General features: G+C 36.6%; 4 protein-coding genes and 1 long non-coding RNA gene across 7 annotated transcripts; 3 read left to right on the plus strand and 2 right to left on the minus strand.

Annotated features, from left to right (window-relative positions):
• The first annotated feature begins 6,851 nt into the window (after window positions 1-6,851).
• Window positions 6,852-16,262, plus strand: LOC586172 (centromere protein M). Its single transcript, XM_030984852.1, has 5 exons — window positions 6,852-6,972; window positions 8,427-8,506; window positions 9,436-9,534; window positions 10,188-10,359; window positions 16,114-16,262. Exons 1-5 carry the CDS (start codon window positions 6,892-6,894, stop codon window positions 16,246-16,248), a joined length of 567 nt encoding a protein of 188 aa, XP_030840712.1. The 5' UTR covers window positions 6,852-6,891; the 3' UTR covers window positions 16,249-16,262.
• Window positions 13,457-15,304, plus strand: LOC105440318. The gene is made up of 2 exons (XR_004064050.1): window positions 13,457-13,690; window positions 13,960-15,304. It is a non-coding gene; the product is annotated as an uncharacterized LOC105440318 (long non-coding RNA).
• A 4,965-nt stretch (window positions 16,263-21,227) lies between the features above and the next one.
• LOC755737 (cell death-inducing p53-target protein 1 homolog) lies at window positions 21,228-32,765 on the minus strand. Of its 3 annotated transcripts, none has more exons than XM_030984854.1 (6): window positions 32,511-32,765; window positions 27,678-27,711; window positions 26,543-26,582; window positions 24,580-24,944; window positions 23,395-23,543; window positions 21,228-22,616 (listed from the first exon to the last, which is right to left on the minus strand). In XM_030984854.1, exons 3-6 carry the CDS (start codon window positions 26,577-26,579, stop codon window positions 22,508-22,510), a joined length of 660 nt encoding a protein of 219 aa, XP_030840714.1. In that variant the 5' UTR covers window positions 26,580-26,582; window positions 27,678-27,711; window positions 32,511-32,765; the 3' UTR covers window positions 21,228-22,507. The 3 variants fall into 3 exon arrangements, with proteins under 3 accessions (XP_030840714.1, XP_030840715.1, XP_030840713.1); XM_030984855.1 differs by lacking the exon at window positions 27,678-27,711 and adding an exon at window positions 31,894-31,896; XM_030984853.1 differs by lacking the exon at window positions 27,678-27,711 and having other exon boundaries at window positions 32,511-32,764.
• A 1,772-nt stretch (window positions 32,766-34,537) lies between these two features.
• Window positions 34,538-44,582, minus strand: LOC588721 (phosphomannomutase). Its single transcript, XM_788391.5, has 7 exons — window positions 44,393-44,582; window positions 42,767-42,958; window positions 41,537-41,628; window positions 40,639-40,738; window positions 40,016-40,091; window positions 37,991-38,103; window positions 34,538-37,070 (listed from the first exon to the last, which is right to left on the minus strand). The coding sequence occupies exons 1-7, from the start codon at window positions 44,456-44,458 to the stop codon at window positions 36,963-36,965; spliced, it is 747 nt and encodes a 248-aa protein (XP_793484.1). The 5' UTR covers window positions 44,459-44,582; the 3' UTR covers window positions 34,538-36,962.
• Window positions 44,583-49,926: 5,344 nt separating this feature from the next.
• LOC586118 (phosphomannomutase) lies at window positions 49,927-60,009 on the plus strand. The gene is made up of 7 exons (XM_030984857.1): window positions 49,927-50,357; window positions 52,373-52,561; window positions 53,512-53,603; window positions 54,288-54,390; window positions 56,324-56,399; window positions 57,386-57,498; window positions 58,422-60,009. The coding sequence occupies exons 1-7, from the start codon at window positions 50,277-50,279 to the stop codon at window positions 58,545-58,547; spliced, it is 780 nt and encodes a 259-aa protein (XP_030840717.1). The 5' UTR covers window positions 49,927-50,276; the 3' UTR covers window positions 58,548-60,009.
• The last annotated feature ends 10,202 nt before the right edge of the window (window positions 60,010-70,211 follow it).

Below are 70,211 nucleotides of genomic sequence, written 5' to 3' on the forward strand. Positions count from 1 at the left end.
CTGCCGGCAGGATAAACACAAATTATGTGTGCGCTACGTGCATTTTAGAATGCAACTTTAAAGGGGGCTATACCGATTTTTACATATGCCTCGTTTACCTCCAACTGGTAAACATAGCCCCTTAAAACATAGTTTACAATCTCTCAAATCTGTTTAGGCTCCAGAGACACAACTATATGCTTAACACTGGGGATGCTGCTGCTAGTAAAACAAAAGAAACTAATAATTGGACATACCAATAAACTCACATTTTATATAATATCTCAAAAAATACACTGAATATAGAGTTGATATTTTAGGATGATATTATCGAGAAAAATATGGCCTTTCATTCATCAAAATCAGTACTACTTCCGGGTTGAGCCCAGTGGGAGCTCTGGTAAGGAGGCTGAAATCGGCATTGCCCCCTTTAAAATTTCGAATAGCAAATTTACAACATTTCTGTGGATTTTTTGCCAAACATTGTACAGTCCGAACTTGTTGCACCAAATGTAACTTTCCATAACTCGAACAAATTAGCGTTGAAAAAAATTCTCATTGATGGTATAGACACATTTTTTCTTGCGCTACGCGCATTTTGTAATGCAACTTTAACATTATGATTAGAAAAATTTGATAATAATACTTTAAGAGGATTTGATGGTATTAATCTATTGAGAGTTATCTAATTTTAGCCTAAAAGTTTTAACCAAATTGCACGGATCCAGTCTCAAAACTCAAAAAAAGTAAATCCGCTTCTGAGGGGGGGGGGGGGCACAATTTCTAGGCAAAGTAAACCACCTTCCCCCGCTCTTTGGTTACATTAAGAAAATGGCCCGTTCTGTTGCAATGGTATGGACCATAATCGAAAATTAAGTCTCAATAGTCATCGCGAGGGGGGGGGGGGTCACTTTGAGAATAATAATGTTTTATATATGTTTTTGTTAGGTTTTTTTTGTTTGAGCTCATGTTTAGAGGGAGGTGTTTAAAGATACTATGTTCCATTTTGCAGGTCAAAAAACGAAAAGATTTAATTCCAACGGCATTTGAAAGACAATACTTATTTAGAACCTCCCTCATATTACGAAAGGGTTTCAAAAGAGCTTTTTGTGGGAAAATAACGACCATTATTTTGTCGAATCGACATTGACACTGCCATTTTCTCATCTGGTTATGGAGTACAAGCTGTTCAAACCCAGTTACAAAATGACATACTAGTTTTATGTGAATGGATGAATGAATATAGTTGTTAACACAAACAAAACTAAAGTTATGTTATTTTCAAGTCGAAGGAAGAAGAATCCAGTCAATTTACAAATAAAAATGGACGGTAAACTTATAGAAAATGTAACAAAATTTAAATATCTGGGTGTTATTGTAAATCAGAACTTAGATTGGTTTCCCCATGTCAATGATGTTGTCAATAGGATTATGAACTCGCTTATATGTATGCTTGACAAAACGTTTATTTACTCATTTATACTATTTTTTAATTCTTCCTCACATTGATTATTGTTCAACTGTTTGGGGATCACTGAAAATGAAAGATTTAAAGCGACTACAGAAATGTCAAAACAAATATTGTCGTTTAGTATTAGATGCAGATTATTATACGCCTGTACAATCTATGTTAAATTCGTTAAGGTTGCAATCCGTCAAACACAGATTGGAATATAACTATCAAGTACTTATGTATAAAATCCTGAATAATCTTGCTCCTGTTTATCTAAAACAAGCTCTACCTCAAAGTGCTAACCCGTATCCCACGAGATCAGTTTCAATGCATTATTGTACCTTGCCAAACCCGGAACCGATTTCAAAAAACAGACCTTCATGTATACAGCAGCAAAGTTATTCAACTCACTACCCATACTTACCAAATGTTCCGCCTCACTACCCATTTTTAAACGTAATGTCCGTGAAATTCAATTCAAGTGAGTTGATTTTGCGATCGCTCACATGAAGTATTGCTACCACCCTCTCTCTCTCTCTCTCTCTCTCTCTCTCTCTCTCTCTCTCATCTTCCATCTTCATTTAATTTCCTATTTTGTATAAAATGTTTTATAGTTTGTTTATATTATGTTATTTTTTAATTATTGTATATTTTGTATATTTGTATGTGTATTGTAAGATATTTGAAATGTAATTGGTTTGTGTACAGCAGGGCTCCCTTGTAAAGCAGGCCTTGCGGCTTGAATGGGACTACCCTGCTTTTTATAAAGAAAACATGAATAAATAAATAAATAAATAAATAAATAAGTGATTGCAATCACTTAAGGTTAGGCTGATTTCCAGACCCTTGTACCGAATGGTCGTACGTTTTGTGCTGCACAAAGATTTAATCACTTTAATTTTAGCCATTAAGTATAGGTTGTTGATCATAGACAAATGCTCATGTGCCTGTTACAGCTCATTTTATGTATGTTATTACCAAAGAAAAAAAGGACACCGGTCAGTCACTTGACCCAATGGTGTTTGACAGGGAAGTCTAGAAAGTAAACGGACTTCCTTGCATATTTTGAATGCTATAGGACACTGCTAACTTTCACAGATCGGACATACACGAGATATTCATAATTCCTGCAAATTTCTATACAAAATTTTAAGGTTGGCTGCAAAAGGGACATAGTATCTTTAAACCATTTACACAAGGACATAATGCAAGACAACTGGCTTGACAGGAAATCCGAAATGCTTTAATCAACGCATTTCACCCTGACTGCTGTATCTGGTGAGAAATCAGGTTCGAGCAAATAGAATCATTAAAAGTTTGTTTGTTTGATTGCTTGTTTATTTTATTTTGTCACGGTTACAAACAAATACAATAATAATGTGCCCGCATTCAACAAATGCTGTTTTTCAGCGAGGCCGTGGTTACATAAAATTCGAACAATAGAATATTAAAAAATGACATTATGCAAGTTATATTATGACATTTGAAGTACAAAATCGAATAATAGTGACAAAAGAGAGATACAAAAAACATAATAACATTTATATCCACGAGATGAAATAAGTGAGCCAATATTTTCAATTTTACTGATATCATAGGGCAAGGTTTGATGCATGGTATAATGGACTATGCTAAAGAAAATTGTGTGAAGTATTGGAAGGGCATTTGTGATTTAGCATATAATTATAACGAACATGTAGCCTAAATCAGTATTTAATTCGATCAATGAAGATTTTTTTTTTAAAGGTGAACCAAGAGTGTAACAAATTAAATATAGTAACCAAAGCCTCCTTGACCCAGTGTTCTTTCAGCATGTCAATTTCAAGGGTATTATAAAGATTTCAGTGCGAAATCTACTGTTCACTCCGAGTACAGATCTCAAACATCTATTTTGTAGAGTTTGAAGTTGTTTTTAACGAGTTTCTTTACCGTTCATCCAAATTGCGCTGCAATGAGCGAAATAAGGCTGAATTAAGGTTTTGTACAGTATTAATGCTATCTTTCAGTGTGAATTGCCTCATTCACTTTAAAGCAAGATAGCCTATACGTCTTTAAAACCCTTTTCTTTACATGGTCTATTTGTGGATTCCATGAAAGATTGCAGTCAAACAAAATCCCAAGATATCTGTATTCCATGACTCTAAATAATTTGATGTTATTTATAGACAAATATCAACTTTACAGAAACGACCCAAGTTTGACTTTGAACCGGTCAACATGAACTGGCATATTTTGTCAACGTTAAGCAACAATTCATTATTTCAAATCAACATTGATTAGTTTCTAAAATATCTTTGGGTCTTTTGCAGCAAAGTACATGCAAGTGTCATCCGCATACAAAAAAGGGGAACATTTTGTTGATTGATTTTATACAAATCATTCAGAGTGTTAATCAAAATCAATGGCCCAAGGATACTTCCTCTGCGTGCAGATTATTTCAATTTTGATTGTGCGTAATAGTTCATCTGAAACAGTTTGAACTGGCAATAATGCATTACTATCCAGACAGCTTTGTTTCCTAATTGTTTCGCCTCACTGGAGAGTTTCAATCAACAAAATGTTTGCTTCGCAGAAAATGAAATCAGAGGACAAAGGCAATAATATCAGGTCAAAGGTCAAGGACGAAAGGATTTTTCTTTCCTTATTCCCGATGATAGTGCATGACCAAAGAATTGGTAACATGAGAAATGGTTATAAGCAAAGACATTTTGGTCAACAAAAATAAAATGGAACTGCTGTAATTAAAAGATTTAAAGACCGGCAATACTACTGGGTCAGAAGGGATTAGACCACACAGCGAGGTCACTGACAGGTGGCTATCTCATTAACTCAGCTCTCAACTAACATAAGAAAAAGAGGATCATGGGGGGGCCAACAGGCACCGATTGGGGAAGCAAGTAGCTACAAGTAGGACAGTGGGGCTTTAAAGGTACTATGTCCCATTTGCAGGCCAAAAAAATGAAAAAGTTAAATTCCAACTGCATTTGAAAGATAATACTAATTTAGAACTTCCCTAAAAAAGGGTGGGCTTGAAAATGTCTTCAAGTGGGAAAATAACGACTATTAGTTGTCAAATCGACTTTAGGGCTATAGAGCCCAAAAGTAATAGTCTTGATTTTCAGACAATTATTGTACCGAATGGTCATACGTTTTATGCTGCGCAAAGATTCAAACAGTTTAATCTTGGCCATCACAAGAAGTGGGTTATTGATGTAGTCAAATGCTCATGTGCCCTTTACAACTCTTTTCATGTATGTTATTACCAAAGAAGAAAAAAGCCACAGTCAGTCACTCAATAGTGTCTGACAGTGAAGTCTAGCAAGTAAACGGGTTTCCTTGCATAATTTGAATATGAGGACACTGCTAACGTTTAAATTTCACAGATAGGACATACATGACATATTCATAATTCCTGCAAAGTTCTACAGAATTTGAGGTTGGCTGCAAAAGGGACATAGTACCTTTAACTCTCAGGTTATCGTCCCATCTTGATCCAAGAGGCATCGTAGACTTTGCCTACTTGTCATGTCTATTACATTACATTACTTAATACGAATTGGGGAATTATATATATACCAATGCCTTTGAATGACCAGCCATTCCGAGTGAGAACGAAATATCATTAAATACTTACTTATTATAATTACAAGATTGGACCAATCAGACATTCCCAGATGATGAGACATCTATACATTTAAACTATCATTCTTTAATTTTAATAAACTTGACACAGTTTGATATGCATCATACGGATTGTTCTACCAGTGTCCCATCTAGAATACCCTCTTTATTTAGCTTTATATCATAGATCTATGAGAAACTTATCTTTGGAACCGGTGTATTATCGAATTTGATATGATTGCAGGGCCCTCAGGGAGAACAGTATGAATACTGATGAGTCTACCCTGGGAAAACAAACCATATTATTATTATTATTATCAATTTATACCAGTGCAATATGAAACATAGTTAATTGATGCATCTTGCATCCACTGTTCCTCCTCTAACACTGACACGATTGTGCCCTCTTTCAATTGAGGAAAACACAGGGGAGTTGAGTCACCTGCACCCCCCCCCCCCCCTCCCCACACATGTTTGAATTGCAAAGAATAATATATTCAGAGAGAGAGAGAGAGAGAGAAAAGAGAGAGAGAAAGAGAGAGAGTGAGAGAGAGAGAGAGAGAGAGATAGAGAGAGAGGGGGAGAAAGGGAGAAAAGAAGGTGACACGACGCGTTTTTAAACCCTGGATCCATTCTTCGCCCCCCCCCCCCCCCCCCCCCCCCCCCCCCTCTCCCGTAGCGACACTAGGTTATACCAAACACTGAATGAGAAATATTACTGAAACCGTTTTGGTGTTCAAAATTGTAACTAAAACTTCATTTTTAGACAGAATAATGCCAAAGGTTGTCCAACCATGGGACAGGGGGACAACCCCCTCCATCTTCTCAAATCCTAGTTACGGCCTGATCTATGTTAGGGATTTGTATTCTTTCCCATTAGTTTTGTTGAAACTACCATCAATGCATGTACATATTATTTGAATATAAAAAGAAAATGAACTAATGAAACACGCAAACCGGCCTCCCAGACAAGGACTCAAACTCTGTATGCATTCATGTAGAGCTGTTATAAGATCCCCCAAAGTGCATGATTCCATTCAGATTTTCAGTTTTAATGAAATGCTTGATCGCTTTTATAAAGGCCCAGTCACGTTGGCCCTGTCACGTTTATAGCATTCATCATCATGTCTAGACGAATGCACAAAGGTAATAGAAATTCTCTCAATGACGCGGGGAAATCCAGGGCATATATTCCCAAAAAAAGTGTATGTTGTCTGTTTTATTTTGGCGTTCTATACAAATCATGCAGACATTGGACAGCACTGAGTGGATCTACATGCAGCATTCAGGAATTACAAATCGATAACAATAATCAATATCCTAGATGGATTATTGATGATTGCATTTATTTCGTCATGGCTTCCTAATTATTAATCAGTGAAACTCTAGTCAGATCTGAAACCGACTCAACAATACTTAATTGTTTGTAGGAACTTATGACTGAGATATATATCTCAAATATCTCAAATGTGCATTGCCCTAGATATTTACTTGTTGTATAGTATAAAATCAGGAGCTTGGCGTTCACAATCAATACAGCCGACTTTCTGGCTCCAATAATTAAACCTGGGTCTTGTTTCATAAAAAATTGTTATCAGTAATAAGATACGGTAACTGTGATAAGCTACTAAATATTTTACATTTGATTTGCTATGATCAGATTTGTTAGAGATTTGTGGCAGTTTTCATTCATAGAAAGTTTTATGAAACAGGGAATCGATTGCCCAACTGCTGCATCCATAAAAAAAAATCCATAGTATCGCATATTTCGATTCCACAAACTCATGGGGGCGCTACACATCTTTGCGCGAAATACAAAACTTACATTGGAGTCGAAAATGGAGACAATTTTAGGTGCTAAACAACCCGTTTTACATCCTTTTAATAAGCTCCCGGAGTTGAATTCAGCCGTTGTGTTGGTAAGCATCAATGAGATTTCTTTTCTTAACTCAACATATGTTGGAAAGCCTTCCTTTACCTTCCAATAAAGCACCAATATCATTCTAAGTAATTTGAATTGTCCCACACATTGACTTTTGTGTTGTTGATATTGATAATACTGGCTTTGGCACTTTATTTTTATTTATTTATTTATTTATATTTCACCAGGGTAGCCCATTCAACAAAAAGTTGGTCTTCCATGAGGCCCTGCTTGGCTTTGCACATCGAAAATTCGAAATTAGTGTTTTTAGTACTATTTTTGTTTATGAACCTGACTGAGGTCCATAGACCCTAGATAGGTCTAGACTACTTTCTTGAAATCAGGTGATTTATTAATATTATTAGGCCTACAGTGAATCTTGTGTGTTTGCTAATTGGTATAACTATAGGGCCCTACTCTCTTAGCAATCTAGATCTAGATCGACCTAGAAAGAAAGTCTAGGCCAGTTATTTAGAGTGAGCATATGATATTGCATAAAATGATAAATTTACACACAGAAAAGTAGAAAAAGTGAAAAAGGAAATTGAAAACTCAACCCGGCCCTGTCCCTGGCTCTGCTGAGTCAATTCTGTTTTCAGTTAGACCTTGTGTATAGTAGGATCTAGGACTGACTTCAGACTATAGGCCTACATGTACAATAAAAAGTGATGTGCAAGTAAAAATCGTGCTTCTACAGTATAGAATTGACGCCTAGATCTATATTATTATTATTGTGTGTATAGTTATTAGCCACCTTCTTCTTCTTCTTCTTCTTCTTGGTTCCCTCCAGGATTGGAGAACTGCGGAGTGTATCCTTCGCAGAATGAGTAAATAGATAGTAGAGACAATACAAAACTGGGTACATAATATCAAAGATCGCAAGACGTGAAGATGACAGCTTATGCAGGAGCTGCTTTGTTCACAACAGAATGTTTAATGTGCATATCTAAGATGAATGTTAGGGATGCAGCATGATAATCCAGGGCCTGAGCAGTTATGGGTGCGTCGTCGTTAACTCCAAGGAGGATGAGATTTGTGATGACGACGGCCACGAGATGAGGAGGAACTAATTGTAATTGATGTTGAGTGCGAGTTGATAGGGGAGGAATAAAATTTCACTTTCAACTTAGAAGACCCAAATTTCTAGCAGATTAATAGTTGAAGAGTCCCTGAAAGAACCAGGCTAAGTCAAACAAATGTAAAGAAATTAATACATGCTTCCATTGATTGTAGTGTTCATTCTGAACTAGGTAGTGCAGAAGTGAATTATATTTGTCACACACTATACACATTCCCACATAGGTTTGGTCCAATGACTACTCCGAGATTCTTGTGAGACCAGACCAGACCTATAGGTCAATGTATGTGGGACTGTGTCACTAATTCATTAAACTGCACCACTAGTTTAAAATGAAAACCAAATCTTAATCATGTTAAAATGTTACTTTTCAGCTGATAGGATTCCAGTCTATCAAGAAGAAAGAGTTGGCTGAAGCCATGGTGGCACTCAACACTGAATTCTGCCTTCAAGTGTAAGTTTATATGCGAAGAGAAATACATTCAAAAGACAGCGGTGATCTCATTTTTCACAATATCAAAGAAGAATACTGGTATCCATCCAGATGTATTAATTCATTGTGATCTTGGCAATTTCATTTGAAAGACCTGAATATTTGATGCTTTAACATCGATTCACTGTAAATGATTGAGTCATCTGAATTCTCATCAAGTTTTTTCAATGTCTGACACTAGATTTAAACAAGTTTATACTCCAATCTCCCATCCTGAGTTAGTTGACAATGATATACAGATGTGAATTAATCGAAGGAAACTCCTGTCACGTTAATACTTGCAACAATATTCATGTTCTTTTAAGTTAAGTGCACTATGTTAGAGAGGGATTATTTCAAAGATATCACTAAATTATGACATTTTTTCTTATATTTTGTAACTACAATGCTTGACCATATATTTTAGAAGGAGAGCAATCAATGTTAATTGATAACAGTTATTGATGTGAGTTTTTGTTTCTGTCAGCTCAATAATAACATCATTTAAATAGCAACAAGAAACAACAAATGGCTAGTTTACTCATCTGATTATCTCATCTGTGCCTCTTTTTTTACCTCACATTTTTCTATGAGTCATCCTGTTAATTCTCATATTCCTTCCCTGGTGTTAAGCTGAGAGTTGTGTTTATACATTTTTTATTGATGAATGAAAGGTACTTGAAATCCATAACTTTATTTCTATCCACTATAATGTCATTGTTAACCAAAGCCACTGAGCATTGACTGGCTGAAGACCCAGAATGTTTGCTCAGACCCACATTGTTGTACACTACCTACAGTACATGTACCGTAGTTCTAGCCATCTATAATTTTGCCAGTAAACCAATTAGCTTATATTGAATAGAATAACAATAATATAAATAGAGCTTTTTTTTTATTGATTTCCTTAGCCGTACTGCTACCCAGCTGCCGCTCCCATCCATTAATGATGAGCAGAGACCTAAGATTGACCTGATTGTCTTCATCCTTGATGTAAATGTCAATATGAGGTGAGTATGTAAGACTCTTGGTGGATGCACACAAAGTTTGCTGCTAGGTTTCAAGAGTGGTTTTCCATTGCCTTTTATCTTATTATTGGGCTGAATTTCTAAATTGTTTACAGAGAAGGCAAGAATGATATTAGTAACTACTTAAAAAGAATGTTGATTTTTGTTTTGAATGGCACTATGATGGATCAATGTGTTATTAACCAATATAATAAGAAAATCAAGATTAACTCTGGTCTATTAGGGATAATCCGTTAGAGTTAGGTTGCATTTGTCTTGCACTAACTATGAATGGTTGATTAATAAGGGAAAGGGAAATTGTGTGTGTGTTTTTTTTAATGCGATTTTGGAATCATTACAATCATGATAAAATGATTAAATGATGCTGAATTTACAGAACAAAAATGATTTTAAACTATGGCCAAAGGGATAACTTTTTTTTTATAAAGTTTTTATACAAGAACATTTCAAGAACAATACATCTCATGTAATAGTGCTGTTATGGTATTCCACATCAGACATAAGAGTTGACTCATAAATAAATGCTCATCTTGACCTGTGATCACATTCTCCTTTAAAAGTTGTGTTACAATATTCATTTTTAAATTTCCTATTGATTTATAGAAGTTACTTTGTATTGTGTCTTTGTCTTTTAGCCTGAAGACTGTTGCCGATTCATTGCCACATTTAGATCCTACGTACTTCCTTGGGAGGGTTTGTTTTCTAGCTCTTAATGCCCCCAGTGAGAAGACACAATGTGCTGATTTAGGAGACATTCTAGCTCTATGTGATGCATATGATTCACCACTGATCTGTGGAGATCTAGAGGTAAGCATTCACTCATCCTTGACCTTGATACTGATAGCAAGGTGCCATGTTTTAAGTTTAATATCATTGTTCATAGGAGTTTTTAATCGACATGTCATAGTGACACAAGTAGGGGCAACTCTCCCATTTGTCCCAACACATAAACTAAATGGAATACTTGTTTATCAGAAAGTTATTTTGTTTTTTTGCTAACTTGAAGGAAAAAAATGCTGAAAATCTCAATGGTCATTTTCACAGTAAAGGGTGTAACTCTGAAATTTGAACATTTTTATCTCTAGTGATCTCATAAAGCTACAGAATTCAAAGATATTTTGGCATATGACTAACCTACTTGGGTGCTACCTTGGGTAGCATAGACATCTTCAGGGATTACTTCGTTAAATTTTGGCAGGCACATAAGTACCCTAAATGTGACCCTTTTGGTGTACACAAAATACATAGACATTTTTGTAAAGCCCTGCATTTTTTTCAGGAACAGTGAGGATTGTTTTTGTTATGCAGAATGTGAAGTTAGATGTTCAATGAAAAGTGCCAAAGAAGTTTAAACTGTAACGGCTCATCTATTTTTGAGAACAGAGTGTTGTAATTTGTCGTTTCGGAGACTTCATTTTCCGTTAACAATAGTTAACAAACTTCATGTGAAGAGCTCTGGTTTGAAAAGTGCTTTCTATCATTTCTTTTGTTCTTGATATAACACTTGATATCTATACTTCCAACTAATGACAAAATTTTTCTGAGCATGTTGCTTGTAAGAATTTTTTAAAAGTTTGACTGAGTCGACCCAATTTTCCGTTAGCTGATTTGAAGCCTCCGAAACAAACTATTCGGACAGCTTGTACAAATATGAATGTAGGAATTTATCCAATTATTACATCAAAATGTAGCATAAGGACCCCTAAGTCACTTGTCAATAAACAGCTTAGATATTCCCAACTATTAGAAAATAATAGACATTACAAACTTTCCGTTAGCACTTGAAGCCTCCGAAACACTTGAAGCCTCCGAAACAGCAAAAAGATTATTTTTCATTTTTTAAATACCTAGACCGATGTGTTTCATGTTAAATCTGCATGGCAATCATATGTTAGGATGTGCAGGCTCCCTTGAAGTTGAAAGTAAATAGATATCCAGTTAATTTTTTTCAAGACTTACTAATAACCAAAAAAACTTGTTTCGGAGGCTTCAAACTGTAGTTAACACCATATTTTTTGCTATTGTGATTTTATAGATAGGGGAATGTTTACAGTTTTCCTATTTTATGTTTGGTTTTGGTCTAATAAAGTACAGGAATGTGTTAGATGTTATTGGATTTTTATATTTTTAACGATTTACAATAGTCAGCATTTCAGAAAGAAATTTTACACCAGTGCTAGGAGTATTCACCCGTTTCAAACCTTGATAATGTAAGAATCATTTACCAAATAATAAAAAAAGTTGATACATATAAATCTTCCAAGTTTAATGAATATTTTAATATATAAAATATCAAAATGAATCACTATATTTTCCCAAATTATAAGACATCCTTAACATTTATCCAATTTGTTTCGGAGGCTTCATTTGGTGTTAACCACATGTATTATGCTCTTTGCCAACCCCTTAGGATCAAATGGCATAGGCCATGCCATCCAAAAACCATTTGTAACAGTAGGAGAGAAATTTGGTGGGTAAAGAACCCTCTAGAATTGTTAGGGAAGCAGTGTGTACAACCCCTTTTAAGACAATGGAATATAATAATATTCGGTTCTTTTATAGCACATATTGAACGTCTCTATGCGCTTCCAAATTTGAAAATTATTACCCCGGCTTTAGCATGGCTTCCATTACGGCGCTTAAGCATTTCAAGGAATTAATTCCTGCCAGGTAGCCAATTTACCTCACCTGGGTCAAGTGTGGCAAATGTAGATTAATGTCTTGCCAAAGGACATTAGTGCCGCGGCAGGACTCGAATTAATAGACCATGAAGATCTTGAAGATATTGACAAGGTTACAGCAACATGTGCTAGCAACATCTGATACTACATGTAGTTAGCATCTCTTCCAGACAGGCATGAACACTGCAGACAGTTCTCTCATTTCCTTACTGTTATGCACAAGAATATAGAGGTAAGAACTGTATATTGTGTCCTTTAATTTCTTTACTTGTACTTTTTTTAATGTGTCATTGTAATGGAACTGATGTGTGAAAGTTTTTAAAGTTTAGATTTGTCACTAAAAATATAGTGAGGCCTAGTTAAGATCTGTATTGTACATTGTACATGTACCTTTATCATACTCATTTTTTGTTGTTGTAAAGGTCAGGTGACATCCAAATATAGTTTGATTCCTGTTGATGTGCAGCCTAAAAAAAAATGCTCCAAATCTCATTCATTTTGTGACATCATCTGTAAATCATTAGTGAGCTAACAAGAGACAGTGGTATGTATAATAGCTTAACCAGAGCTGATCACTTGTTTACAATAGACCATACAATACCAACATATGAGTTGCTATGTCAGAAGTGGTGTAGCATCACCAGGAAAAGAAAGGTAATGTGGAGGTATTTGTGAGCATGTGCTGAGCTGGAGAAAGTTACATACCAATTTCTCTTGTTAGCTCACTAATGATTAACAGATAGATGAATGAGATCTGGAATATTTATTTAGGTGGAGCTTAGCAGGTCTAAGAAAATTATTGTAAAATATTTTAAAATCTATGAAATATATTTATAACAAATTATGAGCTGTATGCCGCCCTGCACATAAACATGAATCAATTTATATTTGGATGTCACCTGACTTTTAAGGTTTGCCTCAGTACCAAATGTTTAAATTAGACTTCTGATATACATGTGTGTACAATATACAGGTCTATGACTATGCACAATGGTAAACCAGTAACAATGAATGAAATCCTTGTACATATTACAATTTTGAACAGGTTATTCCTGCAAATCCATGGGCAAAACAGATTAAAACAAGTCTGTCATTAATTAGTAATTAGTAATTAAGATTTGTGCAATGTACACATTAAGCATCCTTAGTGATGGTGCCCATATAGACTACTGAACTAGTTCTTAAAAAACACATGGATAAATAATAAAATATTATGTGATTGTGATGCACTATGCAAATATACGTTCAAGATGTACTTTTAAAATCAAACAAATTTATTGTTTTTTAGTGTCCAAGCTCAGATATATGTATGAACATTGTTCTGTGCAGTACAAACTGCTAATTTCCTATTTTCTTCTCCAATTGCAGCATCAAATGTGAGCGATTATGTTGCCATATATTTTGATGCACCTTCATCTAGCAGCAGGATTACAAGTGGGGTGGTTTTCATGGCTCCTGTAAGTATTAATTACCCATGTTAGATCTCAGATTATTAAAAAAACATTTAACAGGATCGACTTTCTTTATTTGAGAAATACTTAGACAAAAAGATTTTTCTAAAATGTATATGAGCAGGTGTTGTGGTACTGAACAAAGTTAAGAGGGTGAATTAAAATAAGGGACTGTGAGATATTTCAAGGAAGTGAAATGGATTCTGAAAGCTGTTTATCTGTGTTTTAATGAAAGTTTGTATTTACTATATTCTTATTTTGCTACTACACTGTAGGTAAAGGCTTTGATTGATGACAATGTCAAAGTCAAATTCATGCGCCAGAACAGCAATGGTCTGTATGAATTTACAGAGGACTGTGAAGCCCATCAGCCTAAAAAAGATGTACCGGTAATACAGAAGATGACTCTACCAACCAGGACCCCTACCCCAGCAGGCAGAGCTTACCTTTATAATTTTTAAGAAGGAGAACTGGACATGTTGGCAGATAAATTTCTTTGAAATAAGAAGTAGATCACAATTGTGTTCCAGGACAAAAACCTGTAAATACTTACCATGCTATTGGTTTCAAATATATGAATGTCTGTGTAAATGTAAACACATAACAAACAAGTTCGTGGAAGCCACTGTGCGGAAATTTAATTCTTTGCACTAAGAATAAATGATGACAAAGACGCAAGTGAAGGGTAGTGGTACATTGCTATGAATTAACATAAATGGTTTCTATGTGAACAATTATTTTAAGTACTTTACTTACAGTTCAAGATTTCATCAAACCTTCAAAAGTAAGGTTAAATTTCGCTTTGTATATTGCCTTTGTAGTTGACAATATAGTGTGTTAACATGTTTGAAGCCTCCGAAACACTTCTTTGAACTGATCCTATACATGTATATGTTTCCTGAATGTTTCAACTTTGATATGAGAAAAGTGATTTCCTTGGAAATTACATACTTGACAATATATTCCCTGAGTATCAGCACAGATTTGAAATCCTCATGGATTCTATTAAGTGACTTTGCAATGTTTGTGTACTGAACATAAAACTCATCGTATTAAGTAAAGATAATTTGTAACATACATGTACCGTACTTTATATTAACAAGTATTTTTACTCTCTAAACAAATGTTTTAGGTGTTATATTAGTAATTTACCATATCATTAACAGTTTTAAGTTGAATTTTTCTTAATATGTTACCTAAGTAATGGACAACATTTTATGTTAACATGATTGAAGCCTCCGAAACAGGCATTTTGTTAACCTGAAGCCTCCGAAACACACACATAAGAAATTTTCAACTTCCTCATTTGAAATGCGATTTCTTTGGAATTTGCATGGTAATTAGCCCTCACTGAATGGTATTTGTAGAGTAATTTTTATTTTGCTCCCCCTCTTGGAAGATAGGTAAATTTGAAAAATTAAATGTCAAAGTCATATTTTATCTTGAATTTGACAAACGCATTGAATTTTTTTAAAGACCAAATAAGTTTGACCAAAAAAGCTTTATAAGCCTTTAAGTACATTAGAATAGCAAATGAAAAATTGCAATTGAATTATGTTTGGAGAACAAATGTTGTCATTTAAGTTGATAGAATTAAAATGTTGTTTTTGTTCAAATTTATCATATTTGTCACAGTTGTTCATTATTTTTCCAGGTTTCTCATGTAGTTTAAGCTCCAGAACCAAAAAAAATCCATAATTTAGACACTTATAGTACTAATTTTAGTAGAAATGATTATGAAAACATATTTTGAAATTTTGACCCTGTTTGAGAAAAGTTACACCCTTTACTGTGAAAATGACCATTTATGAGAGGGCTCAAACACATATACACAAAGTTCTGTTTGGATCAAGCCTATCTTTATGTTTTAACTATATCTTTCCCTTTTTCTCTATGAAGTGTCAGCTTATTATTTTGTGACCAATACAATTATTCACAGTCAGTAAGGGTTTTTTATTTTTATATTGCCTGCTTTGTTTTAAAACTTCTCCCCCCCCCCCCCTTTGGGACATGGTCAATTGGCAATATATGACACTTACAGTTCTTAGGGCCCCCAAATTGAAGCTCTGGACCTTCAAAAGTGTGCAGTTTAAACAAGAGGCCTAATTACAAACATACTCTAAACTATTAATCTAAACCCTCCGTTAAAAATAAGTTAATTCAGTGTGGAGCCCTGCATTTGGTTATAGATATGATATTGGAATGGAGATATTGGCATTAAGATGATAGAGAAACACTGCCAGTAATTCATCTACTCAGGCTGGGGCTGTCAAAAGAAGCTTGATAAACAGATTCAACAGCAGTTTGGACAAACTGTAACATGTCAGATAAGGTCGTAATCAGCTGAGCAGAGTACTATCCTTAAGCTACAGCTTGAACAATACAGAATGAAACCAATGCTTCATTTTTATTTTATTCTGCCCAATCAGACACAAGAACAGAGGGAGTCCCTTGCAAGACGTCTTGTTGAGATGACGGAGATAGCTGCAGGATTTAAGAATGGTATAAGCCCCCTCCTTATCCAGTCTACAAGACGCTCATATCAGTTTGTGAAGAGCCTCTAACAAGGTTGAACTGTGAAAGACTGTGCAAAACCAGTATACTTATTGATGTGCCTCAAGTCAGTTGCCCAATGCCCCACAGTGATTCAGGTATTGGAACTCATCCTCATCTCTTCAAGAAGCCAAGGATATTTTCAACTGTAACTCAAGTATGCTAAGGAAAGTGCAACTGTACCCTTAACCCTACGTTAACTGGGGGGGGGGGTCAATTTGACCCCCCCCCCCCTGTCGAAATTTCACGACTTCTCCGAAACCGCGGCAGATATAAAATTTTCCTTTCATGACTTTTTTCTTTTGAGTCTTACGCATCTTTTAAAACAATTTTATCGAAAATCGGACGTATAGTTACAAAGTCACATGACCTTTTGTCTTCGCATGTCAGCCCGAAAATCGCTCATTTTTGTGATTTGTGTACAAAACATATGGAAATGTCATTTTTCCTTAAAAGAGATCAAACATTGGTTATTTAGTCTTGTTTAAAGTTTGGGTGTTTGTTTTGGGGTCAAAATAGTTGAATTGTAGTTATAAATGAAATAAAACAACAAAATCAACAAAAATAATAAAATACATAAGTTAAAAAACAATGAAATACATAAGAAATTATCAAAACAAGAGATAACATAGGAATAACCTGGCTCTTCCAATTTTTTGTGTTGTATTATTATTCCAAATGGTCTAACAAATATATGTAGTGAAAAAGAATGCTTAAATATGAATAATGTATGATTAAAGACCAAAAATGTGAATTTTATGATCTTATTTGCGTAAATTACCATAAATATGCAAATGAGTGAATTTTTCGAAAAATTGAAATTACCATTGTATTCTATACACTTCACTTGACATGTATGCAAATTTTCGCGGTGATCGGCCGTTTAAACGACCGAGATCTTAGAGGGGGGGGGGGGGTCAAATTGACCCCCCCCCCCCCAGTAAAAACCTGGTCTGAAATAGCCCAGTTAAGGTGTGAAACTTCAGAAATATGTTCACCAACTCTTCAAAGTTTGATGATGGTGTCAACTCTATTTTAATTTCTTGCAGCGAGGAGCTATTGCAGTCCTTCAACTCTGTGATTGCTGGCATTGGGGAGAGGGTCATTTTTTTCCTGTGATTTTGCAGACTTGTAGAGATTCTGATTCAGTGAAATTACTTTTAAAGTGTTACTTAAAGATATAATGTGCTGTATTTCTAGTGTGTCTAGGCTCACTGTCAATTACAGCATATATTAGATGTTCAGATCTTCTGTTTATCATCTCCTCCAGATCCTTAAGGGTAATTTTGTGTAATCATTTGTATTTATATAATTTTACATTCATTTTACTGATGGTTCTCATGGTTCCAGAAGGAAATGCAAGTTCTTGGTTCATTCAAGAAGTATTTGAACGTAATTCAAGACAACTATACGTGATTGCACGACAATAAAAAAAAACAGATTAATTGAGACAAAAACAGTGGCTGAACATATCGTCGCTGTTTTCACGAAGTGACGGTAGTGAAAAAAAATTGCATTCACTTTGTGTTACGATTTTCCTCACTACCGTCACTTCATGAAAACAAGGACGATATGTTGGTAATATAAAGGCAAAAGTCAAAGCTATGATATGGTCCTCCATGGGGGCAGATATGCACGAAATTCAATCTCTGAAGTAATTGTGTGTCTCTTTATTTTGAGCTCACTGTAGGGTACTTTCTTGTGAAGAAGCTGGCAGCTCCTCACAAGTCTTACCGTCTATAAATAAATGTCTTCAGCTTCTTCACAAGAATAGTATCAATACACCTGCTCTCTCTCTCTCTCTCTCTCTCTCTCTCTCTCTCTCTCTCTCTCTCTCTCTCTCTCTCTATCTCTCTCTCTCTTGTCTTTATTTTAATGACCCTTTTAAGTTTTAATCATCTGAAGGAAGTAGCTAAATAGAATTAGCATCACATGTGGTCGCTGAAAGTATGTTTAGCACGTTTCTTCAGTCAAAGGAACTGGACTTCTACAGACACATAATATGTCCATTACCACATGAGATTCAATGAATATCCAACCTTTCCTGAGTTTCCCCTGATAAGGCAGTGTCATGTCACTGCTGCTCAGTTTTCTTTAAACTGTAGAAATGTTGCAAAGGTTGCATGCTCTCATATACATGTACGAATGCAAATCATTGCCCTTTTTCAATTCTTGTAATTTCTTAAGTACTTTGCCAAGTGATCTTCATAAATCTCTCTCTTCTTAACCTATTTGTATTGCTCATTAGCAAGCCATTGTTTTTAGACAGAGAGGAAGGCGGTGCAATAGCCATCATTCTGCTCCTGTTTTCAACTGTTCTTGCTAAATTTCCCTTCCCAAACAGCAGATGTACAAGTACTGGTTCCTCAATGCAGTCCTTAGAGACATTTGTAATAAGCACTATAAAAATTAAAGTTAAAGACCAGTTATGGTCATGCGATTGCATTGTGAAAGAAACGTTGTGGAATCGATCAGAAAAGGTTGATCATCTAGCATCTAGCATCTGCAAGGTTCTGGAATCATCAAAATGATAAGAAATTTTTTTATCATCATGTATTAGTCAAAACATATTCTTTCACATGATTGGTAATGAGAGCTTCCATTTCATTTTTTGAAATTGGGGCGTTTCCAATACTGGTCTTTACCTTTAAATATTATTTTATTATTTCCTTTCTACAAACAGTTGTTGTTTCTTTTTTCTGCCAGACATGTTCTTTACGAGGGCTAAAAATATTCCTCAACTTGCATATACATATGTCATTGCTATTGTAAATGTGTACAATTGTATGTATATAAGAATTTTATATTTCCTAAATTATGAAGTGTAAATGTAATTTGTTTTGTGTATAATAGAAAAGGCCTAATACTTATTTATGTGCTTCACATTAGGAATCCAAGTTTTTCTTTAACCGTAAAAGAAGGAAATGTTTTTAATAAAGTCTTGTTTAGAGTTAACTCTGTTTCATAGATATGGTCTTCTGACTCTTCTCTTAATCTATTGTTGTACAATTCACTCAAAAAGACTACCAGTACTATATTACTCTTTGTTCATTTCTCAACTCATATACCGGTACATTATTTACCAAAATAGTTTTGGCAGACATAAAGTAGTTGTCCAGATTTCATGGTGACATTTATATTCTGTCCTTCCCATAACTCAAGATGGCTTTAAATCAGAGAATGGTCCCCCCTCCCCCCTCTCTCTCTCTCCCTCTCCTTCTCCTGTTTTCCCCCATGGCGGGGTAAGGGTTAGGTTAGAGTATAGAGCACAGAGATAATTTAAGGCTATTTGGAGTTTTGTTATTTTGTTCAAACATCTCAGTATTATAGATTGTTAAACAATATCCATTAATAGTTCTGGTCAATTCAGATACATTAAGCATAGTCAGATATCTATTCATACACCCGCTATTACCCATACGAAGGCACAGCACCACAATGACCAAACTCTAGCACTATGAGGAAGACTTGGTGTTAAGGCATATTTTATTATGAACATAAATATGTCATAAAAAATAAATGTATGTGAGTTCAGACGGTACTGGTACAAGTTGCTTGAAATCCAAACTACATGGTGTTCATTTGCATATACCTTCAGCATAATGAAATAAGTACAGCCTCTATAAACAATATTTCTTACACACAATTTCAGCTTGCACCTCCGGTACTACAGTATTCCTAAGGCAGAATAAGATGATGAACTTAGTGCCAACTGTACAATCAATACAGACATATTTGTTCTGAATTAATTTACTCTTCTGCTTTCAAGAAATAAAACCTCTTAATTAAAAAGATAACTTTCTATTGTCTGGTTGGATTATATTGAGATGAATGAAAAAATGCACTCAACTATGCTCACATTGCCATGCTGTTTTTTGTTATGGTCTGTTTTGATAGTACATCTGTAAAGCGCTTAGAAACATCTAAGCGCTATATAAAAGCGAAATATTATTTATCATTATTATTTTTTTTTTTTTCTCAGAGACATTGCCAATCTGCAAAGATAAATATTGTCTAAATGAAAATTTATACTGGTCACAACTTTTGTTTACCAATACTTTGAGTAAATAGTGCTGTATTTAACTAATTCCTCTCATCCCCATTATAATATATAATTCCTATGGGATGTGAATCACATACCAGTAAGTAAAATTCAATATTAAAGGTAATACAAAGTTTTGGTATGGGGTCATGAATTTGGTTCAAATGAACATATGGAGGCATAAGCAATCCTACAATATGCAGTGATCGTTGTCGCGGTTCAACTAGAGTCTAAAGTTATGAAATTGTAAATTATAAACTCTTTATGTTGTATAGCTCCCTCTCAAGGTCAAGATATTAATTAAGCTATAAAACAATGTTTCTCGACCAAAATTGACCGATTAGCTTTTCCCGTTTGGAAATTATATATCATATCTACATATTCTGAGATTTTCATTGTCACAGCTACTATTGTACGGCTGTAGGCGCTATTTGAAATTTATCAAAATTTACTGGGAGCACCTGTAAATTTTAATATTCAATTTTTCTTGAAAGCAGAAATGTTTTAGGAGCTAAAATTTCTAGTGCTTAAAAATCCATAGGGGCATCCAAATATATCAAAATTGTAAAGAATCACTATCCACCCAATTTTCAAAATTTCCCAAAACTTTGCATTACCTTTAACATGCACACATTATTATTTAAATTTATTTTATTTATAAATATTATTTAAATTATATATTAATCATACAAAATACAAGGATATGTATAAATCTAAAATAACAATTAAAACTACATTGAAAGGTTAACCCTATCACTCCCTGTAACCAGTGATAAAACACATGCAGCTGTGTAAGCCTCTCCAAAGGGCAGATGTAAATATTGCATATTTGTTCATATTTGCTGTATGATTATAATAACCTCTGAGTAATAATAATATGAAAGGGTATTAAATACATGATATTGTACATTAATTTACATACTTTGAACCTTAATATGGTCCTTTTTCTAACCTTGAATATATCATTTGTATTTGGTCCTATTACGTTGATCTCTTCTATTTCAATAAAACCTACAAAGATATCCAACGCAGAGTGCACACAGAGTAGTACTAGCAGTGAAAAAAACATAAACAAAGTTTTTTTGAATTACATAAATGCAAGAATATTGCGTGAAGATTATAACAATATCTAGATGGAATGAGCTTTGTGTCTTATATGTACTTCTTCAGACTGAAGCTAGTACTATACCCAAATCCAAACTGCTACCTATGCTATGTTACATGTCTATCATGTCTAGCTAGATAGATCCTGGATCTACACGACTGTAGATGGGCAGGATACAGTCCTTCAGTATTAATGTGCCACAGGATTTGCTACATTGCCTTAAAGAAGATTATACATCAGCTAAATAATTATATTGAAAGACCTTTCACAAAGCAAATAAAGAACGATATATACACAATACACAATCTAAAAAATATAAAAACAGACATAATAAAACAGAGAAAAATACAAATAAAACCATTCTAGATATAATGCTATTTGGTGTAATACTATATTGTGATAATAATTGTGATAAATACGGTTTCATAGATCAACTTCTTATCCTAAAAACAGATATGAAGCTCCTCTTTAGTAGTAGTAGATAATATATATGTACAAAGTGTAAAAATGATTTGTTTAGGGACATGGGCAGTGGAGCTGCATTTTCAGCCACAGAACTGATGGTTACGCGCAGGGCTTATTGTTGGGACTGGTTCTTGGTCCTGGATCTAAAACTGAGTCAGGCAGCCTAACTGATGGCCTAATGCTGGACTGGTTCTTGGTCCGGGACCTAAAGCTGACTCCAGCAGTCTAACTGATGGTTACACACATGCAAGGCTCAATGCTGGATTGGTTCTTGGTCCTGAACCTAAAGCAGACTCCAGCGGCCTAACTGATGGTTACACGCAGGGCTTATTATCAGGACTGGTTCTTGGTCCTGGAGCTAAAGCTGACTCCAGCGGCCTAACTGATGTTTACACACAGGTCTTATTATTGGGACTGGTTTTTGGTCCTGGAGCTAAAGCTGACTCCAGCAGCCTAACTGATGTTTACACACAGGTCTTATTATTGGGACTGGTTTTTGGTCCTGGACCTAAAGCTGACTCCAGTGGTCTAACTGATGTTTACACACAGGTCTTATTATTGGGACTGGTTTTTGGTCCTGGACCTAAAGCTGACTCCAGTGGTCTAACTGATGTTTACACACAGGTCTTATTATTGGGACTGGTTTTTGGTCCTGGACCTAAAGCTGACTCCAGCGGCCTAATTGATGTTTACACACAGGACAGGTATGGACGGCATCCTTGCAGGCATCAATGCACAGAGGAATCAAACAGCAGAAGAACCAAAGTCTGTAATAACAACAAAATATTATACTGTGTGTTAATACATCAGCTGAATGATCAGTAATAAATGAATGGATTATGAAAGAAACTAAGTATTCTCATATTTTTGTATACTCATGTTTCAGAGATAACATAGCCACAGCACCATATAACCTCGACTTATTAAAATGAACTATTCTGAGACAATTAAATCAAAAAGGTAACCAGCAGTATTGGTTCGGGGCTTGGGGCATGGATCTAATAAAATAACAATTCCAAAAGAAAACGAAAAAAGGCAGACACAAACTGAAACTTTGTGTTTGCTGAGCATGCACCCATTTTTGACTGATATTGATTTTGTACAATTAGGATCTTTTATTTTCCTATTTTGTTTTTCATGCATTTCTCTAACAAATCTTTTGAAAAGGAAAAAAAAACTATCACCTAAATGCATCACATTTTATCACATTTACTGAGCAAGTCTATAGGTCCCCATACATGGGCAACCATTTCTCTTACTTCTTAAATATTTGCTGCCAAACACAGCAATTTATCTAGTAGCAACTGTGCAATCGGGTCACTGACTATGTCAAGACCATAAAGCTAGTTGACTTAAAGGCCATCAGTACTAGTTTGACTGTGAGGGATTGACAGGTGGCTATCTCATCAAATCAGCTCTCAATTAACATAAGAAAAAGAGGATCATGGGGGACCAATGGTTACTGATTAGGCATTGTTTTCTATATAGAGGGAGCAAGTAGCTACAAGTAGTACAGTGGGGCTTTAAAAGTAGATGTAGACTTACCCAAAGATGCATAGAGCTCCCATGATGAGGAGAGTGAGTCCTCCTATCTCCCGCCGGACGTTAGACGTGACCTGATTGTGGCAGTTAGGACAGGCACAAACAACAGGGGCATCCCGGAAGGTCAGGTTATGATGGACCACAAGACCAGGCTGGTTAGCATACAGCAGAGAGGAGAAGAAAATGTCACTTACGCGTCACAATGAAATTATGTATCAACTAAAAGTCAAACTGATCGGCTAACTTAGAATCATCAGGCCATCGCATCCAGTTGGGTTGTCGCACTATTGCTGCACGACCGTGAAACAAAAGCGGAAGATGACGCCTCCTTTTGCATAAATTTGCTGGAGGGTTTTCACAAAGTGTGGGATAAATTGGACCAGACCATTTGTAGATAAGATGAGTTAATTTCTCACGCATTATCCCAACATTTCATGAATAAAGGGCATGTTTTCATAAAAGGTTGGTACACGACCACCTGACCAAACACGATGGCACACTGATTCAAAGTAACCCACACAAACTGATATTGCATTCTTACTTATAGGACAAATTATTGAAAAAAGAAGTTTAATTAGGACTTATTAAATAATTTTTCTTACATGGTTTTTTAGTAAACCACCCTCAGGCCGAAGACCAATATTTAATCAACTGGTCATCATTTATGAGAAATCTATAAAAAAAAAATGGGACAACATGCGCATACATAAGCCCCCCCCCCCCCCCCCCCCTCCCCCCTCTCTACTTTTCATTCATTTTTCTTTCTTGATTTCCTAAGTAAGGTAGAGCATACAGGTACAAAATACCAGGCATGAGCTAGATATCTCTTGTGGAATAATCATACTTTAAAAATGCACTAAAAATGAGACCCCCTCCATTAGGTAGAAAGCTGTTCCAAACAATGATTTATATTGTTCACTTCATTGATAAAAATGCCTGAACATAATAAACCAAGAGTCCTAGAACAACAAATCATGACACAATTAACCCTTCCGTTCACCTAACTAAGGCTCATGACACCGCTAATCATTCCATGAAGCAGCATTCAATTAAGACACCATTACCATCCTTTTTAGGAAAAAATCTGACAAGGAAAATAACTTTGATTCTGTAAACAGAAAACATCTTCTAATCAACTTCCCTAATCGGACAAATGTCATCAAGAATGAACTATTTTGCATTACAGACCTGACTAACAATCACAACATTGTTGGGGTCTACTGCCTGTGGTTGAGAAGTGTAGGCTGTGTTCATTGGTGGGGGTTGCACTGTGTAGCCGGCAGGGGGTGGGGGTTGCACTGGGTAGCCGGCAGCGGGTGGGGGTTGCATTGGATAGCCGGCACCGGGTGGAGGTTGCATTGGGTAGCCGGCAGCGGGTGGGGGTTGGACTGGGTAGCCGGCCGTGGGTGGGGGCTGGACAGTGTACCCTGATGCAGGAGGGGGCTGCATTGGATAGCCAGGATTGGTTGCAGGGTAGCTGGGCTGGTCTGGTCCTTGTGCATAAGGAGGGGGAGGGGTATCTTCCATTCCTCCTGCAGATCCTTGGCTCTTCTCTGTGCAATACATCAAATGAAAACCTTGTCAATTGAGGACAATGAATGACAGAATTAATGATGAAAATGTAGCCCAAGTTTAAATTGATTAGCTATTAATCCTTCTTTCGTCAGTAAGGCATCTATATATACATATAGATCCAACAAACCTTCAAAACATCAACTTCACTTGTGTCAATCCAGATTGGCATACGTCTCTCGTACCCCCCCCCCCCCCCCCTCCAGCCTATAGTGTTTTGCTTAGAATTTGCTATTACACACATATTCTTACTATTAAATGACATGATACCTTCAGGGTGCTACAAGAATTTTTTTCACCACTTGCCCTGTCGGGCAAGTGGGTTTTCAATTTACTTGCCCAAACAATATTTCCACTTGCCCAAACTTTAAAGCGAAAAAGTAGTTCGCTTTCTTGGCTGGCGGTGCCTCCATGTTTACTAGCACAATCGAGAAAAAACAGCTGATCAACGCACGTGTGTGTCTGTGCAAGCCGCTGTCATTTGGAATTGTAGGCTAATTTTCAGCTGTTAATAATTTGGGTCAACTCTTCCATCAAGAAACGTCATGTAAATAATGGGTAATCAACTATTTTAAATAAAGTACGGACATTTTTATTTCATCATTCACTGCTATAAATATCATGCCAAAATTTGTAAATTCTTACTAAATAATAATATTGAAGATATTTTACGATAAATCTCGGATAAGTATGCGAAAACTAGACTAAACAACGTCGCTAAAACCATGAAAACAAAACAACAACGGCTTATATTCTGGGGGTCTCGATACTATTATCAAAATGACTCGCTCGGTCGGATCTTGAGACCGCAGTAATAAATTGAAAACGAGACAAAAACATTCATCTGATTTATATGAGCAGCGAGTTTTAAATAATATGTTCACAATCATTAACAGTCATTATGAATAAATATCAAACATTTGACTTTTTGTACTTACTAGAAAATCCCTGTTGTTTATTCCATTCCGATTCGCACGTGTTCATTTCCCTAGAATAATGACGTCATATTTGGCGTGATTCAACCAATCGGCAATCAGAGAATAGCAAAGGCCTGTCGGTGCAGCCTGCAGAGCTAGAGAGAGAGAGCGCGAATAAGCTCGCAGCTGGTACGATCGCGCTAGCTGTCTCTAGCTAGCTCACGGCCGGCCGTGCGTGGAGGCGGAGCGGCATTCATGGCTTGAAGTGTCACTGTTGCATGCGCGCTGAGCTAGCTGAGCTGGCTAGCTGTCTGTAAAGTTTTTTCGAAATCGGAACGATCGCTTTTTTGCTTCTGGATTTTGACGACGGGTAAGAAGTTGACGGGTGAATGGTAGAGTTCTTGGACACTAGGAAATTACTGTAAAAGTATCACTTGCCCGAATCGGGCAAGTGATAATTTGATTTACTTGCCCGACGGCTCAATTTGGTTGCCCCGGGACGTCGGGCAAGCGGGTTTGTCGCGCCCTGACCTTTAGTTACTTCTCAACATGAAAGAATAGCTTATACCGGTAGGCAGTTTGTAACAAAATTCCATTCTGTCATCAGCTAGTGACACTGACAGGTCCTCAATATACCCGTACAAAAAGACTCTTTACCATACCTTGGTATTGTGGGGGAGCTCCTTGGTAGTCAGACATGATCTGCAGATGAGGAAAAAAATATATATTATAAATGAATTTCCATGAAACTCACTTGAATAATTTTAAGTGAATACCAAATCCATTTATTAGATTGGCCTAAATGGAGATAGAATAATCACAGAAACAAATCGGTCTATTTCAAAGATAAAGACAAGTTTTGGAAACGCCCCCCCTTTCAAAAAATTAAATGGAAGCTCTTATTTCCAATCATGTGAAAGAATGTGTTTTGACTAATGCGTGATACAAATTTTGCAGAGAAACCGCCTACTAATTGATTTATTTGGTAAATTATCATATCTATTTGGACCTGATAGATATCGCGCATGTGTGCGCACGTGTCGCGTAGACCCATATACATGTACATCTTTCTGTGTACAGTGCTTGTAACTTTACCAAGACTGGGCCAAATTTCTTATCATTTTGATGATTCCAGAACCTTGCAGTACACACCAATGCTTATAGATGATCAACCTTTTCTGATTCATTCGACAACATTTCTTTCACAATACAATCGCATGACCATAACTGGCCTTTAAAATCAGCAGGAAAAAAAAATTAAAATAAAACTTCAGTAATCAGTACTGATCAGTAACGGGATATCTCCCACTGGCAGTTTATGTGATGTCACACTGAACACGGAGAACTTCCACAAAATGACTTGATACATCCCATTCTCATTTTTATTCATACTTTTCTGCTACCCAGTATATATTTATTTATTTTCACAGGAGAGTAGACCTATAGACCTCGAACTATAGTACATTGTCATGAAAATAATTTCTATAATATTCCATCAGAATAAATCAGGAAAATGATATTATCGGTACTATATTTTACAGAATTCATTTACATGAAAGTCGACAGTTCTCTTTTTCAACAATTTACATGACCATGTTAACGAGTGAGGGATATATACACTGTGTACCTTGTATGGATCTTCTTAAGTACGCTTATCACGTGTTCCAAATCAATGATGTGTTTTTCACATCATAATAATACATCCACAGGGGCATTCAAATATATAAAAATTGTAAAGAATCATTGTCCCAATTTTCAAAATTTCCCAAAACTTTTTATATTATAGCCTACATGTACCTTTAAGTAAAAAGATATCAGCCCAGAAAAAGCACTGAAAAGACAAGTCAAAGAAATGGTTAGACAGGTTATACTATATCTAATCAGCATACTAATGATATGCATATTTTTAGAGATAGAATCCACTTTGCATATATTTGTTGTTGCTATGTCTGGCAATAGGCCTACTATGTGCATTTTTGGAGTGGTCAAGTGAAAATTTTGTTCAAGAAGCGTGCATATAATTAAAACACATATGGGCCTCGGCCCATATATATGCAGGTCTCTTGCAAACAAGTTCTCACAGCTCAGCTCAGTTAGATTATATTAGTAGCTTATTATACAAAATATGTGCCATAATTGTTAGATCGAAAGCTTCAGTCTCTGATATCGACGGTTGTTCCGCTGAGATTCCATCTGGCTAGGCTCTATGGGGAATGTCAACAAATGTCAGTTTTATTAAAGATAAAAACCAGTTCTGGTCATGCGATTGCATTGTGAAAGAAATGTTGTGGAATCGATCAGAAAAGGTTGATCATCTAGCATATAAGTACTGGTGTGTTACGTGTGTACTGCAAGCCCGGTGGGGTCCCTCCCCCTCAGAGGGTGACACGTATGACCGCTTTTGCGGTCAATTTCAAGGACATTTTGTGAAATTTAACCCCCTTTTTAACGTCAAAACAAGGACAAAATTGTACTTTGGAATACCCTTATTTATAAGATTGTAAAGACACTTTCGCAAATTTACCCCTATTTTACCATATTTCAAGGACAAGACATTTATTATTTTTTGACTCGACTCGGCTCAGAGAATTTTTCTTCCCAGTTTTCTCTTTTCCCTTTTCCTGACCCCTATTAATCAATTTTGAGGACACCTGTGCACCCCTATTTTCTATATTTCGAGGAATATTTTGTCCGCGGACATTGCTTGAAATTGACCCCTTTTCCCGCGATTTTGGTAATGGTCATGCTGTCCCCAAGTCACTTTTAGTGACCCCACCGGGACTGCAAGGTTCTAGAATCATCAAAATGATAAGACATTTGGCCCAGTCTTGGTAAAGTTACAAGCACTGTACACAGAAAGATGTATGGGACTACGCACACGTGCGCAACACGTGCGTTTATCTCTCACATACCAATAGATAAACTAATTTACCAAATAGACTATATCAATTAGTAGGTGGTTTCCTGGCAAGACTGTTATCATCATGTATTAGTCAAAACATATTCTTTCACATGATTGGTAATAACAGATTCCATTTCATTTTTTGAAATTGGGGCATTTCCAATACTGGTCTTTATACCTTTAAAGAAATGACCCATGTCATGTCAGACAGTTATTTCTGTCTACATAATTGTAGCCTAATGCTATGAGATTGTGACAGTGAGACTTTACATTCCGTCACTCGTCAGACATGTCAGATAATTATAGTCTTAATATTAATGAACGGCATCCTAATTGTAGGCATCAATACACAGAGGAATCAAACAGCAGAAGAACCAAAGTCTGTAATAACAACAAAATATTTTAATATTTTAATACATCAGTTGAATGATCAGTAATAAATTAATGGATTATGAAAGAAACTAAGTATTCTCATATTTTTGTATACTCATGTTTCAGAGATAACATTTAGTGACCCCACCGGGACTGCAAGGTTCTAGAATCATCAAAATGATAAGAAATTTGGCCCAGTCTTGGTAAAGTTACAAGCACTGTACACAGAAAGGTGTATATGGGACTACGCACAAGTGCGCAACTTGTTACTTGTTACTTGTTACTTGTAGAGATAATCCCGATGGCAGCTATCATACAGCTAAACGCAACACGTGCGTTTATCTCTCACATACCAATAGATAAACTAATTTACCAAATAGACTAGAGTCTAGGCCTAGACTATATCAATTAGATCTAGTGGTTTCCTGGCAAAACTGTTAATGTTATCATCATGTATTAGTCAAAACATATTCTTTCACATGATTGGTAATAACAGATTCCATTTCATATTTTGAAATTGGGGCATTTCCAATACTGGTCTTTATACCTTTAACTCTTTATGCGCCACTTAAAACCCCCCCCTGTGCCACATTCTTTTAGGGTCACACATTTCGAGGGAATCTTTATTGACTCTGCTGAATCAAGAGGCTATAACTCTTCACTGGATGATCATGATGAAAAATATTGTGCAGCAAAGTTGTAGACCGGAAAACGTGCTTTTCGATGAACCGTCATTTGTTATATTTTGAATTATCATTTTTATAATAATCATAATTATATAATGTTTAATTTTTCTTATTTACGGCAGTTTTTTATCCCTCTAGAATTTCTTATTTAGCAATGATAAGACATCTTCAAATCGAATCTATTAGAAAGGTGGACTTCTTACCTTTCTTTACATACCTTGCTCAAGTATTCTAACAATTCAGAAGGTTAGTATTTAGGTTGTTGAAGAAAAGAAGTTCAATAGGGAGAGACTTGAAAGTACCCCGCTCAGCCACCCTTGACAATGGGCTAATCTGCCCATTGAAATCCCTATTACCCCAGGTTATTGTCAATGTCCGGTTTAGCGGGGCATGAAAAGGGACGTCGTGGGGATGTTTTTCTTTGTTGTGCCATGATAAGTCAATAAGAAATAAGAGAATGTTATTGATTTTGCCCACTGGTATGAGCATGTAAAAATGGTATAGGCATAATATATTATATGTGATATACATGACATAATCAGCATCTTATTGAAATGTCTCATTATGAATGTTCACCGCATCTGTTTTCTCACCTTCTTTACCCCTCAATAAAATTGATTTCAAGTACATTTATCACAGCCATAGATATACAAAGAAAGAATGAATCAATCTTAAAATATAAACTATATTGCATTGTTTTCCATTTACTTTATTGTGAGAGAGCTTATTATCAGAAATGATTGACGAGTGGAGTATGCAATGAATAAAATATGGAGAACGGACGTGAGAGACATTATGAGAGAGAAATAGTGATATGAAATGAAAGGACTTTACTGTGAATAAAGATTATAAGAGAAAGAGATAAAGATGACGGCAAGACAGGATACATATTGATACGAAAATAACAATAATAATGAGATAGAGATGACGGAAAGAAAGAGAGTAAACACTGATAGCATAAGAATGAATAAAGATAATAAGAGAAAGATATAGAGATGACGGCAAGACATAGGGTACATATAGATAGGAAAATGATAATAATAATAAGATAGAGATGACGGAAAGAAAGAGAGTAAACACTGATAGCATAAGAATGAATAAAGATAATAAGAGAAAGATATAGAGATGACGGCAAGACATAGGGTACATATAGATAGGAAAATGATAATAATAAAAAGATAGAGATGACGGAAAGAAAGAGAGTAAACACTGATAGCACAAGAATGAATAAAGATAATAAGAGAAAGATATACAGATGACGGCAAGACATAGGGTACATATAGATAGGAAAATGATAATAATAATAAGATAGAGATGACGGCAAGAAAGAGAGTAAACACTGATAGCATAAGAATGAATAAAGATAATAAGAGAAAGATATAGAGATGACGGCAAGACATAGGGTACATAATTATAGATAGGAAAATGATAATAATAATAAGATAGAGATGACGGAAAGAAAGAGAGTAAACACTGATAGCATAAGAATGAATAAAGATAATAAGAGAAAGATATAGAGATGACGGCAAGACATAGGGTACATATAGATAGGAAAATGATAATAATAATGAGATAGAGATGACGGCAAGAAAGAGAGTATTACACTCATAGCATAATAATGAATAAAGATAATAAGAAAAAGATATACAGATGACGGCAAGACATAGGGTACATATAGATAGGAAAATGATAATAATAATAAGATAGAGATGACGGAAAGAAAGAGAGTAAACACTGATAGCATAAGAATGAATAAAGATAATAAAAGAAAGATATAAAGATGACGGCAAGACAGGATACATCTTTCTTTCATTAGTTTTATTCATTCTTATTCTATCACTGTCTACTCTCTTTCTTGCTGTCATCTCTAGCTCTTTCATTAATTTTTATTCATTCTTATTCTATCAGTCTACTCTCTTTCTTGCTGTCATCTCTATCTCTTTCTTTCATTATTTTTATTCATTCTTATTCTATCACTGTCTACTCTCTTTCTTGCTGTCATCTCTATCTCCTTCTTTCATTTTTTTTATTCATTCTTATTCTATCAGTCTACTCTCTTTCTTGCTGTCATCTCTAGCTCTTTCATTAATTTTTATTCATTCTTATTCTATCAGTCTACTCTCAGGGAACACTTTTATCACTAGAGTCTTCGTCACTGCTCGATTCGTCGGAATCAGAGTCCATGCTCCATGCTTCCATAGTAACAAGATCTCGAGCCTCCTCTACACTAAACACACGTTGACGTTTTCCAGCAGGTGCCATCGTAACATCAGTAAAAAAAATCCAAAGAAAACCGCTAAATACACGGTAATTTCGAATGTAACACTATGAAGAAAAACAGTTTACCGGAAAGTGTGCGATGTATACAATGTAAACAATAGTAAACGCAACGCGTGGCTACACACTGCGAGCGGTATTATGAATGTCTAATTGACTCGTATACATCTGTGCAAAAATGCGAAGTTGGCACGCCTACGTCCGTGCAAATCGGCGAACAAAGCAAACAAAGAGTTAAAGAAATGACCCATGTCAGACAGTTATTTCTGTCTACATAATTGTAGCCTAATGCTATGAGATTGTGACAGTGAGACTTTACATTCCGTCACCCGTCAGACATGTCAGCTAATTATAGTCTTAAAACATGGTCAAGATCATTCCATTTAAACTTACTCTGTGCCGACAAAATGTTGACCAAAACGTAACCTTCTGATGAGCGGTCCTGATCCAGGCAAAAGGGACAAGAATTTCTCTTTTTGAGAGGCTAATTCAGGATCACGCAGCTCAGTCAGCTCTCAAGAAGGCGAAAGGTGGATAGCAGATTGAGAGAAAGTGCAAAAGTGTGCACAAGAAAGGCTTACGTAATTACGCTACGCGACCAACATATCGAAGGCGTGCATATGCTCGCTCCAGCCCGATGGGGGTTATTACGAGGCCAAAAGCATCCACCTAGCTAGCTCCAATATGCAATCCGTTGTTATTGTTGTTGCTTTAGTTAGACGCCATTCAGCTTTGTCCCAGATCAGGCTTCGCTGTTAATTGTCAGCGGTAGTGTTTCGACTTAAGCATAAAATGTGACATTGACGTGGTGTTCAATTGTCTTGTATTTTTTTCCTATGTTTGATTCTTGAGACTGCTCTGTTTATCAGTTGCTTGGGAAAATATTTCATAATTTACAAAATTTAGAGGAGACTGGAAACAAAAAGACCACCATCAAAATTAAGGGTTCCATATATATCTCAATAACAAGGAAATTTGTAGCAAAAAAAAAAAAAAAATCAACCTGTGATAATTTTCACTGTAGGAAGGAAGATGGACACCATGCATGCATGCTTAGCTCTCGATCATCATTATCTATTTTACTGATATTGGTGACAATTACTTTGGTGCTATATAGCTGTACAATTATACGGCTACCTGCTTTCTAAAAAATGACAATCAGTCATAATTAGTCCGGAACATTATCATCCTTATCAAATATAACCCCGGTCATCATCATCATTCAAAACACCTCTTCTTCCCCATCCATATCACCACCATCACCACCATCCTCCTCATAATCCTCCTCCTCTTCATCTTCACCACCACCATCCTCCTCATAATCCTCCTCTTCATCTTCACCACCACCATCCTCCTCATAATCCTCCTCCTCTTCATCTTCACCACCACCATCCTCCTCATAATCCTCCTCCTCTTCATCTTCACCACCACCATCCTCCTCATAATCCTCCTCTTCATCTTCACCACCACCATCCTCCTCATAATCCTCCTCCTCTTCATCTTCACCACCACCATCCTCCTCATAATCCTCCTCTTCATCTTCACCACCACCATCCTCCTCATAATCCTCCTCCTCTTCATCTTCACCACCACCATCCTCCTCATAATCCTCCTCCTCTTCATCTTCACCACCACCATCCTCCTCATAATCCTCCTCCTCTTCATCTTCACCACCACCATCCTCCTCATAATCCTCCTCCTCTTCATCTTCACCACCACCATCCTCCTCATAATCCTCCTCTTCATCTTCACCACCACCATCCTCCTCATAATCCTCCTCCTCTTCATCTTCACCACCACCATCCTCCTCATAATCCTCCTCCTCTTCATCTTCACCACCACCATCCTCCTCATAATCCTCCTCTTCATCTTCACCACCACCATCCTCCTCATAATCCTCCTCCTCTTCATCTTCACCACCACCATCCTCCTCATAATCCTCCTCCTCTTCATCTTCACCACCACCATCCTCCTCATAATCCTCCTCTTCATCTTCACCACCACCATCCTCCTCATAATCCTCCTCCTCTTCATCTTCACCACCACCATCCTCCTCATAATCCTCCTCCTCTTCATCTTCACCACCACCATCCTCCTCATAATCCTCCTCTTCATCTTCACCACCACCATCCTCCTCATAATCCTCCTCCTCTTCATCTTCACCACCACCATCCTCCTCATAATCCTCCTCCTCTTCATCTTCACCACCACCATCCTCCTCATAATCCTCCTCCATCTTCATCATCTTCACCATCATCATCCCAAACATCCTCCTCCATCTTAAGTAATAACAAACTTACAGCATGTTTGCTATCCCCGACTCACTAGCCAGAATGTTCATAGAGTATGTGTAGCTGTCACAACAAACATATCATGATTGTTTTATCATAGATACAAAATTACACAAGCAGTGGCAATACTTTCAGTGTAAAATCATTTATAATTCTTTGAATTTCCATTAAAATGTCATTCAACATTCAATAAGTATTCACATTTTCAAAATGATAATAAAAATAGAAAAGAGAAATTCAATAAAAAGTAATCTTATTTTCTTGGAATGATTGTACTGGTCCATGAAGAGCTAGACATTTTGGGGAATTTCTTTAGAACGCCTTTGTTGACTGATGATAGTAAAAAATTAAAAAAAGTAGTGGCTTCTTGTGTAGCGCTCATGTCTGTCTGACTTTACACTCATGGTGCTCCATAATTTTTACCACAACTTTAGCAGGTTATTACAGTTTAAATTAAAGTATATATATTTATACAAAAAAATAATTAAAGAAGGCTCACAAATGAGCGATATCTCACTTAATATGTATTGTTAATGCAGCTGGGGTACAAAGTTTGTGCAAATGGCCTTTAGAAATATTTTATTCTAACAATATCTTTTAATAATATTATACATTACCATATAGGAAAAGTAATAAAGATGCAATACATAAATCTTTCATATATATATATATATATATCAGTAATTTAGCAAACCTGCTTTGTATCATTCATAAGTTGGCTTGTTAAAGACCATAAAAGTTTCAACAACACAAGCATCAATCGTTTTGTACATCAATATCATTCAAAATTTTATAATTATTATATTTTTACAATATCTTCTGAACAAAGAGATCAACGCTATGAGTCACTTTGCTTTAAAATGCTTCTTCGAGAAAGACCTTTCCTGATATCAAATATACAATTATCACACAAATAAATAATAATACTTAACTATAATATGGCGCTTATTACACTCACTAAGGGCTTCCAAACTTGGAGGTTATTACCCCGGCTTTAGCTGTGCTGCCATTAGGGCGCTCTAGCATGTAAAAGAATTAATTAAATAAATGTATACATACATACATACATCAATGGTGTAAGTCATACAAACACTAATAAATTTTCTTGAGATGTATGTTTCCCGATGCACATACGAATTACCATAATAGTCATAATGTTCATAAGAGTACAGAATATAGTTTTCTCATACATTTCTTCAGAGCCCTTTTTTCATATCTTTCTTTACAATTTCTGTTCTTGTAAGCACTGGTCCAGGAATTGCGGTAGCAGTGGCCTTATTGGGGGGGGGGGGGGAAGGGGCACTAGGCTTTCTGGGTTGAGATGAAATGCATCAACAGTATCACTGAATGGGGGTAGGCAGTTTAAAAGAGGTCCTATCATCTCGTCGTTGTTTTTTTTTTTTTTAGTGCCTTCCCCTCTCCCCATTCTTTCTTTCCATTTTTTTGAAAACCATAAAATTGGAGGAGCATGCCTAGTAGGTATTATTTAATCAGTGGTAGAGGGACGTTTCTAAAAAGAGGTCACTAACATGCCCCTAACCCTACTGTACGCAAAACATGGTATGCAAAATAGCTACATTAGCTACACCACGTTGTGGCTATTGATAGAAATATGCCTCTACAACTTATCAATAAATCTTTGCAATTTTACAAAAAAAAGCCTACCTCTTTTATTTGTGCAAACTTTTCTATACATTAAAACTTTAAAATACAATCGCGTTGATTATGACTTTGTGCAATATATATCCCTCTTACTCTGGAGTTTCAATGTACATGTTCTTTTAAAGATCAATCCAACATTTTTCTGATGAAAAATAAATTAAGAATACCGGTACAGAAAATCAGAGAAACCGTTTGGTGAAATTGTGAAGAAAAAAATCAGACAAACAACAATAAAGAAAGTTATGAAATTGTAAAAGCTATAATCACTATACATATATGGCAATCTCAAATCGGTGAATTACGGGTAGTCATTTGACTGTGAGGCCCCTTTTGTTGTGAACTAAATATATCAATACCTCATCATTCATTTTCAACAATGATAAGTTAGTCACTTTCTGATTTGGAACAAACAGGAGAGATGTCTTAAAGGCAGGCTTTACTACTTCAGCCAGAAGGGATTAGACCACCAAGCGAGCCAGCAAGGTCACTGTGACAGGTGGCTATCTCATTAACTCAGCTCTCATTTAACATAAGAAAAAGAGGAACATGGGGGACCAACAGGCACCGATTAGGGAAGTTTTCTATATAGAGGGAGCAAGTACCTACAAGTAGGACAGTGTGCCTTTAAACTATATCACAGTGACATTACCCATTCCACAATTTGAAACTCCTATTGTAATTACAACTTCCTAAAATCATAACCTTCTTTTATAAACCCATCAGATTTCGGTAAAGTTTTCACCCTATCTGATTGTTCTGCTTTTATTGTTCTATTACCCTATAAAAACCTAATTCAATACTGAATCAAACGGAATGTACAAACAAGCACTAAAACCTTATAAAAATATGTTAAATTATTAGTATGCAACATTATAATAGTTGCAGAAGACATTTATTCTATATCAAACAGCTGACAGACTTGTTTCTTGGTATCCTCCGGACTCGTTACTGTGTATCCTTTTGTTCTTGAGTCTTCGAAGATCTCATGATCATTGCCTCCCTAAATACAGAAGAAAAACACAAAGAAAAACAGAGATGAGAGAGGGGGAGGGAATTAATTTAGTATAATAAATAGTTAAATACAATATAATATAATATAATGTAATGTAATGTAATGTAATGTAACGTAATGTAATGCAATGTAAATGTAAATGTAGTGTAATGCAATGTAAATATATATGTAATGTAATTGTAATGCAATGTAATATAAATGTAATGTAATGTAATATCGATGTAATGTAATTTAATGAAAATGTAATGTAATACAATGCAATGTAATGTATTGTAATGTAAAGGTAATGTAAATTTAATGTAATGTAATGTAATAATACATTTTTATCATATAACATAATACAACACACTACAAAATCAGACATTTTTAGAGAGCATCCTAATGGCTGGAAAGATTTCACATGACACTAAACAATTTGATACATGCAAAGGAGTGCACAATGTAACTTCATTTTGGGGGGGGCATGTATATTGAGTACCAATTGAACCGCATTATCAAGCAACTGTACATGTATCAATTGTTTGCACTTTCTAAACCACATGCATTTAATGTGGAAGGTTAGATAACCTGAGCAAAACCGAGGCAGAGCTTACAAACACCCTTACTTTTATATCATGAATATTTAATATATTCATAATCCCCAACTTGAAATCATATTTCAACCTTGGCTTGCAGCCTGCAGCCTTGGTGAAATACAACTTCACTTGAGAAATTCTTAATTGATTGGTTCATATGTATTGAGCAGTCAATACTTACATTTCATAATACGCTCAATCCCATACAATAAACAAAAATAAATATATATACAATAAGCATAAATGAACAATAAACATCACACCTGAAAGTTTGAACTTATATGTTAACAGATACTTCCATAAACTATGAGTATTGAAAATGAATATTCTCACCTTGTACGTCTTGTCCCCAAAGAAATAGATTTCTTTAAAGTCTTTCTCCAAGAAGTTGAGGCAATAAGTCTTGTCCCATCCTTTTGGAAATGCATCTATGCTTATCTGCCCTCCTGTGAAGAGAGAGATAAAAGAATAGAGAGGGGGTGAGAGAGGGGGTGTGAGAGGGGAGGCATGGGGGGGGGGAGAAGGGATGAGGGGGAGAGATGGATAGACAGAAGCACAGGCAGAGACAGAGACTTTTTAATATAACATCATACATTAAAGTGAAATCCAAATTTAAAAGCATGATGCTCAAGAAAGCAAACAAATTAGAGGAGCAGATTTGTAAAAGTTTAAATGAAATCGGACAAACAATAAGAAAGTTATGAATAATAATAATGTCCCTGTGATGTCATGTCAACATACAAAATGAGTAAAATATCTCATTTCTTCCCTCAAAATATTTCACTCTGGATGACCTGAGTGAAATGTTTCTTAGAAGAACAAAAAAAAGATATCTATTTCATATGCAGCAAACAGAACAATTGACCATGAATACCTCACTACTCACAATCTAACAACCTAATTTCAAATTAGAGATTCACATATATTTTGTGAAACATTCAAACATTTTTTAACATAACTTTCTTATTTTTTGTCCATTTTTTTTTTACTGCACATTTCTGTTCCTCTATTTTCTGCTAATACACAAACTTATTACAAATGTTGGGTTGCCCATAAAATAATATTCCTTCATAAACTTTGGAATGGAGGATTGCATCTGTGGTTTGCTAGAACTGTAGAAGATTTTAGCAATCATCCATATCCCCAGGGTCCATATTCATAACTAACAAAGCGAGGGCCAATTAACTACCTGTATTTATAAAAGTTTTTTAAGCTACCGAGTTGTCAATTAATTACAAAGTAAGCCCATAGTTAGTTTACAGCTAGGTAGTGATCTAGGCTTTAAAGCCCATCTGCACTAGTTTGGCTAGGAGGGATAAGACCTGACAAGTGGTTATCTCATCAAATCAGCTCTCAATTAACATAAGAAAAAGAGGACCATGGGGGACCAACAGTCACAGATTAGGCATTGTTTGCTATATACTGTAGAGGGCGCAAGTAGCTATAAGAAGTGCAGTGGGGCGTTTCCAATAGAAAAATTTCTGAATAGTGCCTGACATGTTTCTAAACTAGGGCTGTTTATTATGAATCACAGAATGACCCTGGCCTAAATTCATACAACTTTACCGAGCACTGTAAAACCGTAGTAGGTCCATGGTATAACTAACTCCTTACACTGCAGTATTCTAGGCAGAGTAGGTAAGGCACAGGAATTAGAGCTTAGCTCACAGGCAATTGAATTTACAAAGGATTCATACAAACAGAGGAAACCTAGAGGGAATACAATCCTCCATTGATATGGTAATCAAGATGGGGAGTGGTCACTATGGTGTGTACACAGATGGTTTCACATGACTGCACTTTGAGACAAAGTAAACATGGGGGTAGCTCAAAGGATGGGCACTTTGTACACAGAATAGGTGAAGGAGTCATGATAAAGTGATAAGTTAACTACAGTCAAACCTGCTTTGGTGACCACCTGTCTACAAAGACCACCTGTCTACAAAGACCACATTTTTTGTTTCCCTTGAAAATGGTTTCTCATTGAAACATGTACTAAAGGAACCTGTCTACAAAGTGTGTGTTTCCCTTGGGTGGTCACTATAGACAGGTTTGGCTGTATATAGATATTTGTTAAGAGGCAAATCGTATTTAGACTCAGTGGATGAGCAGATAATGTACGTCTTTCGGATGGTGACGTTAAAGGTTGGTCCCCAGATGTACATAATCATATCTGATTGATACACGTCCGTAAAAATCCTGGCGTCTTGCAGAATGGTAATGTTTTGACACCTTTAAATGTCCCTTGGATATGAGGTATCAATCCTTCAAGAATCATGTCATGGCTATAGGTCCTGTTCATATATCTTGAAAAGGAAAACATTGGAGAATAAGAATAAAAACATCTTGTAGTCTTACCTATCGAGAATACCAGACCGTCTTTTGTGAACTCGTTGCGAAGGGCTTCAACCATCTTTTCCCTCACTCCATGGAGCTGAATATATTAAACAAAAAAATGTTTTAAAAAATCTCATTGAACACAAGCTTTCAACAAAATAAATCCTCAGGAGAAATCTACATTTTAAAAATATGAAGTTATGGTACCGGCAGTCTGCCACAGAAAACAGGAATGTCATTTTTTTGAGCTAAAAAGTCAAAACAATTCACTTAAATTGAATTTGTCTGTTCCCATATGAATACAAAATTACAAATCATCCTGAAATCAATGAAAACTGACTAAAATAGGAGATGGGAAAGTGTCTCTTGGGACTTTCAAGAGGAGTCCTTAATGATTGGTTATGTTGAGAAATAATAAATATTTGATCAGCTTCCATCGAAAAGAGGAGAGCAGTCAAAAAATATACACGGTACGGGTATATTTTCCTCTAGACTAAAAATATACCAACAGGCAAGTGTAAATTCTTAACACTTCTTCGAGGATTTCATGGCTACCCTAAAATCAATTTGAGGCATACAACACACATACAAGGAAAAAGGAGACATCTGTAAATTATTTTTACCTAATTTTTGAAAAATCTTACCTTGTCAAACTCGCTGAACTCCCCCCTCTCCGGGTAACTGCAACTCCTCCCGATTGGGCATATATTGATCATGCCATTCCTGAATTCAATGAAGGTTCCTCTGAAACAACAAACATAGAATAATCATCACTGAATTAGTTAACTAGTTGACTATTGAATTATCTTGATCTCATTCTCATACCATTGAAAAGGGAACCCACAGCCAATGAGTTAAGAGACTGGACAATAATAATAATACCGGTAATGCATTTATATAACATATTTTCCATTTTCATATTGAAATTTGCTTTACAATTACATAATTAACAGAAGTTGTGAGTTTTTAGATTTGTTAAAGGTTATGAGAGACTGCTGGTTGCAAAGAAATCTGGGTAGCTCATGCCACAGTTTTGAATGTGAATGCTCTGTCACCAAGTGTGGGAAGAACCTTGGGAGATGGGTGGTTCAATGTGAAGCCTTGAGAGGAGCGAAGAGAGAATCAGATAGGTAGGGAGGAGCAAGACTATGGATGCATTTGAAGGTGAGAAGAAGTATTTTGTAATGAATCAATGGAATGGAAACTTTTGCAATTTAAGTAAATTTGTTGATGTAATTGTTATTGAAAAAGGAAGAAAAGTTTCACTGTAACACACCAGAATATTTGTTTGTAATTTCACAGATATGAGACTTACATGTGTTTGAAAATTATAATAAAACAAAGAAAATATCTAAATAGCAAATATATCTAAATAACAAATTACAACAACTTCTAGATAATTGACTTTCTCATCCATACCCTAACACTAAATTACATACAAGAGGGCACAATTATCTCTGTGTGAATTTTAATCTGCACCTAAAATGTATCAGATCAAATAACTTACAACAAAACAAGATAAAGAATGAGATTTGTGCTTACCTTTTGAGGGGTAATTTAACACCAGACAGATATTTGAGACAGAAGTTGATCAGTTCCTGCATCTTATCTTCTCCCATGAACTTTTGAATGCTCTGAAGGAAAGAGAAAGACAAATCAATTGATTTATATTGTTATATAAAAATAATATATTATGTACTTTTCTATCCCAGGAGTTATATTACAATCTTTTCTTTTAAGTACAGTTGTTTGCATTAAGCTTACCTTGTTTTGGTTTACTGTTTTATATGAACTGTTCAGACAGAGTAATGAAAGAGAAATACTTGTTTAATATCATGTTTCTATAAAGGCAAATTGATAGATTTATGATATAATTATTTATCATTACTTATCATGGTCAGATACTCTAAATTAAATCAATGAAAGCAAAGTTAACAAACAAGAATAATTAACCAAAGATCAGTTCAATCCAATTCAATTCTTTTAATTCTTTTTTTGAGGAATATAGCAAGGACAAAAATTAATTAGGTAGAATCCAATTACATATTGCTTCCTTCTGGTAAGTATTAGGCTAATGAAAGAAGAGCATTCAAATTACATAAGCCATCAGTGAAACTTTGCCACTGTGGATTTTTGGCATATACATGTATATGATCTTTCTTTCAACAATGGCACTACGTTAGCCAAGATTATATCACAAGATAAACACATCTGTGGAAAGCAGATACTCTCTTTCAATGCTCTTAGCAGTTTCAGTTTAATTCATTTGCATTAATCCAACATTGTTTAGGATACTATTTCATAGGAACAGAATACTAGTACAATAATAAAAGAGCAATAATTGATTAATATCCTGTTTCAATAAAATTTGCTTGTTTGTTTAATCAAATTTGTTACATGATGGATAAAAAATGATGCTTTCTTCTCCTTATCAGTTTTTTGTTTTACTGCTTTTCTCTTCATAAGAATATTTAAAAGGGGGCAACATTGATAGAGCTATAATTATGGTAAATCACAAATAATGATATTTGTTTACTTTAAAAGGGTTTTCAATAAGGCTTATAAGCCATAATGCTCATTGTAGACCTGTTCATGGTCCATTACCTTTCATATTATATTCGTATTCATATTTATTTCATTTCCAACAGAAATACATAATTCATTTGCTCAGGAAACTATACAAATAAACTTTGCACATAATAAAATTATTACAAGAAATTCTTAATTTCTGAGGAAATTTACAATTTTACAATCTTGATTTCTGGTTAATACCTGTGTGGCAATGTTTTCTCCTTTAGCTAACGCAACAAGCCCATTCTCAGCAAAGACGAAATCAAACATATTGATTCTCTCTACGCCATCCATCTGCTCTGTAATCTTAGGCAGATCTGAACCTCCCACCAGTCCAACAGTATATCTTTGCTTCAGTTTCTCCAAAAACTCAACCATATCCGGCTCGATAACCTGGAAAGAAAATAGAAAATAAATGGAAAGAAGTATGATTATTACATATATGTACATACACATCTGGTTGAATGTCTTTTTATTGTAGTACTTTCTGACAACTGGAAGAAGGATACACAGATATCAACTATCAGTCCAATAAATGCTAAAATTTATTAAGCCCTTATAAAAAGATTTTTATAAAAAACAAAGCTAGTTTAAAAAAGAAAAAGAAGAAGAAAATTAAAACAGCTTCCAGCTTTGAGTATGCTCCAAATAACCACAATGCGCAACATATATAAAGTAACAATAAAACTTCAATACTTGATTTAGAGGAAACTACATTAACTCAGAATGTTACCCATCAACGGAAAAGAGAGGGGAAACAAAAAAAGAAAGGGTAAATATATTGAACTGTAAAATATTTTAATAACCCAAAGGATGCCAAAAACATACAACTAGCGGACAAAAGCCAATGCTAAAACAATGTCAAGGTCATTAACTTTGAGAAAATGAGCTTGAAAGTGTCAGGATTTCGTTGATTATTGTCAGGTTAAAAACAATGAAATGAGGTGCTTTTTCCAGTTTACGTCAGAATATACAGGACCAGGAATCAATTAGTATTTGTATTTAGTATGATATCAGAGTCTGACAAGTTATAATGTATTGTAGAAATAAGTACTAGACCCTATTAGTAGTAGATCTAGAATAGAACTAATCTTTTTATTGGAAAAAGTATATTCAATTACTTTTTTTTTACTTTTCTAGTATGCCTGTCTAGAGACTAGTAAGTGTGAATAGACTTTTAAAAGAATTCATGGATGTATTGTTCAATTTCACTTTTTTTTTTTGTTGCAATTTTTGTTATATTTTTAGTAGTCTAGACTAAACAACTGATGTTTATGTTTAGGCTAAGCCAAATCAAATCATGCGGTGAAATAGATCATAGACTAGACTGTAGAGTCTGCAGGCTATTCCTATTGTCTAGTTAATAGTTATTAATAATAACATTAAAATTCAAGTTTACTTTAAAGTTTAAAACTTTAATATTCAAACAGTTAATTATTCATGTTTTCACGACCAGTCCAGGCCTAGATTACGTAGACCATATCCAAACATAAACATGAAATTAGAGCAGACTATCATCTACCTCGTCATGTATTAAGTATTATTTAAACACAGTCTGAAAATGCTAGAGATCTAGATCTATGCGATTAATAAGTTAGAATGCCCGAGTTTGTCCTTCGACTCATCACAGGCCACCCCGCTCCACGAGTCGTCCACAGGCAAAGGCTATCGACAGCTCCGCCCGCGCCCGGCAGCCTGGCGCGAAAGACACGGCTTTGCATGCGCTTGACTGGCCGGGATGCGAGATACCGGTACATAATTTTCAATGTGTGGGACTTACCTTTAATGATTTTGATTAATAGCGATATGTATCTTTGGTTTACTTACTTTCCGAGCGGCAGTAAGAGTTCCATCAACGTCGAAAAGAATGATCTTTGATGTATCACGAGACATGTTGGAGGAGAGAACGATATGTGATCAACACTAGGAGAAAACACAAACTGTAGCACCCGAAGAGCGAAGCAGAAGCGGGCCGAGTTGACACGTCAGAACTTTATGATACCTGAGAAATCTCTTTCCTATATTGCGTGAGCTAGCTAGCTCGAGCTGGCGCGGCACGGCGCGCCGCGGCGCAGCCCAATTTGCATGGATAAATAATGGGAGGCGTTTTGGACAGTCAGCCAGCTAAAAGTCACAGATTAAAAGTGTTAACGTTTTTTGAGGCCGGTCATTGGGAGAAACATACAGGGGCGTCATTCCGAGTGGGGGAGGGGGTCACTAAATCCCAAAGAACCCCCAATCCCCCCCCCCCCCCCTTCTAGGCCTATAATTTGATGGGGGGGGGGGGGGGGACTGTGGGCCTAAACACTTAACATGCGATTATGTAACTATAAATAGAGGCTATATTGAAATAAGAAAAATACAGTTAAACCCTGTCCGGAAACAGCAAAATTTGGCACTGTCAACAGGTGGCCTCATCGACAGGTTCTATATAATCAGGGATATGAGAGGCTTAACGAAATTCTTTGTTTCTTTCTTTTTTTTAAAAACTTTGTAAATAGTGTAAATAGTTCACTACAAAACTTTAGGAATTTTATTTGTCATATATTGTATATTTGAAAGGTGTTGGAACGATTCAAGCTCTATTTGCTTATGTTTCATCCCTTTTTTCATCACCTTTGTGTGTTCATTCTTCAAACTGTATATAAGTTGCAACTTGTCTTTGATAAAACAATGTTATATTCTTTTTCACGTGAAGTTAATTCAAATGTATTGTAAAATTGAAAATGATCTGTCATGTTACATTAATTTTTCATGTGATGTTAACTTCAATGAATTGTGAAATTGTGAACATGCATAAATAAATAAATAAATAAAATATCCCTGATATAATTAACACACGTTTCTTTATAGAGGAAGACAATATTGGTCTGGCGTAGAATAATAATTATTTCTCAGACCTGTCTCCTGAGAGTGCATAGGTGCCCTTTTTTATTGGTACCCCCCCCCCCCAACTTTGAAAGTCGCTCCGCCAGGCTCTTGTCCACGGTAAATGGTGATTGTCAAATCTCGAAGAACAAAACATAACCCCTCATGGCTATCTCCCCATAACGTCCACAATTTCCATTGGTACTTTTTACTTCATGATGAATTGCTTGTTATTTTGGTCTGAGAAATGAAATAAAACTAATGCACTAAAATAAAGCTGATATTGCACCAGAGAGTATCTAGACCCCCGAGCTTCCAGGACCCTTGAGCGGGCCATGGACCCCGGCCGAAAGGGACTTCGCGCACATTCAGATTTGTTTAGGGTGAGTGGTTCAACGCCCCCCCCCCCCCCCCCCACTTCACAAAAGCTTCCTACGCCTATGATCTACAATGTCTATTTTATCAGGAAGCTATAATCTACACGCACCGATTTTCAATAGGTTCCTCACATGAATTGAGTATCATTGTAAGGCGTGCTTGTATAGTTACATATATGATTTTTTATTTCATAATAATTATGTCTGTCTCTATTTATTGTAAAATGTGGAGAAAAAAGAAAGAAACGTGAAACTTGAAAAGCGGGAAAACCCCTGGGTTGTTTTTTTGGCTAGGATATCGAAATTCCCGACGTTGGATGGAATAACCCCCCTTCAACCCGTTTCATGTTCGGTTGCTTCGCTTCCTCGCGGGGTCACATTAATGATGCCATCCAATTTTAGAACACCCCCTTTGAAAGAATCCTGTTGAGGTCTACGCCACTGACTACTAAAACAACAACTACTACTACTACTACTACTACTTTATGCCTAAAATGTCCCTCCCCCTTGATAAAAAGAAGATTTGCTGACCCCGGGCATCAGGCACGTAGCCATAGTTTGATGTTTTGAGGGGGGGGGGGCACATAAATTGTAATCGATCGAGGTAAAACAAAAAGGGTCAAAAAACGTTCAACCGATCTTGGAATTTTGGGGGGCACGTGCCCCCCCCCCCCCCCCCCCCCCCCCCCCCCCCCGTGGCTACGTGCCTGCTGGGCATTGCTGGCCCGTTATGACATATATATTGCAATTAATTTATAGCGCCTTTACATAAACATGCTCAAAGCGTAGTAGTATTATTAGTAGTCAGTGGCGTAGGCCTACACAGGATTCTTTCAAAGGGGGTGTTCTAAAATTGGATGGCATCATTAATGTGACCCCGCGAGGAAGCGAAGCAACCGAACATGAAACGGGTTGAAGGGGGGTTATTCCATCCAACGTCGGGAATTTCGATATCCTAGCCCTGATCCCCGATCCTATAGCTTGTAAAAAACAGGGGTTTCCTGCATTTCAGGTTTTCACCTATCCGCCCGACCCCCCCCCCCCCTTGACTTTTTTTTCTCTGCTCATCTCGTTCCCTCCCCCCCCCCCTTTTTTTCTCTCTCTCTTTCTCTCTCTTTTACTCTCTCTCTCTCTCTCTCTCTCTCTCTCTCTCTCTCTCTCTCTCTTTATCTCTATGTAGGCTATCTCTCGCTCTCTCACTGCCCCCCTCTCTCTCTCTCTCTCTTTCCAAGGCCCGCGCCCTAGCTCCCTCTCCCCTTATAATACACATTGACCAATATAGCTAGTACGTACCCCTTCCTCCCGTGGTCGACGTGCGTCGTTCTTTTTCTCGTTATGGCTTTTTCTTCTTTCGTATATTCTATTTATTGTCTCTTATTCTTTGTTTTCCAAGGGAAAATAGCCAGTAAGGATTTTAGAAGTAGGCCTATATGCAAATTTAAATTTAATTAAATGGACTGCATAATTGTATTATAAATGGGCTATGAAAATGTGGATGTATCATGGAATTTTCTGGATAAAACAACATTTTTTTTTAACCTACAGTGCCATGCCGTAATTTTTTTTTTATCACCATATTATTGCATCCAGTGGCGGATCCAGGGGGGGCCGAAACGGCCGCGGCCCCCCCCCCCCTATTGGCGGCGCAAAAAAAGAAAAAAAGAGGAAGAGAAAAAAAGAAAGGAGAAGAGAAGAAAAAAGGAGAAGAGAAAAGAAAGGAGAAGAGAAAAGAAAAGAGAAGAAAGAAGAGAAAAGAAACACAGAGAGAGAGAGAAAAAAGAGAGAAATGATGACGAAGAAAGCCCCCCCCCCCCCCCCCCCCGAATTTGTGTTTTCAAAATCTCCGAAAAAGGGTTACTTTTCACGCAACAAAGTCCGGCCCGTTTACACACCGGAGATAGAGGGGTGCTTTCAAAGAGAGGGAACATTAATTGCGCGTACCCTAGATAACACTGAGTGAGTGGGGGGGGGGGGGGGGGGGGGGGAAATGGCGCTTAGTGACAGTAACAACGAATAAGGGAAAAACTGTAATCGTGAGATTTGGGGTCATTCCAGTAGGCTTGGCAAACGTCATTGAATAGAGGGGGCCGGGCCGGCCGCATAAAATCTCGAGCCGCGGATTCAAAGTTAAACGCTAAAAACAGCCCCTGCGCTACAAAGGTCACCACTCTTTAGTGAGAAATTTGAAAAGGGCACACTATTTTGGATGTCTTTTAAATAGAAGCTATATACTCAACAGTCACATTTTTAATTAGCGGTAGGGCCGCTTCACAACTCTTATTTTGCCCTTCATTTGGATTCAGCTCAAATCAACTCGCTTGTGCTTGTATTTGAACTCATGTTGGTAAAACCATGGATTTATCCATGGTTGGTGTAATAAATCTTTCCTTTCTACTAGTCTAATTGTGTGCTATCACAATCATGATTGTTTCATTTTCCCTGTAAAGCAGGCGCGTAGCCAGGGGCGATATAGGGGCAGTAAGAGGACATAAGACGAAAAAGGAGCAGACAAGGAAATATTTTTGAAATTCTGACAAGTCGAGAACGGTACAACGAATCGTCTTCTTTCTCTCAAAATTTCCGCGCTACTCGCGAGCGGGGAAAAACTAAATTCAAACAACGATATAGAGTCGAGAATGGAACAACGAATTATCTTCTCTCTTTAATAATGTAATGAAATGTCAAAGCTTCCGCGTTTCGCGCGGGAGGGGGAAACTGTATTGAAACAAGGATTTAGAGTCGAGAATGGAACAACGAATTATCCTTTTCTCTAATAATTTAATAAAACGTCAAAGCTTCCGCGCTTCGCGCGGGAGAGGGGAAACTGAATTCAAACAAGGATTAAGAGAAGAGGATGGTACAACGAATCGTCTTCTTTCTTTAATAATTAATGAAGCGTCAAAGCTTACGCGCTTCGCGCGGGAGAAGGGAGGGGACTCAATTCAGACAAGTATTAAGAGTCGAGAACGGTACAACGAATCGTCTTCTTTCTCTAATAATTTAATAAAACGTTAAGCTTCTGCGCTTTACGTTCAGAGAAGGATAAGAGTCGAGAATGGAACAACGAATCTTCTAATTCTTTCTCTAATAATTTCATTAAACTATGAAAGGTCAAAGTTTCCGCGCTTCGCGAGGAGGGAGAGGGGAACTGAATTCAGACAAAGAATAAGAGTCGAGAATGGCACAACAAATCTTCTTCTTTCTCTAATAATTAATGAAAGGTCATAGCTTCCGCGCTTCGCGCGAGAGGGGGGGGGGACGAACTAAATTCAAACAAGGAGTTAGAGTCGAGAATGGAACAACGAATCTTCTAATTCTTTCTCTAATAATTTCATTAAACTATGAAAGGTCAAAGTTTCCGCGCTTCGCGAGGAGGGGGAGGGGAACTGAATTCAGACAAAGAATAAGAGTCGAGAATGGCACAACAAATCTTCTTCTTTCTCTAATAATTAATGAAAGGTCATAGCTTCCGCGCTTCGCGCGAGAGGGGGGGGGGCGAACTAAATTCAAACAAGGAGTTAGAGTCGAGAATGGAACAACGAATCTTCTAATTCTTTCTCTAATAATTTCATTAAACTATGAAAGGTCAAAGTTTCCGCGCTTTAGAGTCGAGAATGGTTCAACGAATCCTCTCCTCTAATAATTTCATGAAACATCAGAGCTTCTGCGCTTCGCGCTTAATGGGGATGGGGGGGGGACAGCGAGCTGCCCGAATATGAATTTTTGATATCTTTTCTCGTTTATTTTCGTGATAAATAACACTTTCATAATATACATGTACATATATAATGCTCAAATTTTTGCTCGATCGCTTCGCTCACTAGCCGAATTGTGAAACCAGAAAATTACTTTTTCGGGCAAGAGGCTATAGCCCCCCCCCCCCCTCCCCCCCCCCCCCCCCCCCCCCCCCCGATTGAAATGACAAAAATTGTACCGGTATGGTGCTTCTAATATGACCTTGTAAGTATTGATATGTTGAGTATTAAAAAAGGTCTGCGCAATTTTCAAATTTCCGGCCCCCCCTATTGGAAAATCCTGGATCCGCGCCTGTGCATCTAACATTGCATATCCGGGTTTATACCGACAAAGTAGCCCATGGTCATAAAACTGTTTTGTTATCGTTCGTGCTAATTAGCCGCACCACCGCACGTACAGCGTATACACATCAGATTTTGAACGCCCTCGGTAAAAACACGTACAAGAAATGACACTGCATAGTACTGCTCGAAAATAAGCTAGAAATTTCAGGCGTGTACGTCTACTTGACTATGTACATTGCACACTGGCGCTAGCTAGCCCTGATCGGAATTTGGGATATTACTACCGGTATATACCAGCGGAGTTGATGTTCGTCCTTTATGTAACTGTTCTTCAGAAATAAACAGTTTTGTTTCTTTCCCATTCCTGGTAGGATGTTGTGATGGTACCAGTGACTCTTGTTGATTGGTTGTGAATGATCTAACTAGATGCCCATGATGGGGAAGAATTCAAATTGCAGGAGAATATGTCTGTTCGACATGGATGGGACCATAACAAACACAAGAAGGGTAAGTTGGATTTCATGTTGCTTAATTAATACTATACCTTTATATTTGCACATAACTTTCTTCGTACGCTGTCACCTATCAAAGAAACTAGTATGAATATTGTGCTGTTGGTGCATGGTGTTAATGTATTTTCGAATGTTCTTATAATTTGCTCTGTAAATTTCACAACATCGACATGTAAACCTATACTTTCATGTTGAATTTATGCTCTAATGATCATATCCATATACTTGTTAATATGTGTATACCTCTCTCACCATGAATGTGAATTATATATCAGCTAATTTAGTACTGCAAGTCTACATGTACAAGGGGTACCACTACAATTCAGCACCACGAACATGTTTCCATACCCTACATGTGTTTTTGCACGTAAATCGCATTATCATAGAGTAGCTTGTACTTGACTGCACGTTCTCCTTTGTGCATACATGTGATGATGCAATCGTAGACGTGGTAAATCCCAACAAAATCAATGAGCTTCGATCAAAAGGGGGAATGTTAATTGAAACGAACACAATAAACGGTAAACTCCTCTTACAAGTTCCATTTTGTATGTATACTTGTGATGGGTATTCATACATTTTTTTGCGACTGGGTGTTTGTCTAGTTTTTCGTCGCCCGCAGTGTCGTACATTTCCATTCCAAACATTGCGGTCTACCATCGGGCGAGCGATGTTCTGATTGGCCAATTGCGGAGGTATATGGAGGGTGTGTCCGTGACGTCACAATAGTAGGTCGTGTTTGACTTACTAGTGACATTCAGATAGGATGACATCGGCAAAAAGGCAATTTGTTCACCATTGCATACATGTATACGGTTCGGCAGGCGGGAAGGGATTAATCTTAGTGATAATTCTTTGCATTCCACATTCCATATTTTGGTAAAAAAGAACACTTACCGGTGATTGTCCACAGACAATAAAAAGAAGACAAACTATTGGAGGTAACAATAACTGAGCGCAGTCGAAAATCGAAAATCGTGTTGACCATGCACGTCAGAATTGTTTACTTGTTAAAATGCGAAGTGCGTCATTCATTATTCTACCCCAGTATAAATTCACATGATGGTACATTTTTGTTTAAATCCTGCTTAGCTGCGTGCTAGCTAAGAGGAAATAAGACACTAATATGGAGAAGAGGAAATGAATTGACAGGGTAAATACCGAGAAACACTGTTGTTGACTGGTTTGTAACGTCATCACCACTGTGCACTCTCATATCCTGAAAGATAATGATAAAAGTACAATTTCAGGTGAACATTAAAGTCTGTCCATTTGAATAGCTGAAAATATGGGTGATTTCAAGTTTGCTGTTCTGTAGACAACTGTGTCTTACAATTTGTTTATAATTCGAGAATGATATGCAGAAAACAAAATCGTACAAACTCCGGTCCCCCCCCCCCCCCCCTCCCCCTATAGTCGGACAATGCAGCACGCTCAACCTAGCTATTCCATTTATGAAAACTGCATTGGCTGGAGTTTGCAAGTAAATACTTCTGAATACATGACACATACTATAATCAAGATAATGGACTTAAACATACGTTTATACAGCGGGATTTATGGTTGAACTGGTCCCCACGCCCCCACCACCAACTTCGCCACAATTTTAAGAATTAAGAAAAAAAAACCTTGACCTGCAGTAGGTAGAACTCTTGTAGTGTGCCTCATTCACCATACACTTATTTTTTATATATATTTTTTTAATAATGAAATATAGACGATTTTTTAACTCGGATGCCCATACATTTGAAATACATGTTTCATGCCTCTTTTTGTGAAATGATTGTGGCAATGTGATTTATTCTTGATAGAAACAGTTTGTATAATCTCAGCACTTTATTGATCAATAAAGATCCGAGAATATATAAATCAAGAATAAATCATATTCCCGCAATCATTTTGTGGAATGAAGTTGGAAACGTTTATTTCAATTCAACCTTATGTGCATGTACATCTTCAGATCGTAGTATTCATGATTTCCTACTTTGTTTGTTTGTGCTGATCGTACAGACAATCGAACCCGAGATGATCGACGTCCTGTTAAAGCTACAGACTCATGTTCCCATCGGTCTGATCACGGGCTCAGACATCAAGAGCGTCGAGAACCAACTCGGACACGATCTCCACCAGATGTTCGATTACGTGTTCGTAGAGAACGGCATGGTAGCATATCAGAAGGGACAGGTGTTTGCTAAGAAGGTCAGTTACCATGGAAACAATGACATCACGAAGTGTCTTTTTTAATCAAACAACGTACATGTAGTTATCATTTTAAAGAATCATTTGGATTTCTCTTTCCCTCCCCTTCTCGCTATCACACTTCTTTTTTTCTTTTTTTAATATTTATTTTCCCTTCCTCTCCCCCATCTTCGCCTTATCTCCCCCCCCCCCCTCTCTCTCTCTGTACTATCCATCCATCCATCCATCTATAAATATATAAATATTTACTGTCTACCCTCCTCTCTCTCTCTCTCTCTCTCTCTCTCACTCTCACTATCTATCTCTATTTTACCAAATATATCTATCTCATTATATACACTTTCGTCCCACTCAATCGTGAAATCTTGTTTCCCCTCCCCCCCCCCCCTGCATGACAGTTACCCCCCCCCCCCCCCCCCCCCCATTGCGTTCCCTGAATGTTTTCGTATTCGACTTCGAAAGATTGGCTATAATGCTCTTCATCGTCCTGTGCCTTGACAGGTCGATCTTTAAACGTCGCTGTAGATATTCTTTTCGATAACGATGTTATTGTTTCCTTGAATGCCTCAATATATTTGTTATTTTGGGTCCCTGTTTTGTCCTTGTTCTGCAGCATGGTCATATTGTGTGGTTAAAAAGGTACTATAACCTTGATGACACTTGAGTAAATAAATGTGGTTTTTCTGTTCATTCGCAGATCTTGTTTGTTTGTTGGTTTGTTTGTCATGATTTAAAAAAATAAATTATCCGATAACCCCGGAACTATATACTACCTTACCTTGAATGAATATTCTCCTAGTTTTGTACTTTTTTAGTGCTACTTCAAATTATTCATATTTGTATTTAAATGGCATTATAAAGGCATATTGTTTACGTAATTTTGCTCTATTAGTTGCTTACTATAGATAAGGATCAATTACATTTTTTGGTTACTTTCCTTTCTCTTTCAGATTATATCAGAGCAAATCGGAGAGGAAAAGTTACAAGAAGTTATCAATTTTGTACTGCACTATTTGGCTGATTTACATCTTCCGATCAAAAGGTATTCATTATTGAACAAATTGTTATAATTCTAGCTAACATAGAACTTTGTCTCTTTGATATCACATTAATATTTCACTTGCGTGTACTTAAAATCGAATGATCAGAAGAAGTAGAGTTCGTTCATTATAGTTTACGTATACGTAAACTATAATTATATAGCGCCCCTAATTATTATACAACAATATTGATAAAATTCATCTCATTTCTTCTTTTGATCTTGCATAATTGTTAATAATTATGTAAGTCATTATTGTCATTGTTCGGGGAATACACATCAGAAAGTACTGTGTCTACGAAGCAAGATTGCAGTTCCACATGTACTGTATTTACAGGTCTAGGTTGTCGAAAAGAAATTCGTCTCTTGATTTTGTTTCTTCTCTTCTTATTAGTCTTTGACTGACGCAACTATTTTCATCTATCTCTTTAAAATTAATATTCTATTCGTTTCCTGTTTCATTCCTTTGTCATCTGGCTGCTCTACCTGTGGATATTAAGCTCAGTGCACTTTAGTAATAATAATAAAAACGGTGCTTATCAGGCGCTTTCCCCCAAAGTCTCTCTTTGAACGTAACTGTTATATTATTTATTACGCTGATACCGGATGTTTTCTGGAATGTGTACCGGTATGATACCCAATAGAGCCAAGGGTTTTTATATTTGATTTTATTTGTCTGTTTTTCAGAGGATGTTTTGTGGAATGTCGTACCGGTATGATCAATATATGTCCTATGGGACGATGTAACTCAACTCTGGAAGACAGAAGAATCTTCTGTGAATATGACAAGGTAGGTCATCTAGAAAATCATTAATATAATTTATGTAGAGGTGGTTTAGTATACACAGACGTTGTGTGTTCGGACAGGTTGTGTATCTGGATACTTGATTTAAAACGACAATTTGAAGAAGTTTAAAGCAATATTTAATAAATCTTGTAAGACTTATTTTTGACAATGTTAGATGGGACAAATATTCATGATGGTTAGTGCTGTTTGGTGAATACTTTTCTTTTAATCCGAAGGCAAAAGATAATTCTTTATGTTCGTCAGTGTCCGAACACCAAATCCCCATCATCTGTTATGGAGCTCTCACACTCTGCCGTGTAGGCCTACCGTCCACCTGCCGGGCTATTAAAAAACAACAGAGTCCAGAACGTTGGGTTTTGAGCGAACTTGTCCCCGGCCGCAAAAAAAAATTCATAAATTTAATCTTTTCACCGTTTCGTTGCCATCTTCTGACCGTTCTCACCGGGCGCATACCGGGTGTTGAACGTGCTTCTACCGTCTTCACCGCCCAGATTGACTTTTGTTGAAAATTTTGGCCGTTTCCATACCGGGCCCATACCGGGTCTCGAACGTGTGCACCGGGTTTGTAGCAGCCACCTACCAGTCACTTAGCGTCCCCTCACCGCTCGGAGCGTCCTGTGAACGAGTCCCCGGACTGCTGACGTCATGACACGACTGCCATAAATACCCCGAATTGAACGGCAACGGTCAGTCCGCTCTCCATTTTTCATCACCGTTCTGTAACGGGTTATGAGCGTGTTGTGAAAGTGTTCATACAGTGTGACCGTTTTCATAACGTATTCATACCGTCCTCATACCGTTCAACACCGTCCTCTTGCCGCTTACTTGCGGCCGGTGCCAGCCGGCCAAAGTTTTGAACATGCCCAAAACTTTCGCCGGGTCCCATTGGGTGTAAATAAGCGCCAACGCCCTATTAACGTGTTGCCCGCTTTGATAACGAACCACCGTGTGCCCTCGCCGTTCTCCACCGTCCGCAGACATTTTCGCGCACGGTGGCACACGGTAGGCCTACACGGCAGAGTGTGAGAGTCACTTTAGTAGCACAGGGTGGTCGATGAGCAGAATTCATTGTGAGAGTGTAGGCTTGTTTTGGGGAGGCGTGTGCTACTTTTTCTTTAAAATTTGCATTAAATGTTTATTAGGTACTCATGAACTACAGGAAATAAATGAATCTGACAAATTATCATGTTGTCACATATCGGTTCTTAAAAAAACCCTGCTACATACTTGATTTGGTATATAGATTGGTTTTATTTGTCAAAATTTCCATTATTTTTCATACACAAAAATATTTGCCATATACTTGACATTAATGTAACAACATAGGGTGAAACAGAATTTCCATCAGTTGATTAGCTGCCAAATTTCACAATTTTTATGATAGATTGAGCATTCCATATGCACATGAGCGATGCTACAATTATTGTTGACAAACCTTCCCCCTTGGTCGATTCCCATATGGTCACATAAATTCAGTACAAGTACTGCATATAAATATTGTGTTTAATGTCATGAAAGTTAAATATAAATTACACTGTATAAACTTTATATACAGTATAAAGGTGCATACTTCACAATAAAAATAGTGACTTCAAATGTACTGGACAGTTTGGTGTGTAGAAACACCCCAAATTAAATATTTTTAATAAGGTATTTCACTTTTTTGTAAATGAAATTTTAAAACAGTAATGTTTTGTTTCAGTATACTTATAGTTTGGCAAGGTGAGGGAAGAGGTACCCCCCCCCCCCCCGTTACAGATGTTTGTCAAGGATGTTTAATAAATTCAATTAATTTCCCCCTTCCCTTGACTAAAATTTATTAAAAAATATATAAAAACAAGTGTCAACGGGATCAGAGACAAATCAAACATCTGTGAATTAAGTGTGACTTTACATTCTATTTAATTGTCTACAGAAACACAAAGTCAGAGAAAAGATGGTCAAAACACTCCGAGAAAGGTTTTCTTCCAGCGGACTCAAATTTTCAATAGGTGAGATTTCTTCAGTTTATCATTTTTTAATTTCATCCATCAAAGGTAGTTTTGCTCTTTTTACGTTCTACTCAGTTCGCAGGGGAGATATTTCTATTTGAATTTTCATACATAGCCCAATACAGCTTTGAATTACTATGTTTCATTTCACCTTCCACTAAACATATTAAGCAATGTTGATATTCAATAATGCTAGCCTATAGATACAGGTGCCGTAACTAAATACATTACAAGTTCTTAAAATAGTGCATTGAATTTTACACACAGAGCAAGGAAGAATAAACATGACAGAATCGATTGATTATCGTATTATACAGTAAAATCACAATTAAAGAGCTAGTTGAATTTTGTCTGTAGTCAAGTTGCCTGTATGTTGTATATAAAGTAGTTTGATGGCGATATCTGCAAGCAGCACTGACTTGCAATTAAAGGAATGCGTCAGAGATTATCGCCTCAACTCACATGATTATTATTCTTTTTCTACCAAAAATAACTAGATGAATATTAACATGTTTGTAAAATAGTAATAGTGAAATTGTGATGCATGGTATAGTTTCATCATACCTGTTACTTGACTGGTATACGTTTATCGTGATATTTAACATACTCGATTCATATTTGCAATATATGTTTTATATAATGCTAAATATATTACTCATTGCAGATGTAGTATAAAAAATTATATCGCTAGTGATATTCGTTAATTAATTTGTCTCGCAATGTATGGTCAACAATGGATCCAAAAGATCACGACGTTTCGTGCGCCGCTGCAACACTTCGTCAGGTGATAAAATATAATGTAATTATGTAAGCAAGCGTGTTTTATACTCTTTTAGATCCCTTGTTGACCATACATTGCGAGACAAACGAATATCACTAGCGATATTATTTTCGATATGTTTGTTTGGAATTTGCCCTTTTAGGCCTTTTTTATGTGAAGCTTGCATAAATTAACAAAGTATTGTGTTCATGTTATTAATTTCTAGGAGGACAAACAAGCTTTGACGTGTATCCGATGGGATGGGATAAGACATTCTGTTTGCAATATTTGGATCAGGAATATAAAGAAATATACTTCTTCGGCGACAGGACATCACAGGTATATCAATATTCCTTCTCTATGACTCTCTTATTATTGGTCCGATTCATTTAGACGTTTTGTTTCTCGTATTTTTCTGCTTTCATACAAATTAACTAAGGTGGATTAACGCTTTGAAAGTGCCGCCATTGAGACAAGGAGTCTCATCAAGTCGTCTTTCGTGAGGCGAGAGGAGACGGGATGCTGACGGGACATAATGATCTTGAATCTCACCTTTTTCCTTCTGTTTGCCCTTAATGTTCTTGTATCGTCTTTGAATACACCATGCAATCACATAGCAAGATTAATGGACTTGACATAAGGATCATCTTGTCTTTTTGGTGGTACTTTCAAGCTCAAATAAGTAAGACAGTAATATTCTCTGATAACGAATTGTTTGTTTGTTTTTATTTCCGAAATCCATATATATATATATATATATATATATATCCAAGTTTTTAAAAACATACACAATTATAAAACACATTTCAAATGATAAGAAAGTAAGTAAATGTGTAAAGTATAGACATACGGTTGGATAGCCCATTCAGTTACCCATAATTCAATTACCTAACCAGAATAGTGAAGAAAAAAAACTCAAGTGCATTGTTCCCTCATTTTGTCATGACAACAGACTGAAATTCAAAGAAAATGAAATAAAATGAACATGTTAATGAAATCACAATTGTGTAGGCTCTATAATATAGCCAGGAAGGCTCTGGATTCTGGAATGGCTTAGTCAATATTAACCCTCTCTAAAATCATATCATAATTATTATTATTATTCTCGCTCCCTCCCTCTCTCTCTCTCTCTCTCTCTCTCACTCTCTCTCTCTGTTAAGGGTAAAGGTGTCAATAATTCCTCTATCGGTTGCCCATCTCCCTACCCCGTAATCATTCATTTAACATCTCTTGATCTCTTGTTTTCCTTGGTTACTTTACAGGACGGTAACGACTACGAGATCTTTCATGATAGCAGGACTATCAGCCACACTGTAACTAGCCCAGAACACACCAAGCAACTCTTACAACAACTCTTCTTCAACCAACCACCAAACACTGACTCGTGAGTGTCATGTTAGTGACTTCTAAAGCTACAGTACTCTTCTTTCTTAGAACAAGCACCAGACTTGCCAGTGTCTGAATCATAACACTTCCAGTGTCTGTGGTCTGGATCAAAGACGTTACCATCAATCATAGGGTATATAGTTCCAAACACCATTCCCTTAGAGAAGGGGCCACTCTAAACACTAACTAAAATGTTGGATCACCATTTTAAAGGGTCAAGGAGTAAACACTTTTTTCAATGTAAGATTAACAATTTTAACACGCATGTTCAAAGTGTTCATGTACTATTTACAAATACGTGGTCACTCTTTGACCCTTTGTAGTCCCCAGCTCATTTAATCACCCGGATCTTGGTTAGTTAAGAGTCGGTGTTAGAATCAGAAAAAGTGATTTTCGCCACACTGTAACCAGCCATTAGTACACCATTAGAAACCTTTTGAAAGTATGTTAAGGAAATGCTTGTGTCAGTGTTATCATTTATGCCAGTACTGTTCAGAGATCATAATGGTTACCGGTCCCAAACACCAGAGACAGAGTCCCTGGATAGCATCGCTGGTGTTCGTGTTATAGTCTTGAGTACTTGTGTGATAAACTGTCCCAAGTACAATAAACACCTTTTCGTTGATTAGCACCAACTCTACGCCCCTGAGATCTAGCACCGGAATAGCAATTCTGCGCTTATCATATAAATGTGGATTTCTTTTGAAACCGTTTATACCTCCATGCCTCCATGGACATAGTAAGATGAAAACATTATAATCATTTTGTCATTGTTACACAGCCGTGAAAAATAGTTTGTAAATGAAAAAAAGGACACTGATGTACATATTGATTTTAAACTGAATGTAGACCTTTATTCATAAAATGTATAATAACAACTGACTAAAAGAGGTTTATTGCAAGAAATGTATTATGTATATGTAGTTTATGTGTATATTTTATTTTAACTAAACAAATCAATCGGTCAGCTCTGTCTCCATATGAACCAATGTGATGAAACCTAGATGAAAAGCAGAAGCCTAACGGTCGGACAATGATTTTGGCTCATTATTATATAATATTCTAGATTGTCACAAATATCCTTTTTTATTCAGTTATTCATTTATTGCAATTCTTTGGGGCTAGATTGCACGTGATTTTTATGTAAAATGTTTAAGCCTTACAATGAAATTACAATCTAGTATTTTGTATTTTTACAATCAAAGCGTGATAATCACGGTAGGAAGTGCTGAACATAATAATTTATTACGACATGTCATGAAAGTAATAATTATTTGGCCTTCGATCAGCCAACCTGATTACAGTAGACAGAGAGTTAAAAAATGAAACATTTTCTCTTTGTTTTTCTATATTTTACCATGATTACAACTTACTGTTCATTGTATTCTATCATTTTATCATAAAGAGTGACCAAAAGATAATGACTACATATTTTTTAATGATCTGATTTGCTAAAATCATGTGTAAAAAAACATTTCCAGGAAATTACTTTTAAATTCCAACGTACATGTATTTTTTTTCCAATTAATTTTACAACTCATGTTATTGTTCTTTTTTTAGTGATCTTTAAAAACAAACTTTTTTTTTATTACAATCAATTCTTTATTTTTATTGTGAGTGTTTATATCCAGCGGAGCATCAGTTAGTATTACTGCATGACCAAGCGAACTAAGTTTGTCATGAGTAATTACTTTTCGTTTGTTTTGTGCAGAATGTTTATGTCTTTCAAATCAATTGTTTTTTAGCAACAACAAACAAAAAAACTCTCAAAGCTCGACACTCTTGTGGTAAGTATCCCGGCATAGGAGAAATCTCTTTCAGGAAGAAAAATTACCCGAATAGTTACCTACACATGGCAGTTGCGATAGTAATGAGTTTATGTTTTACAAAACATAGAATGATATGCTACATGAGTTCATATTTGTATACCTTTTGAGCCTTAGTTAGCTTTTGAAACAAAGTAAGCAGAACTAAATGTATCCAAATGTATTTTGTTCTGAATACTTCAATGTGAAAACAATGTAGTTTGGTTTTACCCAGCAAGGCGACAAAAAAAGAAGAATTACAAAGGAGTGTGGAGCTTTTATAGAGCTTTTTCCATGTTGTTTAAATTATGTGCTTTATTTATTATCTTCCAGAACAATTGGAATTTTACAGGATGCGACATTATTTTGTTTGTCATCCAATAGTGAGGACCAATTCCGTTTAGATGTGTGTGACTTTACAAATGCAATAGTTTGTTATGTTTTCTTTTATGAATTCTCTACAAGGAGGCTGTATAATCATAGGTAAAAAGATGTGTGTGTTTTTTTTAATACAACGATGCCCAAGTCATACCGACGAGATCAAAATGACAGTAGACCAAACAGGATTGACATGACACCCGAATGGCGAAGATTCGATCGGTTTGGCCTTGTGTCTTTGGTATATGTCTGGTATTTCATAGTACAAGAAAAAGGAGTTTGTAGATTAAAGTTTTTAGAAGTTACATGGCGGTATTTCTCGCTGTAGTTTTCAAGAAGCCTTGTGATTCGCTTTCATACTGCCAAACAACTCAGTTTCATTTCTCTTTCTCAATGTAATTGGAAGACAAAATTAAGGATTGTGTAACATGTATATATTGAAATTTGTATATCCTAACTAAGAATCATAATTAAGTGATAAAGAGAATGTAAAGAAAACATTGGAGATATACTTCGCTGCATCATATCGAAACAAAAACGTATCATAATCAATTTTAGTTACAGTTCTAACCCAAAACATAAACAATGTAATTTATTTTAAAACCCGGATGCAATTAACATTATCGCAACTATTTTTGAAAATGAAGTTAAAGGCAATTTTAATAATCTATGTTATGTCCTATAGAAACCATGTTCGGCTCACGTAATAGGTCATTGCATGCCATGCTCAATATGTGACGAAATTGAAATTGTCTTTGGTCGATTTTTGATAAGTAGTTGCTATAGTACCCTATAGTATTACTATTTCGTATATCAACCATAGCTATTTAAAACGGTCAATTGTTAAATATGACACAGGTTGGGCCTGACTGCCGCATATAACACTGTGTGGCATCTTATATGGGTATGTCCAGGGGGGGGGGGGGGGTACTCAGATTTGGTTTGGACGGGGGTGTGGTGCCGCCCAAGTCTCGAAACCCCTACTCATTTTTACGGGCCAGTGGGGGGGGGGGGGAGGGTTCTCGAAGTAAAACACAATTTTCAGGTTTGTTATGAGAATATTGTCGTCTGCACAAAACACAGAGGGCGCCTATTCATTTTAATACGGAGATATTATTACAAATGTATATAAAGTGTTGATCACTATTCTCAATATATCTCTATCTTTTTTTAAAGGTATTTTTTTACCAGAATCTATTTTTTCTTAAGTTGTTCTTTGGTTCATTTTTAATTGTACCAATACTCGTAATCGTATAACGACACGCCCCTATTATGTTATTGATTATGTCAAAATATCTTGTAAAGTATTTTCGAAATCGCACAGAAATGAAGTAAATAATTGCTTCTGGGTTTAGAAGGTGATTGCGGAATAGGCTCAAACAGGAGTATAGCGTCACGTTGTAAAAATAAAAGCTATACATATTTTTGTTACATGAAATAAAATTTAAAATAGATCAAAGTGAAGTGTTGTAATTTCATCCTCTTTTCCATTATTAGAAGGCGTGTTCTCTTCCATTATAAGGCTTGATTGGAAATGACGTTTATTGGAGAGAAGACTGCATGTCTGACTGAATTGTGCGTTAATCATATTCGGTTGGATAGGACTATTCTTTTTTTTTTTTTATTAACGGTTTATCATGTTTATAGTGAAATTGTGAGAGATGATCAATGACGAAACTGTTGACGATGATGATGATGATGATGATGATGATGATGATGATGATGATGATGACGATGATGATGATGATGATGATCAATCACGATACTGTTGACGATGATGGTGATGATGATGATGACGATGATGATGATGATGATGATCAATCACGATACTGTTGACGATGATGGTGATGATGATGATGACGATGATGATGATGATGATGATCAATCACGATACTGTTGACGATGATGATGATGATGATGATCAATGACGATACTGTTGACGATGATGGTGATGATGATGATGATGATGATGATCAATGACGATACTGTTGATGATGATGATGATGATGATGATGATGATGATAACGATGATGATGATGATGATGATGATGATGATGATGATCAATAACGATACTGTTGACGATGATGGTGATGATGATGACGATTCGTTCATATGGCTTCACAATTCTTTTTAAGGCATAAATTAGTTAATTGGTTTAACCCATGCTGTGGATGTGAAGTTTCGAGGAAGAGAAAGAGATGAGAGAAAGTAAAAAGAGAAAGAAAGAAAGAGTTGCATTATGCTATTCTGAAATGTCAGAATCTCTGACAGGTTTATAGATACATCAGTACACCCCTCCCCCGGAAAAAAGGGGGAGGGGTGTCATGATCTGTTTTGAAGCAAAATACATCAGTGTCGTCGTTTGTTTCGGTATTTGGGGGAGTGTGTGGTTATCAAAACTTACTTTAAAGATTAATCATTATCATCCGCCAGTGTATGTATGGTAGTTTATTAGGTCCATATCGAAATAGGATTCTATTCTACCGCAATAATTCGTATGTTTCCTCCTTTTTTTTTAATACATTTCTTCAAACGAGTAGGGGGGAAACAACTTTTCTTGTAGCTACATAGAGAGCGCTAACAGTAAAATCTTTGGAAGTTTACACTGGAATGGAGAGGCGACAAATAATAAGATAAATGTGAGCAGTAAAAATGCCCCAAAAAATTAGTATACGGCCTACGGGTGTGCTAATAAAGATGTGCTTTTTATTATTGAATTCAGTTGCAATATCTATAGATTCTTAAATTATGCAGGTTTAGTTTTTTCTTCCTAAGTTTCTTTCTGTGCCGGTTTTTAAGAGCTCGAACAGTCAGCACTGTGACTCACTGGATAATGGGACGACCTTAACGGGTCCAAAGTCTTTAAGAATAGTCAAGTTCACTTGGATTTGAGCGATCTTACCCAAATATCAAACAAACTTATCTCGATTGAACTCTCATCGCGTTTGAGTGTGTCTTTCATTGTTTTACGATTAGGCACAATAAGATACTGTAGTTGACATATCCGGCTTGCATGGGAAGCTAATAGTAAGATACAAAATGTCATGAACTCATGAGAAAATAAAATTTTCAAGATCCTCCCCCCCCCCCCTCCCCCCGTTTACCCCCATACCCCCTGGCATCATGCCCTCCACGCCAACTTCCCGATCTTCCTCTCTCACATAGACATCAATCTTTGGATTAATATCTTCACAATTCGTCTTTGGCAGATTACATAACATTTTAACAACTAGTCGTGTAATTTCCTGTCGATAAAATCACACTAAAGAATGGTACTCCTGACGGTCGAGAAAAACATTGTCAGGATATAATAAATTACCTGTATATTTATCTTGATTGCTCCCTGGATCTGTTTAACTTCCTTTTAGCAATAATCATTCCTTTGGACTATATAGGCCTATGTCTACTCTAAACAGTCACGTATTTGTATGATACACATACACCAGGGAGATGAGACCTCCCTGCATAGAGTGAAAATCGTTTAATAAATGGACCTATAGTATTGATAACAATAATTTTTCTACTTGCATTGCAATTGGCATATTAGTGTTTTCGTAACAAACTACTAAATGTTAAGTTGAAAACAATGTTATGCCCTGTATAATAATAGGCCAATACAAACTAAAAAGCAATGTGAATATTTCATGACAATATTATAACTCATAATTCGATATCTCCCTTCTATTATATTTTCCATACTATTCCATATTAAACAGAACAAAATTAATTTAGCACCAACAGACCTTCGAAAAATAATTTCATTTAGTAAAATCTAAAAATTATTGCCATGGTAACCACACTGAAACTTTATTTACATATGTTTAGAATCCATTCATTGATAAGTTTTTATTGACGCGTTTGGAAGAGAAAGCTTGCATTTTGGGTGTAGTCCAATATACTTCTTTTGTGTTGGGTTATCTTATGTGTACACAAAGGTGGAGAGGACCTTGGTGTGCACCGATACATGTGTAGTTAAATAGTCTGTATAATAAATACTTAATTTGGGGAAAACTACCCACAAATGTCTTTCAAGCAAGTAGATTATAACTTCAGAACAGTACATGGAGTCTAATTAACTGATGAAAATCATCAAAAAATATTACCGAAGTTTAGTTTCTGTAAGCTAAGATATCGTGTTATACTGCTCAAACTAGGGTCTGAATATGCAGACTACGCTGTGAGAGTTGATTATTGTAGTGTGTCGTGTCTGCATGGATTTTGTGTTATGTCCCGTTACATTGCATGAACTCGCCAAGTTTCGAGTGCTTTATTGCAGCGATTACCCTCACGGATCTAACTCTAAGGGGGGATTTCTTAAATCGTGAAATACAACTGATTATTTGGAAATAGACAGACGGAACTCTCCAAGATCTGTGACTGTGATATAAAGTATAGGACTGAGAGACAGTTGTGTCAAACTTAGCAAGGAAACATCTACAAAACTGTTTAGGAGGGAGAGCATAAAGTAGCTCCTCTGTTTGTATCTTACGGAGAATGGTGTCATTTTGAGCCGGTGGTGTAGGCGTGGTATCTTGTCAAGTGGCTGCCGAGTTACAGCAGGTCCGTGGTATGCGGAGAGAGTCCTTGAGGCTGTTCACACCGCAATGAGATAGCGCGGTCTATCGTAGCACCCCCTTTTTTCTAGCGCGCGCTACACCGTGCAATCTCTCGTGGACCACCCCCGAGAGGTGCTCCAGTGGCACGCCGTTTTGGCTCGCCGTGGCTCGCTGTTGGGCGGACCGAAACGACGTTGTACCTTCCAAACCGCAGAGATAGCGCGGTCTAGCGGGCGCTATCTCTGCCGGTGTGAACAGCCTCCTTGGCGACAGAAGCTGGGGAGTGTCATGATCTTATTCTGACTCTGGGTTCATAGTAACAAGCAGGTTGGTAACTTGGTATTATAGAAATACATACGTGAAGTAAAGCAATGGTCTATATCAAATATGGCTATATAAACCTTGCAAGCAATATAGGGCGCATGCATGAACGAACAGAATTATTGACGATAATAATTATAATTATTTGCCGTAGTTGTGGTTTAGGTGGTAGTGCTAGTGGTTGTTTGTCTGTTTTCTGAAATATTTTGTCGCTTAATCGTAGTTTAACCTCAATTGGTAGATGAACATGATGACAATATGGTGTGATGGTATAGATAACGTTGATACCTGACTGTATAACAATAATTCATGATCGACCAATGCATAGCTTTTTTGGAAACCCCTATAATATCATTAACTTTTTTCTATCATGTTATATTGTGGACCCAACAAAACCAAATCTATTTCGTTCGGCAATGTGTTCCGCTGTCTGTTTTTCCGTCTAGTTTTATTTACCTTTTTGAGGGTAAGTATATGCCTGAAATCATTCGCCAGGTTCATGTAATACTATTTTTTTTTTTTTTCTATACATTGATGGGCACACTGATTTATTAGCCAATAAAAAGTGCATTGTGACGTCAGAGGAGTTAATGGGAAGGATGAATACACAACCAGGACAGGGATCGATTAGTTCCATACATTAATTTTGTTAGAATGAACTTCCCACAAAGCTACTCGGATTGAACTATACTATAACAATTCTGTCATTTCATCTCGGAGATAGAAAGAGCAATTATTCGCCCCTATCATTATCTAGACGTATGTACTGATGAAATTATTTTTTAGTCCGAAAATTGTACCCGCTTTTATAACTTAAGTCTTAACTGGTTTTAAAAAACATGAAACCGCTTATCCGCATTGAAGGGGATAATTCAAGACGAGCTATGAATTTCTGACCAGTTTGATGCAGAAAGTTTGTGATTGCAAGTTGTCATCCTCCTGCCTGTGACTATATTGTCCCTCCATTTTTCAGGATGGGGATCGAGGAGGATGGGGGAGGGGGTAGTATCGTTGTCTGAAACTTCTGCCGTTATTTACTACTTTCGGACACGTGTAGATCGTCTGCTGTCAATTTGATTTGGGAGAATACAAAATAAAAATTGAAATACAAAAACCCGTATACCACAAGGCAGATTGTCTGGACTTAGTTGAAGGAGGGGGGGGGGGCAATGACAATTCTTGACAGTACACCGATCAATTTACACCGTAACCATGGGTCATGCGATGGTGGGGGGGGGGGGGGAGGGGGGGAGGGGGTGCCCAACACACTGTAATCGTACAATCAACAAGCATATAAAGTGTAAACAGGTGGAATATGATGAGAATCGAGGTTGATGGTGTGGAGGGATGGTAATCATTATTCTTTAATCACGATCACAGCATCTATTCTGACCTGTTGATAATGATTTACAGACCTGAGGTATCTTGCTGATACCGGTGGTAACAGCTCGCTTCATTTTACTTGTTAAAACTATTTGTCTGTATATTCTTCTCGATCGACTTCAAATACTCCTAATTCACCTTGATGGTTTCTTCGTGAATAATGCTCTTTCAGCAAAATTAAATGAGGTTTGAAAATAATCTTGAACAGAACAACAAAGCAAAGCAAAACAAGTTAACAAAACAAAGGAATAAAAAGAAGAAAAAAAGGGGAAAAAAAAGAAAAACAGATCACTAATCGATTCGATATACATAGGCGTATCCAACTATATATCCAGACGTTGATAAATAGGGGCGGAAATCCTCCATAATTATATGCAGAGGGCGGGGAGCTCCTGTGTGTTGTACAGTCGTTGCGAGTTAGTGTCTAGGAAATTTCCCTTTTTTAATATTGACTTCTTAATTTTCTGGGCTGCAATCACACTTGATGTCGGAGGGGGGGGGGGGGCGTACTCCAGTTCTTTCCAGAATGTTGGATAATGTGGACAATTATTTATGTACAACACAAGTGGGTTTTTGTCGGCTGTGCAGCAAGCTAAAGGGTATATGGTTAGCCACGTATACATCTTTCCCAAGTCTTCTTATAGTGACCACAGATATTAAGTGAAAATATCTTCCTAAAAGGATAAAAAGCCTTGGTAATAGATTTTAGTCTCGCCGGAGCGGAGGTTCCCGTCGAGAAGATAACGAGCCGCACCCTTCTACTCCCGGGGTCAAGGGGTAGAGATGATGAGAGGATTCTTCACCTGTCATCAATTTGAAGGGGGAAAGATGAGAATTAAGAGGCGACAACCGAAGATATAACTTCGATGCTTCATACTGTAAAACCATGGACCCAGCACGGTAAAACTAAGTTCGACCATGCATAGAGTTGAATACATGTATATATATATATATATATATATATATATATATATATATGCATGTATTATATACTATTATTGTATATGATTAAACTTTAAAATTCGGGTAACCATTCATCATGAACTATAAATTCAGTTTCCTAGCTGTAAAAGACCATGTACCTGCTCTAGTCCGACAAATATTAGTTTGTCTGTCTACCCGTCATTGACGCGTGCACGTAAATTTTTTATCTGGTTTATCTTGATCCATTGTTTGATTTTGAAGCGAGACTCGTCCGATGGTAAAGTATCTTTGATGTTTTTAATATCTCGGTCCATTGGTCTCGAACCCAAGGCCTAATCAATTTTCCTTCTGATTCAGATCAGGGACCACAGGCCTCGACCACAACTCACAATTAAAGGTGTGCGTCCATTTTGTTCCCCTTCAGCTTTCAAATTAAAATTTATCTGATATCCTTGATACAGTATCAAATATAATCAAGGGGAAAAAGAGGAAGTAACATGTACCCGACTGTCTGAAATTGTTTTGACGTTCTGTATTTTCCCATCGGTTACAAAAATAGACATCCGGTTTCCCTTTGGTCAATAATTATTATGACACCATTGTGGCTAATAAACAAATAAGAAATGTTTGGTATTTGGGAGTAAGAGAAGGACTACTGTATTTTCCCCTGAAATCTCTGTAAATTTCACAATTTTTTAGTATCATCAGTTTCGAAGTAATAATTTACAGTTTAGTTCTCTTTAGACTGAAAATTGTTTTCATTGAACGGGTGCTACAGACATTTCCAGACAATTATCTCTTTATCTGTTTCGACAGTTTGCCGTTAGTATTAATACCCCGGTGAAGTTTTGAAATAAATAATCATCTTTTTTATGGCAAAGTTTGTTCACGTCTACAGACGTTTTTTTCTTTCTTCTTCGTTTGACTGCTTTCCCGTGTGTGTGGAGTTGGAGTGGGGGGGGGGGGGGGGGGAGGGGTGTAAGCTTTCCGGCAACTTTGGTACGCCCTATACTTCCCCTTCTATTAATCTAGTTTAAACGTACCGGGTTCTAAACATACTCTTGGTTTCCCCAATTCTTTTGTTTTGTTTTCTATCGTTTTCTTTCGTTTTTGTGATGTCTTTCGATGATACCAATGTTATGAAAATAAATTATATACCATGCATGTAACGTTTCTTTCCACCATCAAGCAATAATGCGCGTTTACATCTCCTCTGTCTAAACAAGGATAGTCTGTTCTCAACAACATCCATGGTCTAAATGAGAAACATTCCTAATCCTACCTCTCGTTTCCTATTACAGGTGAATGATATAGCCCGTGGCAGGTGACCGGACACCAACCTAAGCTAAGGTCAGGTTGCCTTGACAACCGTGTTTTCTCAGGTCACTTCAAGACCTGAAAGGCGATCCTTCAACAATCTCAAGGAATTCCCTTCTATCAGGGATAGTCTTGGAGGCACAGACCCTATTCAGGTAAGTTATAGTGGACGAACTTGACTGGAAAGAAGCAGTCTCGAATAAGAGATAAGAATACGTAAAGTCCTTATACGACATTGATAGAAAATATAATTTTTCATATCGTGATATACTGTTAAGCTCATGGACATAACGTTACATTAATTAATTTTTAGACTATCAACAGAAGTTGATGATATTCAAGCTGATATAGACCTCACATATCCCACTCATATGACTTTCATTTCATGAGAGAGTGCTAGGTGTTGATATTACGACAAAATAATGTGAACATCACAACTATTCATAGATTCTCTAAACTGCTGTTCATTTCATGATGATTATTTTGTTATCAACTTTTATCGACAGTATAGTCGTGGCTTGCATCGTAAATCGCTACAAGTTCGCTTAATAGGTTGAGTGGAGCATTGTCAGCTCTTCTTCTTTTTTGGTCGGGAGGGGGGAGGGGGGGGGGGCAAACGTATTAAACGTAATTGAACTCGTAATTGAACTTGAAACAAGTACTATTACAAAGGTGATCAAATCCATTAATATTATTGGGGGAGGGGAGTAGCGATTGAACCCTGAACCTATGCTCCCGTTTGTTTGGTGAGACTTCTTGGCACTTATGTCAGAGTATAAATGAAAGGATATTGATGTGATTACATCTGGCAAACAACGAGACACCCCTTGACGACTTGTTGTATCTTCACGGACTAAAAGCTACATAATTATGTTTCAAATCGAGTTACGCCTGTTGCTGGCATGCTAATCTCCTATTGTGTCATACCTCACACGGTCACACCTGTCAACATCAGGTGTTTCGTGATGGATTTCATCCAAA

This window comes from Strongylocentrotus purpuratus, unplaced genomic scaffold, assembly GCF_000002235.5.
Source record: "Strongylocentrotus purpuratus isolate Spur 01 unplaced genomic scaffold, Spur_5.0 spur5_scaffold_14, whole genome shotgun sequence".
Taxonomy (NCBI): domain Eukaryota; kingdom Metazoa; phylum Echinodermata; class Echinoidea; order Camarodonta; family Strongylocentrotidae; genus Strongylocentrotus; species Strongylocentrotus purpuratus.

Bases quoted from the DNA above. Each gene is read 5' to 3' on its own strand.
- LOC586172 (XM_030984852.1), top strand. From the start codon at position 6,892: ATGGAGACAATTTTAGGTGCTAAACAACCCGTTTTACATCCTTTTAAT. The intron at 6,973-8,426 runs GTAAGCATCAAT...GTTACTTTTCAG, and splicing joins TGAATTCAGCCGTTGTGTTG to CTGATAGGATTCCAGTCTAT. The intron at 9,535-10,187 runs GTGAGTATGTAA...TTTGTCTTTTAG, and splicing joins GATGTAAATGTCAATATGAG to CCTGAAGACTGTTGCCGATT.
- LOC755737 (XM_030984854.1), bottom strand. From the start codon at position 26,579: ATGTCTGACTACCAAGGAGCTCCCCCACAATACCAAG. The intron at 24,945-26,542 runs GTATGGTAAAGA...TGTATTGCACAG, and splicing joins AGCTCCCCCACAATACCAAG to AGAAGAGCCAAGGATCTGCA. The intron at 22,617-23,394 runs GTAAGTCTACAT...TTGTTATTACAG, and splicing joins GGAGCTCTATGCATCTTTGG to ACTTTGGTTCTTCTGCTGTT.
- LOC588721 (XM_788391.5), bottom strand. From the start codon at position 44,458: ATGTCTCGTGATACATCAAAGATCATTCTTTTCGACGTTGATGGAACT. The intron at 38,104-40,015 runs GTAAGACTACAA...CTCTCTTCACAG, and splicing joins CGGTCTGGTATTCTCGATAG to GAGGGCAGATAAGCATAGAT. The intron at 37,071-37,990 runs GTGAGAATATTC...TTCTGTATTTAG, and splicing joins TTGGGGACAAGACGTACAAG to GGAGGCAATGATCATGAGAT.
- LOC586118 (XM_030984857.1), top strand. From the start codon at position 50,277: ATGCCCATGATGGGGAAGAATTCAAATTGCAGGAGAATATGTCTGTTC. The intron at 56,400-57,385 runs GTGAGATTTCTT...ATTAATTTCTAG, and splicing joins CGGACTCAAATTTTCAATAG to GAGGACAAACAAGCTTTGAC. The intron at 57,499-58,421 runs GTATATCAATAT...GTTACTTTACAG, and splicing joins TCGGCGACAGGACATCACAG to GACGGTAACGACTACGAGAT.